General features: G+C 35.4%; 1 pseudogene across 1 annotated transcript; it reads right to left on the bottom strand.

Moving 5' to 3' along the window:
• Positions 1-20269: 20269 nt before the first annotated feature.
• On the bottom strand, positions 20270-21524 carry LOC100919731 (annotated as a pseudogene). Its single transcript, XR_001120356.3, has one exon. The product of XR_001120356.3 is annotated as an OCIA domain-containing protein 1 pseudogene (transcript).
• Between the last annotated feature and the right edge of the window lie 44885 nt (positions 21525-66409).

Here is a 66409-nt window from a genome sequence, read left to right as displayed (position 1 = left end):
GGGGAAAGGAAGAAAAGGAGTTGAATCATTTTGGCATTCATAGGGGCATTTACATTCCCTGGATGATAACAAAGTCCAAAAACTCAGTGGATAGGTTGGCAAAGAAAGATAGTTGTTTAAACTGTTTAACTTCAGGATGGTTGATGCCCTCATTGTCTTAAAAGAAAAACATGTGATATGAATGTAGCTCTGGAATCTGTACAAGTGTTTGCTCCCATCTCAGTTCCTCCACGATGTCATAGTTCTGCTTGCCTTTTCTTCTCCCCATAGAACATATACCATCTGATTTAATATCACTGAGAAGAAGAAGGGGTCAAGTATAACATGTGTCTTGACCATCACCATAACTAAGATAGCAATCAATATTTATTAAGTCCCTATTCTGTATATGTTACACATATTCCATTGAGTGAAAAAAGTATAAAATGTAGTCCTTGTCCCCCATGAGAATATATTTTAATTAGAGTCATTCATAACTAGAGTGAGATCACTGGGTTCCCCCCCCCCAATCTATTGAAATTTAGAGGGTATTGGTAGTAATTCCACAAATAGAAAAAAAACTGAACCTAACATCTAGTTATCAATAGTTGAAATCAGAAATTACCAAATATCTTACTTTCTTCCTTAGAAACAATACCTCAGCTGAGCTGTTCCTTAGACTGATCCTCACCAAACCTACCCTTTAACCTGGATAGTCTGCCCCAGAATTAGCCTCTTCAGTGTCCCAGATACTCCATGGAGCAGATTTCTTCACATGGGAACCAGTGTCCCTATGTCATCTTTTACCCTCGAAAAGGTGGTAATTGGGTTTCTTTCAACATATGGGGCCTTGTGATCCCATTTCTCTTACCTCATCCAACTAAATATATTTTAAACAGTTGATTTGAAGGTATCTTCTTGTATTGCTCGTAATGCTATTTGTACTAAAAGTCAAAATTGTTATTAATAGGCGATTGAGGAGATAAGACAACCCCACAAAAGGTAATTAGAAACACAAAGCAGTCAACTATGTGGCTAGTTTATATTATAGACAAGCAAATGATAAAAATGACCAGCATTTTATGTAGCATTTATGTGGTATTTTAAGGTTTTGATAGTTCCTTACAAATATGATCTCATGTGATTTTCAAAATTCTGTGATAAATCAATAGCACTCTTTAAACACATGTTATACCAGGTACTATACTAAATATTAATGATAAAAGAAAAAGCCAAAGTAAAATGGCCCTTTCCCTCAAGAAGCTTTTAGTTTAATGTAGCAGACAACATGCTTAAGTGTAAGTACATAGAGAATATATAAAAAATTAATACAAGATAATTTGGTGGAAAGATACATAACAAACTATGGGAGGGAAAGGGAAGCCTAGAAATGACTTCATTTAAGAAGTGGCATTTGGGTGAGGCTTGAAGGGGAAATGTTTGCTCTGGAATTCTTATTTTTTCTGACTTGTCCATTCTGTGTCTCATAACTTTTCATAGAGCTAATTATACTAATAGCTTGTGTGGGAAGTTTTCTTGGGCAATTCTTGTAATGTTACTACTCACTCATGAGATTGTGGTACAGTAGGTCAATGGTCAGTATTAAGTAATGGTAAGTCATCTTCTTAACCTATATAATTCTATCAGTGAATTTCTCCTCCATCAAAACCAAGACATATTATGAACAGCTGATCTTGCAAAATAAAAGTGAAGATGACAAACCCAAATCACATGAAAATCTTGCATAGTTTAATGAATATCAAACCCCCCACCCAAAAATAATCATGTCTTATAGCATTTTAAGGTTTATCAAGCTTTTCTCATAACAATCTTAGGCAATAAGGAATATGAACATTATTATTTCTATCCCTATCTTTATCTAAAGAAGAAGAAACAAAGACTTAGATAAATTAAATGCTTTATATACGTTCTTGCAGATTGTCTAAAAGAACCAGGCTTTGGCTTCAGATCTTGACTCTATGCATACTTTCCACTACATTATCTTGCCTCCCAATTACAATTAAGCAGGACCACTCTCCCTTTATCCTGCCTCCACTCTTCCTCAGGAAGAACTGCATTCAAAATCAGTATTCCCTTCCAAAATATCATTTCCAACTTCATGTAATAAATAGTTGACATTCCAAGGAAAACAAAAACTTTCTTGTGACATGGATTGTCAGATCTGGAGATTGTGAGCAGCTGTTGGAGGAGGCAAGGGAAATTGGAATGAAAGTATTTCAGGAGTTTCCAATCCTCTAAAAGAAATTATACTTTAAAGGAAAATAATGGCATAATCTGAACCATATTGGAATCAGCACATCTGAACATATGAAGAAATAAATGTCCATTGCTGTCTACACATGGAGGCCACTCATCCAAACTGGGGCAAAAGTCTCTTTTCACTTGGGTGAGCTGCTTCTGTCTGCACAGGTGCCAAACAGCATGGAAGGAGTGAAACACTGTTCAAAAATATGTCAGCACAGTTTTCAGTGCAGTAAACTTTCTGATGTGTGCTTTTCAGAAAGAAGTGAATAAATAAGATGAGGGAGAACTTTGTGGCTATCTTCTATAGACTTCTAAAGTTCATCTTAAATCTATAGGTGGGGGAAAAAATAACACCGATTCCTTCTTAACAAGAACAAAGAGGATATTTAAGAAATGGTAGCTTAGAAGAACCAAAGGAATTATCATGGAACCAATAGTTTCTCTTTTAATAGATAGGATCAGGTCCATCAATATAAAGAGTAGATTGAAGAGATTAAATCAGGAGCTTGAAGGAGGAAAGGGAAGGATGGATATAGACATTCATAAAGTGCCTACTGAGTACCAGTCACTGTACTAAGTGTTTTACAAATATTATATTTGATCCTTTCTAGACTCTGAGAGGAAGATGCTATTATCTACATTTTACAGTTGATGAAACAGGAAGATAGAAGTTAAGTCCCATCTGGGTCATACACTTAGTATCTGAGGTTAGATTTGAATTTGGCTATTTTTGATTGTAGGTCCAATAGCCTACCTACTGTTCCAGTTGTCATATGGGACAGTGCAGACCCAATCAACTGATAAATTTGGGGACAGATATTAGTAGTCATTGAAATTAAGCAATAAGGATGGTAAAGGGACACCAGTACACACTTTTTGAAAATCATTTGAAAGAACTTGGGAAACAGTGTAGAAGAGAAAAATTTGGAGGTGAAGAAAGACGTGATAGTTTTCTACAAGTGTGACGCTCCCTTGCCATTGTATAATGGAAAGGCCTTTTCCCTTCTTGCCCAATTTAAAGCAGGAGCAAATATCCTCTGCTTCTTGTCAGCTGTGAGAATTCTTTTAATTGACTTATAAGCCAAAATTCATGGATTAAATAAAGGGTCTTCTTTGAGCCTAAGACCTCTTCTTTCTGCCAATCTTGAATTATATGAATGAGTTTAAAAGCCCTATAGGATCAGTGGAGAAAATGCCTGTTCCCCCATCAGTCCATAGTCTGTGATGTCACAAACAGGTAAAGCTGTGTGTGAGATAAAATACCTTCCTATATATGTCTTGTTTCCTTTGCACAGGACCTTATAAAATCCTAAAAGTCAGCTGGCATCTAGGTTATGCTTTTTAGATAGAATACCGAACTTAGATATATGACTTTAGACAAGTCATTTAATCTTCCTCTCCCTGAATTTCCTCATCTATAAATGGGAATATTAATAGTACTTACTTCACAGGGTATAAAATGAGATAACATGTGTGAAATACTTTGCAAATATTAAAGCACTATATAAATACTAATAATAATTTACTCTACCCTGAGCCTCAGAATGTTAACTACCATGGCAGAAAAGGTGGCAAAGGTAGACCAAACTAGAAAGAAAGAGACATTTGGAGAGAGAGAGAGAGAGAGAGAGAGAGAGAGAGAGAGAGAGAGAGAGAGAGAGAGAAGAGAGAGAGAGAGAGAGAGAGAGAGAGAGAGAGAGAGAGAGAGAGAGAGAGAGGGAAGGAAGGAAAGAAGGAAGGAGGGAGGGAAGGAATGAAGGAGGGAAGGAGAAAGGAAAGAGGGAGGAAGAGAGAAGGAGGGAGAGAGGAAGGGAGGAAGAGAGAGAGAAAAACAAAGACAAAGACAAAGAGAGAAGGAAGGAGGGAAGGGAAGAAAGAAAGGAAGAGAGAGAACTAAAAGAAATCAAAATATTGAGGGCAAAAAGAAAATAAAATATACATTATCAGAAACAATTGACCAAGGGAAAAAGTAAAAAAAGAAGTTATTTTCAAATATTTGGGTACCTGAAAATCAAAACTATGCCAATAGTTGAAATGCCATGATTTAAGAAATCACAAACAAAACTTTCTTAACCTATTAGAATTTGAAGACAATTTTAAAATAGAAGGAATCCACAAGAAATTCTAAAATGAAAATGCCTAGAGAACATTTTTAAGCAGCTAGATGGTTCAGTGTTGGAAGAGCTGAGTTCAAATATGCCCTCACACACCTACTAGCTGTGTAACCTCTGTGCAAGCCACTTAACTTCTGTTTACCTGAATCCCCTAGAGATGGAAATGGAAAACTGCTTTAGTATCTTTGCCAAGAAAACCCTCTACAGGGCCATGAAAAGTTGTACACGATGTGTCAAGGAACCAGCCAGAATCAGAAAAGACTTGGTAGAGGCTACTTAAAAAAGGGGAAATTTTCAGAAAACAGTATTTCAAACAGTAAAAGACAGAGATTTATAACCAAGAATAATCTGACAAAATTAAGGATAATGCTACATATTTTTTTAAATGGACCTTTAATGAAAAAAAGACTTCTAAACATCATTAAGTGAAAAAGTCAGAAATGAGTGGAATACTTGAAATGTAAATATAAGAGACAAAAGAAACAGAAAGGTATATGCATATAATCAACTAGAAGGGATTATAAGATGATGAATTATTTTCATTTTAATAGGGAAAAAGTTCTCTCAGAATGTTAGGATCATCATGAAAGTGAAATCAAACAGAGAGCTTGTAGATGGTGCTATTTTATTTTGATGATTTCAGGGGAGAAAGAAATGGAGAGAGGATGAATGAGATATAGACTACATAAACAAGGAGAAAGGAGTGAGCAGAATAGCAATCCTAGGAACATCATTTTAACTGAATTGGACAAAGGGAAGTTGGACAAACTCCAAAATACATCTATACCCATACAGATAAAGTCTTTGGTGAAGATCATCTTTTGTTAAGTTCAGAATAAAACAAAACAAATGTCCCCAAAAGACAAGTCTCTCAACTGTAGTCATTCTGGGATTCTTTCTTGCTAAGCATACCCTTCTAGATATGAGAATAAAATGACCAGTTCCATAATTTATGCTCTTATCTTCTCAGTGTAACTTTTGCTACTTCTTTTCCCCTAGCCAAGTTAGTCACAAAATTAAAATTGTGGGGGTAGAACTGGAACTCAGGCTAGCGTGCTCCTTCTATTGATGGGCCAAGCAACCCAAGAGCCAAGAACCCAGGGAAAACCATAAAGACAGAGAAAGGATGGGAATTTACAAAAGTCACCAACAATATCCATCTAGTCTCTGTGTTATATGAGTATTCAAAAACCTTGCCATGTGGCTCCACAGGGCAGAATGAGGAGTGAAGTATAAAAATTAACTTCCTAACAATTAGAGCCACCTCAAAGTGGAATGAGCTGCCTTGGCAGGTAATGAATTCCTCCTTACTGGAGGTCTTTAAACAAAGTCGAGGGTGGGGATAGGGGGGTGGGAAATTTGACTGGTGTCTTATTTTTTTTCTCCAGGGTGGGTTGGATTCAATGGCTTCTGACTTCCTTTCATACTCTGAAATTAGGTTATTTTTGTGACTTAACGAGATATGACATTGGGATCCAAGGACTCTTAAGTGAAGAAGCCAGAGAGTCAAGACATTATACTGCAGTTTTCTGTACAAATTCTCCCATATACAACTCCCACCTGGAGAATTTAATTGCTATTCCCAAGCTAAGACCTTTCCTACAAATTATCCTTCTCAGAATTATGGGTCCTATCAAGGTGTTCAGCAAACAAATGAATTATCTCAAAGGAACTGAAGTGACCACTGCAGATGGGGTTTTTCCCACAGGCTGAAACATGAATTTCAATTACCTGAGTCTATCTCTATAAGAAAGGCTTGTTGACTTTAAGACTAGAAGAGATTTTAAAAGTTTATTTGATTTGGTTCCTTGCCCACATTTTCCTGTAAAGATGAAAATGTCTCATTTTTAAGACAGAGGAAACAGGGGGGAAAGGGGAAAAAACAGAGTTAGTGGTAAAGTACTGGATTTGGAGACAGAAGACTGGTAGGTTCAAATCTACTCTATGTGGCCTTGGACAGTTTGTAAAGTATGAGCTATAGCAGGGAATGGTCTTTTTATCTGGTGGAAACAAGAGAGCAGAGCTTCCATCAATCACTATTTAGCAGTGAGTTTCCCAACTCTAACATCTGACAAGGACTGGATTTGGAGTCCTTTTTGTTTCAGAACATATGCCATTTTTGGATGAGGCAAAGAATCAGTATAAACAAACAAATAAATAAATAAATATAAATTCATTCATGTCCTTTTAGGACATAATAACCAGGTATATATTCTGATCCAATATGCCTGCTGTCTCAAGAACTTCTTCACTAGTATTTGGAGAGAAAACAAATCCTACTATGCACATCTCTGTTTCTAGTCATGTGTTCTATTCATGTTCTATCGGTATTTTATTCATAAATAATGCAATCAAATTGATTGGATCTACTACAAGTTTATGTCATCTATTCTCAACTGGATCCTCACTACTATATGGCACTTACCATTGTTATCCCACAGTAAATATGGAAGACTTTTTCTTCTCTCCTCATATCCCATTTCTTCTTCTTCTTCTTCTTCTTCTTCTTCTTCTTCTTCTTGTTCTTCTTCTTCTTCTTTCTCCTCCTCCTCCTTCTTCTTCCCTCCTCCTCCTTCTCCTCTTCTTCCTCTTTTTCTCCTCTTCTCCTCTTCTTTTCTTCCTTCTTCTCTTCTTACTTCTCCTCTTCTTCCTTCTCCTCTTCCTTTTCTTCTTCTCTCTTCTCTTCTTCTTCACCCTCCTTGTTTTCTTCTTCTTTCTATTACTCTTCCTTTTCTTGTTCTTCCTCTTCTTCCTTCTTCTCCTCCTTCTTCATTTCAGTGACATAGGCAACTCCAAGTGAGAGAATTCCCTCTACCAATGCGTACCTAAAATTTTAGACTTAGAGAGATTTGCATGGGGCACTGAAAGATTAAATTTGTCCAGAATCATAGTGTATATAAAATAGAATATTTGATCTTCTAGGTCTATATATTTTAAAATATGATATTTATTTTGTTGCATATTATCTATACATACACATAGATATACACATAGATATGTACATAATATTATGTGGCACTTTAAAATTTACATAGAACTTTTGAAATATTATCTCATTTGATCCTCACAACTCTGTGTAATAGGTATTATTTTTGTCCCCATTTTATACAGTGGGAAACTGAGATTCAGGGACTTGTCCACAATCATACAGAGAATAAATATCTGAGGCTGGATGTGAACTCAGATCTTCATGACTCCATGCCCAGTGTTCTACGCACTATGTTCTAGCTACCTTCCTCATTATTCTAGGAATCTGATTGATTTTCAAATCAATGAACTTTCTCAAATGGAAGTAGAACCAAAACTGGTTCTAATTACCCATGCATTCTTAAAACTTTTACAGATTCCTCAGATAGTAAGGGTCCAAAACAATACAGAGAAGTATTTGTGTCTGAGGGGATATTTTGGCAGTCTTTTCCCCCTTTGTTTTATTGTGAATTTAATAAGCAAATCAATAAGCACCAACATTTCAACAAACAATGAACAAGACAAAAGGAGAACCTGAGAACTTTTGTACTCTGTTTCTTCTGCACATTAAAAACAAGTTTTATTGATGCTCTTTCATGTACGGGTTGTCATTACCTATTGATCCTTCTTCATAGGAAAATAATTGTCATTGAAAATCTTAAGGGTATGTGCTCATAAGTTTTGCTGAATGCAGTTTTAGAGACCAGAGTGATATAGGTCAGAAGCCAGATTTGGGGGAAGGTACTGACCCATTCAGATTTGCACCCAATATTAATTTTTCTAAATGGCATTGTATTTACAAATATAGTTTGTAAACTCTCTAGATTTTCACTTCAAATATTTTAAAGTTGATGTTATGTTCAGGATCAATCTTCACAAAGCAGATGGGGAAAATTCTTGTAGAGTCAAGGTGCCAGAGTTCTATTTATTGCTATGTCTTTTGTTTCTCAGGGGTTCCAAACCATTTTCTTCTTGGTCTTCTTTGAAAGTGTGGTGAAGCCTTTGAACCCTTTATCAGAAAACAATGTTGAACATAATTATCTATTTCTATCTATCTATCTATCTATCTATCTGAGTTAAGCAAAACCACAAATAAGATCTGGGACCACAGTTTAAAAACTATAGCTCTATCAGAAAAAAAAAGAGCAAAAATTCTATTTGCCTCTCAGGTGCTTAGGTTTATTGCTCTCTGGGCTGGTCCTAATACATTTACCATTCATTCTGCTTTTCCCCCCCAAAATTTTAAAGATGTAAAAACACAGTGAGCCAACTCTTGAACTAACAACACTGTAGCTTTCTCTTTAAGTTGCCAAAACATCCAAGTGTTTCTGAAACAAGAGTTACTTGGTATCAGGTAGATAAAACGTCAAAGTAACTAGATTTTTCCTATTTCAACTGGACATTTGCCATCCTGGAGACACAGCCCCAGTATGTGATTTAAATCTCAAGATGAGGAAAGATAATCTTAAGTGAAGAATAATACTCTGCAGTCAAGGTAAAAATATACCTTTCTCTATTGAGATAAAAGTGTGCTTCTCTTTTCATTTCCTCATATAACCTCCTTAGTATGTTCCAAATGACATTTCCTGGAGAGGAAGTTAAGTGTTAAGAGATTTGAGAATCCAAAAGTTTCTTTTGAAACTTTGTGGCTATGTGACTGTATTAAACTCTGTGGCAGACCTTCACAGGGATAAATGCCCTAATAATGTTCATAGGACTTAACATAAAGGGGGGTGGGGTGGAATTTGATATGCACAGATGGAATGCATGGAATTGTGGTGCAGGGAAGCTTCCTGTTCTCCAAAGCTAATGGTCATGACTTTCAAATACATTTTCATTTTGGTTGCTTGTCCATGTCTGTAAGCGTGTATTCATGCATGTGTGTGTGTGTGTGTGTGTGTGTGTGTGTGTGTGTGTTTTATAGCTAAGCAGGAAGGGACAAGGTCATTCCATTGCTCCATGTAAGGAGATGCCTAATGTTCTCCTTCTTTTTGGAAGAAGAAGACGATATGAGCTGGTGCATTTTAATTATGGAAAAATAAAAAGAAAGGAATAAAATCCAGTCCAACAAAGCAAAGATTTAAGCTGACATCACTTTCCATATAATTGTGATGCCAGCAGACACTCAATAAACATATCAGCATTGTTAAAATGATTTATCGGCCAAATAGTTGAATGTAAAATATTATCAATATATGTGTCATCATTGATCTTTCTTGGGTCTAGCTGCTGAAGAATGGGGCTGTGAGATGATTTCAACAAACAATCCTTGACAGGAAACCAAAGGCAACAATGCACAGGGACAGACAGCTGACAAATGCAGTATGGGGCCATTAAAACATGTGATGAATTTGCCGGGAAAGTATATATTTGTGCAAGAGGTGAGCTCATATCTACCATAAATTTGTCAGCCATGACACAGTGTTCTCCAGCTTGGCATGAGTAATGCCTTGCTATTTGCCGGCTTTGTCTGGCAAAAGCTCTATCAGTCACTCCAGGGTTATTTACAAAGAAATGTGTCTATCAGTTACAAGGACATGACTTTGCCACTAAAAGATAACAAAAGAGGAAATCAGCCAGTGGCCTCTCGGCAAGGGCTGTGTCTTCTCCAGAAAAGCTCTGCCTGGGAATGAATCAGATGGACGGCAATGGGCTGTGCTGGCCCGGTGCCTGGCATGGGCAGCCTTAGTGCATTTATCCACACTGATTAGATTAGAAATTATTAATAGGGGGCTATGGAGTAGAGCAAAGGGTCATTTAGAGTTTAATTCTGTTCTCAGATAACTTCATTTCGGCTGATGGGATTGTTATTGTAGGGGTTTTATATGTTTATAGGAAACAATATACTCAATAATGAAGTCTTGCCTCCTTCTGCAAGGTCAGGAAAGCTATTGTGTAGCTAGATTGAAGTCTTCACAATTGTGTTAATTAAGTAACAGTGATTGGACTTGGTCTCCTCATGAAATGCATTTAAGGGACTAAAAGCTGCTGAGAATGTACTCTTTCAATATAAATATATAGCGAAGCAAGTAAGACCAGAAAGCAGTCAGAGATTGAGTAAACAGAATAGCTGACGCGAAGCTTTTACTTAAGGAAGACAGCGGCTTGGCTGGCAGATGGAGCTTCTTGCCACATAAATACAAGTGTCTCATCAGTTTAGTATTAAACGTAACAGGTCTTTTCTCTTTTACTCAATTCCTGACGAATCTGGAAGACAAGGTTATAGAATTTGATATTGATGGTGCATTATGACTCATCAGTCACTTTATTCCCTCCTAGCCCTGCCTGTTGGAAGCAGATGATTAGTATACAATGAGATCCAAAGCCTTTTCTGATAAAGGGCCATTTCATTGGTCTTGCATAATATAAGAGGGCCATTAGTGACACTGTGGCTTGGGCTCTGTCGTCATATCCATTATGAACTCCCACTTTCCCCCTTGGTTTATAACTTGGCCATTAAAACTTGCTGAAGACAGCCAGAATTCTATTTGTTCCAAGAGACAGGTTCTCTTCCAAACAATTGCAAGGAAGTGATTGGCTGCTAAATAACAAGTGGAACCAGTGAGGCAGACAGAGGTGACTTAGCAAGTTTTGACTGTGGTTGTCTGCAGTCTACACACTTCCAAATGCTTTCTGCTTTGGAAGTAAAGCTCTTTCCCAATGGTGCCTGATGTGGAGCTGTCTCCCTTTAAGAAAAAATTGCAGATGAAACTTGGCAAGAATGATTGATCATTTCTTGCCCTCAGGTGACCACTGTCCTGGGACAGCACACATTCTCTCCCTCCCCCCATCCATAGGAGCATTGCTGAGTCTGTGGATGTTGTGAGTAGGAGTGACAGCTTCATTGATATAACATATTGTAACTGCTCCAAAGGAGCCATCATAGTCAATTGCGCCAGTGAGATGTGAGCTAAGGAACTTTTACTGTACCACTGGCCAGAGCAGCTCAACATGCTAACTGACTCTTATCTGTTTAGGAAGAAATATGTCATCATAACACCTCTGAATATATATGAAAATAGGGGGTATTCCGTATAATTTCCTAAATCTATATTTTAATTAGTCCATTGGGACTTTAAAAAATGTCCCCTAAATAGATGATTAATAGTTTACTGTGATTTACCGTTGACATTCAGTTGGTGGAGTCATGTTATGTCTTTTGTGCTTTCCTAAAGACATAAATGAGGAAAGCAATCTGATAAAATGAAAAGAATGTTGATTTGGGGTAAAGAGAGACTTGGGTTCAAATCTCAACCCCTCTCTGAGCCCCTGCTCCTCATCTGTAAAATACCAGTGATAATACCAACCACACAGGGGTGCTGAGGATTTAAAAAGATTATGTAAAATGCATTGCAAACCATATAAAGCTACATAAATGTTAGCTCAACTACTAATTTGCTAGATAAAATTTTACTCATCTATAAAAGAGGACCTTGGAACAGATAGTCTTTCTGAGGCTCCTTTCGATCCTAAGAATCTCTGTTTTGAACAAAAAGAAAATCTGCATTCAAGTTTCAGCAGTGTTCAGAATACATTGTAAGGTATAATAAAAGACAGAAGAATTCCTACTCATTCAAGAAATCAGGCTTTAATTTTTAGAATGGGAAAAGCCCTAGAGAAATATGAAAGATAGTATCTGACTTGCTGACTTGATCTAGAAATAGACATTTTGTTTCCTGAAAGTCATTCTAAATTTTTTTTTTTTAATTCAGATCTCTATTTCTTGTTTGTTCAAGCTGTTTCATAACTAGCAATATTGGTGGCCAGGGCAAGCAACAGTAACTAGGGTAAGTAGCATATTATACTCATGTAGTTTTGTTATTCATGAAATTTAAAAATACATTTTCTTTTCATAATACATAATGCAAAGAATAATTTCATAATATATGATACAAAGAATACATAATTTAAAGAATAATTAAATATATATTCAGATTGGTAGAAGGAAGAACAATTAGTTGATGTGTCTTATCTATCTACCAGATCTAAAATAATGAGATGTGGTGGCTCTTGCCTTATGTCCCAAATTTAAAGTCATACTGCTTAAATAGGAAAAGAAAGTTCCTTCTGCCACATAATGATGCAACATTCACAGTATATTTTGATAACACATTAAAAAATTTCATCTGTGACATTGAACCATATGGATTCCCCCAGTAATTTACTCTGAAATTCTATTTTATTGACCCCTTTTTTCATGATCTCAGTAGTTATTCTCATTCCTATTTTGGTGCATTTGTTCATGTTGATCTTTTTCTGGGTATACCCCTTTAGTTTCAGGCCTATTCAGACTGTGCCTATCCTTCAGGATACCACCTTCTCCAAGTTTTCCCTGATTCATTGGGCTTTCTCTGCTCTCCTTTGCCTCAGAATTTCTATGATACCTAGAATTTATAGTATTTGTTATATATTTTTTAAAATTAATATGCAAATCCCCATGTGATATTAATTATAAAAAGACCTAAAAGAAACTAGCTAATGTGAAACCTGAAGAATCCTTCTTGTATATCACACAATGTATTACAATGTTTGATAATGTTTATTATTATATATTGTTGATTAGCATAATATATGTTTGCTATCTCAAATGAATTAATAATACCTCCCAAGATAGATTCTAAGCAACTTGATAGGATAGAATGACTTAAACTTTTGTATATTCTCCCTCCCCCAAATGTTGAGCAGTCCATATTTGCTACACCTAGGTGGTCTAATGGACCAGGAGTCAGGAAATCCTGAATTCAAATCTGGCCTCAAATATTTACTAGCTGTGTTATACTGGTCAAGTCACTTAACTGTGTTTACCTCCATTTCCCCATTTGAAAATGAGCTGGAGAAAGAAATGGAAAGTCACTTCAATATCTGTGCCAAGAAGATCCCAAATAGGATCACAAAGAGTCAGACATGACTGAAATAATCAAATAACAACAACGACAACAAAATTTACTTTTAGTTATCTGATGAAACAGCTGGAGACACACTGGATAGAGCACTGGGCCTGGAATCAGAAAAGCTAGCTCAAATCTGGCCTTCCACATTTAATAGCTCTAATTACCTTGCATAAATCACTTAACCTTTATTTGCCTCAGTTAATTGGAATAATAAAACCTATATCACAAAATTGTTATGAGAATCCAATGGCATAATATTTGTTTAAAAAGGAAAAGAAAAAAACAAAAGGACTTAGCATAGTGACTGAAATAAAGTAGGTGCTATATAAATGCTTATTCCTGTCCCCCTTCTATTGACCTTGACTATCTCACTCTTTTTAACGATCTTCTCTAAATCATGAAATTATAATTAAAGAATGGCATGGTATAGGAACTGGACATTTTCCCCTTAGATAATTAATCTTGCCTCTATGCTGAACTTGGCTTAGTATGGCTTCACCAAATTCAAGAATGATTGATAGCTAATTCATAAGAGCAGGAATTCATTTAGGAGACTCAGTCTTGGAAGGTATTTTGAAAGTTCATTAGATTTATGAAATTCTATTTAGCCTACAAATTTCAATTCTTCAAGGATCTGTAACTTCATCAGTGTGGACATTTCCTCCTTTGATATAACATCAATATCACCTAGCATTTTAATAACACTTTAAAGTGTACCAAATGCTTCACAAATATTATCTGATTTTATACTCACAATCCTAAAAAGGTAGACATTATTATTTATCCTCATTGTATAGTTGAAGAAATTAAGGCTGAAAGATTAAGTATATATGAGGCTAGACTTGAATTCAGATTTCCTGACTTCAGGAAGTTGCACTTCAAGTGCAACTCTCTATCCCTTTAACCACCTCGTTGGCAACAATCTCACTTTCCTTGTCTGTAAAATTAACCTAATGGTAGGGTTAACTGATAAGATTGTTGTGAGGATCAAACATTCTTTTGAAAACATTAAAGAGCTATTTAAATATTAACTTTCACCATCGTCATTAACTCTTCTTTAAGAGTTTTGTGACCAAAATTCAATCTCTCAGGACGAAAATGGGACAAAGGACATATGTCTATAAACCAAGATCCTTCTACCTTAGTAGAACTTTCAAGAGTTTATATTCCACTGGAAAAGTCTTTGAAAATGAGGATCACTTCTACAACACAACGAGGTATCAGAGTATGACAGTAATTGTTAATTGCAAACTTAGCTCAAATGCTCCAAATTTGCCTTTGCTATTGCTTAGTTATTTGCTACATTTACCATTTCCATTCACTTTTCTCCATATGACCAGCATAATAAAGAACATCTTTATAGAGCAAAGCTGAGTTCTCTCATAAGCACAGATTCCATTGAAAAGCAAACCATTACCCAATGTCCTTGAGGCCAAGTTTCCCAGGCCTTGAACACATAGACCAATGCTAATTTTCCTAAATTCTTGTAATTCATATATGGGTGGAACCTGTTTCCCCCCTGTCTTCAGTGATGAATCATTCTTGTTTGTTCTAGATGCTTCTGGACTTGCTGCCCTGTGTCATTCCTAACTGGTTCCAGTTTTTGATAAATGATACCAGAAAGGCTGGTGTACTACTGCAGGTCCCTATTTTCCTTCTGTGTTTGGAAGTAATGATTTTAGAGATGGCCAAATGGCTAATGAGCCTTGCCCCCAGGAGCTAAGCACAGAAGGAACTCTGACTAGCCTATCAGAAGGCTTCTTTATAAATGGTGGGAGCTAGAGAGAACAAGATGAATGGACGTTTGTGTATCATGTACTTTGAGAATTGAATATAGGATTTATGGCATTCCCTGACTTGACACTCTTCACACTTGTCATGTTGGCACATTGCATTATATTCTGCTGCCCATGGGGCTTTTGATGATGTTTGAGAAACAGGTAATGGATGTCTCAGTGCTACATCCATACATTTGTGGGAAAAGATCAAATATTAAAAACAAAGATACAATAAAATCCTGCCCAAACAAAAACACACATCTCTTCTTTACTATACCATCATCACAGAGTTGCCTTCCCTTTTGATAAAACTTGTTCTTCTAGCTAGTAATGAGTCACATGGGACAATGAATGTCACGAACTAAAATTTTTGTTTTAGAGATTTATTATACATGAGAATATATATAAATATTTGTAGACATGTCATATGTGCATATATACATATAGATCAATGAATATATAGTAGATATATACATGAATTGCCCATAAAAATGTATATGTATGTGTGCACATATATCTACCCAAATGCATCATCTATGTATTTAACTCTGGAAAACCCAGCTTTGATAAAGTCCATTGGGATTCAAATGGAACTATTTGAATATACCTTTAAACCCAATCACTCTGGTTCTCACTTACTAGCCAATGATAGTTCCTAGCCCAAGCCTCATTTTCTCATTGTTTGGATTTTGGTGGCTCAGAGTGATTGAAAATAGCAATTATTTCTGTTCTGGCCAGAAACTCTGAGGATCTTTTCTCTGATTGATTCTTTTATGAAAGCAAAATTAGGCCAACTTTTGCTCAATTCTTGCCTGGCCTTTATTCACTGAATGTATGTTGTTTCAGACAAAGTGAGACCTGGGAAAGGCCTTAGCTTAAAAGGTCAAGGTCTCTCAATGCATCTCGGGCCATAGCTAGTCATCCTGAGTTATGTCTTGCCACCAGACTCAGATGACTCTGGAGGAGAGAGTAGGCTGATGGATTTGCACAGCTCTGCTTCCTTTATATCCAATTCACTTGCAAGTCAAGACATCACCCTATTGCTGTCATCGTTCTTTTCAAGAACAAAGGATGAACAATAATCTGTGTATTTGTATAATATAATATAGTATAACATAATACAGTATAACAATATGTAATATACATAATGTATATTGTATAACAAAACGTTATATGCTATACTATAAGGTTATGTTATATAATATACATATATACAAAAATATAAAAAATTAAATAGTTTCAAACTACATTAAAATGCTTGGGATACTGTGTGTATATGTGTGTGTATGTGTATCAATAAGGCAGCATAACTAAAAAAAATACTCAAACCTAAGAAGACAGGTTCAAATTCTGCCTCTGACACATACTGCCCAAGTGATCCTGAACAAGTCACAGTGCTCTAAACAACTACCAAAAACTATAAATTGCTAAAAAAAAAAAAAAAAAATCAACTGTATTGGTAGATAGAGTTATTTCTTCTCCCAGAGGCAGATAAGAGGCACAGTGGATAGAAACTAGACCTGGTGTCAGGAATATCTCAGTGCAAATCCAACTCTGGATATTTAGTAGTTGTGTAAACCTGAGAAAGTCATCTAACTTCTATATGTTTCCATTTTTTCAATGATAAAATAGTATAATAATAGTATCAGCTTTCCATAGTTGTCATAAGGATCAAATGAAATACTTGTAAAGCACTTAAAACTGTTCCTGGCATATAATAGGCACTTCACAAATACTTATTATTCCTTCTCTCCCCCTCCTTCCTTCCTTTCCAGGTGTCCTCCATACCAAAGAAATCACAAGTCTGGTCCCTAGCCTATAAAAATGAATATACATATACAGAGGATAATAGTTATTATGTTAGAAATAACTCTGTAAGAGCTAAAGGCCTCAACATTGACTTAAAATTTAATCTATCTCTCTCTTGGTTTCTTCATTTGACAATTGAGGATAATATATGCCTGATCAACCTTCATAGAGTTGTTGGGAAGACTGAATTAGACAATGTCTTTGAAAGCACTTTGCAATGTACAGAGTACTAGGTAAAAGTGCATATGAACACACATACATATATATGCACACAAATACCTCACTAAGAAACAGGCAACTTGCAAGTATGATTGCCTACATTAAGATGAAGCAATAAATACTAGTAGGTGATGATGATAAGTTCCTGTTATGCTTCTGGGCTTATGGCAATACAATCTGAGATCCTTTTTGTAATTTTTTTTCTGAAGCAATTGGGGGTAAGTGACTTGCCCTGGATCACACAGCTAGGAAATGTTAAGTGTCTGAGATCAGATTTGAACTCAGGCCCTCCTAACTTCAGGGCTGAAGCTCTACCACCACTAAGCTGCCCCTTTGTAAAAATTTTAAGTGATGAAAAGACATTGAATAATACAGGTAGAAAAAAAAAAGTAATGGTGGTGGGGAATATACCAAATCTCCCTATCCGGCCAACTATTTCTGATAGATTTATCTTTCTGGTATGCTAACAGTTGCCATTCTTTTTTAATGTAAATCATTTCCATTCATTTTGTACAAGAGTTTAATAAATAAATGAAAGAAAGTTTAAAAATAGCATTTTTCAGTGTATATTCAATCAATATCATTTCTTTCCCTGGAAATAGACAGTATGCTTCATCATAAGTCCTTTGGGATTGTTTTGGATCATTGTATTGCTGAAAATAGCTCAGTCATTCACTTAGTTCTTCATTGAACAATATCTATCACTTACTGCATACATTCTCCTGGTTCTGTTCACTTCACTATGTTCATGTCTTTCCAGGTATTTCTTATAAGCACAATAATATTCTATTACAATCACATACCACAGCTTGTTTAGTCATCCCCCAATTGAAGACCATCACTTTGATTTTTAATTCTTAATCAACACAAAAAGGGTTGATATAAATAAAATATCCATTGTACAAACAACTCACTTTCCTTTTTGTGTGTGTGTGGATTTTTTGAGATATACATCTAGTAGTGGTAATGCTGAATCAAAAAGAATATGCAGAGTTTTATAGCCCTTTGGGTATAGTTCCAAATGGCTCTCCAGAATAGTTAGATCAGTTCACAACTCCACCAACAATGCATTAGTATCCCAGTTTTAGCATGTTCCCTCCAACATCCAATATTTTTCTGTTTTGTCAAACTATTTAATCTGATAGGTGGGAAGTAGTCTCTCAGAATTGTTTTAATTTGCATGATCAGTAGTTATTTAGAGCATTTTTTTCCTTGATGGCTTTGATTTCTTTGTCTGAAAACTGCCTATTCACATCTTTTAACTATTTGTCAATTAAAATATGACTTGTATTTTTTTTATAAATTTGACTCAGTTCTCTATATATTTGAGAATGAGACCTTTATCACACATACCTGATGCAAAATTTCCTGTATTTTCTTCTTTCTTTATAGTTTTGGTTGCATTGGTTTTGTTTATGCAAAAATGTTTACTTTTATACAATCAAAATGATCCATTTCACATTTTATAATGTTGCCTATATCTTTTTTTATCTTAAATTCTTTCCTTATCTATAAACCTGACATAAATTATTCCATACTTTCTTAATTTGTTTCTATCACCCATTATGTGTAACTCATCTAATCATTTTGACCTTATCTTGATATACAGTGTGAGATGTTGGTCAATATCTAGTTTTGTCCATACTGTTTTCCAGTTTTCCCAGAAGGTTTTATGAAATAATGAGTCTTTTCCCCCAAAGCTTGATCTTTAGGTTTATCATATGTCAGATGACTAAAGTCACTAGCTATAATGTAATATGTACCTAATCTATTCCACTGCACTACCACTATATTTTTAGCCCATCCTAGATTGTTTCCATAATTACCAATTTTTCACACTTTTTTCAGTGATTCCTTTAATATCCTTGAGCTATTTTTCATCCAGATGAATTTTGATGGTATTTTTTCTAATTCTGTCAAATAATTTTTTTTTATAGTTTGAGTGGTATGGCATTGAAGTAATAGATTAAGTTATGTAGAATTGCCATTCTTATTGTAATAGCTTAGCCTACCCATGAACAATTAAAATTTATACAATTATTTATTTGTGTTAAAAAAGAATGTTTCAGAGTTGTCTTCATATAGTTTTGGGGTTTGTCTTGTCAAGTAGATTTCCAAGTATTTTAAATTGCCTATAATTATTTTAAATGGAATTTCTCTTTCTATCTCTTGCTGCTGGGCTTTGTTGGTAATATATAGAAATGCTGATAATTTATGTGGGTTTATTTTGTATCCTGTAACTTTGCTAAAATTGATAATAATTTCAGTAGTTTTTTAGTTGATTCTCTGGGATTTTCTAAATATAATATGCCTTCTTCAAATAATAATATGTTGTTACCTCATTGCCTATTCTAATTCTTTTAATTTTTTTTCTTCTCTTATAGATAATTTTTCTGGCACAATATTAAATAATAGAGATGATAATGGGCATCTTTGCTTCATCCCTGATTATATTGGAAAGGCTTCTAAGCTTATCCTCATTATGAATAATGATGAATAATAATAATGGTTTTAGATTAATATTACTTATCATTTTAAGGTAAGCTCCACTTATTCCTATGTTCTCTAGTGTTTTTAAAAGAAATAGGTGGTATATTTTGTCCAAGGTTTTTCCTGCATCTATTAAGATAATCATATCTTCAGTTGGTTTTGTTTTTGATATGGTCAATTATTGCTTATAGTTTGCCAAACATCAAACCAGCCCTGAATTCTGAATATAAATTCCACCTGGCAATAGTGTGATATATTGCTGTAATTTCTTTGCTAGCATTTTATTTAAAATGTTTGCAAAAATATTCATTAGGGAAATTGGTCTGTAATTTTCTTTCTCTGTTTTGGCTGTTCCTGATTTGGGTATCAGGCCTATATTTGTTTTATCAACCTATTTTTCTTTGCCTATTTTTCCCAAAATGTTTATATATTGTGGGGATTAATAGTTATTTAAATACATTCCTCTCTACACCTAGAAAGAGAACTCTGGGTACTGAGTGTGGATCACAGTATAGTATTTTCACCTTTTTTGTTGTTGTTTGCTTGCATTTTGTTTTCTTTCTTGTTTTTTTGGTCCATTTTGATCTGATTTTTCTTGTATGGCATGATAATTGTGGAAATACATATAGAAAAATTGCACATGTTTAACATATATTGGATTACTTGCCTTCTTTTTTTTATTGTTTCCAACTTTAATTGAGAAGATATACATGAAGACATGGCAAATCTTTTTTGGGAAAAAAAAAGGAAATCTCTCACATGGGGTTTTAATACTTAACGTTTTGGTTGCTTTGCCCATATGTGCACAAACACACATATAGTACTTGATCTGTCTATGCCCATTTCAGTGCATCAGAGTCTTTTGACGATACTTTAAGAGTAGTTTAACCAATTTTTATAAACGATTTTATAAATTATAAAATCACAGTCCAGTACCTTCATTCATCTGGTTTCCCAAGCAGTGTATGTACACTGATACAATATTAACCTTAAAGTCCATAATTAATTTTAAACCTTCTGTTAAGCCACACTACTAAAAACCCAAGTTTCTTCTTTTGAATATGCTTATGGAAGCTGCTTCTGCACTTTCCTGCAGATGCTCATGACCATCTAGATGACGCTGGTTAGCTGAAATTCTCTTCAGTAGACTCAACGCAAACGCTCTTCAGTAGATGACAATTTTTTTCACTCATCCCAAGTATCTCCATATTGGTTTACTTTCCCTTGTTTTTTTTTTGGTGCTCTTTTTTGCACAGACCGAAGTGGGGTATCACCTTTTTGTGACAAGGTTACTTCATATGTTTCTCTGTTCTTATTCCTTAATTCTTCATATGTAACAACTTTTCTCTTAGGACTTTCTTCCACAATTGTATCAGGTCCTTGGGCATTATAATCAGTAATACCAGTAGGAGAGGATTCATTCATGGAAGCACTGAAGGGGACTGGTTCATAAGGAGGAAAAGCACTTTCTTTTGCACTGCTTTCAGAAGTTGGAGATGTTCCAAAAGATGACTGTGGAGGCATTTTTGAATCAAATTCTGACTTTTGTGAAAAATACCCAGGTGATGCAAATCGACGTGCTGGTCCCATTTGCAGAACTTCTCCAAGAGGAGAATTTTCAAGTCGTTTAAACTTCTCTTGGCAAGTTTTCACATAGGAAATTTTTCCAGCAAAATATCCCATTATGCAAGCAAATGCAATTTTAGGGATAGAACCATATTTGGGATGACTGGAAAGAATTCCTTTAGTAATTAATCCCTGAGTAACCAACACACTAGTTGCAGAAAAGGGAACAGATCTGTACCAGAAGCTCTCTCGATTACATTCAGCAAAGACTTTTCTTTCTTCTTCTGTTGGTATGTAATCCATTCCAATGTTGGGGAGTGGTGGTGAGACTTCTGCATTCTGTTCTGTTCCAAAATCAGTCCTTCCATTCATCTTGCTTCCCGGTGGCGGCGGCAGCAGAGAGGGGCAGCAACGGAGCACGCCAGCCCCCCCCAGGAGGGAGGGGCGAGGGGGGGGAAACCGATTACTTGCCTTCTAGGGAAGGGGATGGGAAAAAGGGAGAGGAAAAATTTGGAACACAAGGTTTTGCAAGGATGAATGTTGAAAATTATCTATGCATATGTTTTGAAAATAAAAAAGCTTCAATAAAAAATTGAAAAAATTCTTTTAATGCTCTCTCAAGAATTCTTTTTGGGCTTGAGGTCAAATTACATTTTTCTTTGCAGTTTCACATGTAGCCATTTTGACATTATTATCCTCTTCTAAGTTTATGCTTTGATCTTATCTATGACCATAGTAATTTTCCAAATCAAGCTCTTTTTTTTGTTTTTTGCTTTTTTTTTTTTTTTTTTTTTTTTTTTTTTTACCTTTTTTTGTGACTTTGGTGTTTTTACATGAGACTAGGGCTCTGGTCCTATGTTGCTCCAAGTTTTTTGTGCTGGGGCTTTGGATCTTACTACTAGCTTTTTCTGGGCTTCAAGATTTACCTACTTTTTTTTTTTTTTCCTCTGTGGAGGTAAGCTTCTTTTTTTGACTTATAATGAGGGTTAGGACCTCTCTTCTGGCCTATCCTAAGTATAGTTTAGTTGCTAGCTTACTCTAGGGGTTGGGCCTTGCTGCTGGGATACTATGGAAACAGTCTTTCTGGTAGTTGGCTAAGGAGGAGAGATTTCTTTGCTGGTCCACTGCAAGGGTGGGGTCCTGCTGTTAGGTTGCTATGGAAATAGGGTATCTTTGCTGGTAAGCCCCAGGGGCTGGATCTTGCAGTTGATTAGCTCCAGATCAGGGCTTCACTACTGGTCAGCAATGGGCTCGAGACCTTGCTAGTTATTTGGGACTTTTCTGTGCTACACAGATTGTTCATTCTGCTGGCTTGCAGAAGAGTGGGATCTTTTTGATGGATTTCCCTAGGCTTAGAACTTTGCTGCAGGTCCCTCTCTATGAGGTTGGCTACTACTACTGCTGCTGCTGCTGCTCTTGGACCTCACTCCCCTCCCAACCCAGTAAGACAAATCTTTAGTGCTAGGCTAATAAACTGCTTCCCTGCTCCTAGACCAATTCTGAGGCAGTTTCCTATTTGTTTGGAGGGGGATTTAGGAGGATTTCAAAAGGCCACTATTCTAATGCACTGATTCTGCTGCCAAGGACCTCATGAATGGTGTTATTTCTCTGGTAGTGACCCAAGAAATGACTGATAGTTATCTTTCATGCAGTTTAAAAAAATAAGATTACATTCCTACTTCTCCTAAATAATCTGGTCTAGAGCTGTGATATGAATTTGAATTATATACACTTCTTAAACCTACTGGCAATGTCAGTCTATGACACTTTATAGGATAAAGGGTTCCATGTGTTTTCCAGTAGCAAAAATGTCCAGGAAACTCTCTAAATCTCTCTGAAGTACTTTGGAATTGATTGCAAGACATGAGAAACACCAGCACAGGAGTGCCCAGCATACTATGTGTGTTCTATGAAGAAAACAGAACTTTAGTAGTTCGAAAGAAACAAGAAATGAGCAGATTTAGAGACTATTCTAAATGTTCATATGAATTATTTGTTCCTGACCTGTGGTAGAGTATGCTGAGCTCCTGTTGATCTGTTCAACCACAATCAAATTCACTGTATTTTGACACCAATGTAGTAATGGCATTTTGGTACTCTTTAAGAATGAAAGACAACAACCAATTATAATTCTGTAGGGACTTGTATGCATGAGTTTTTGTATTCCAAAACTTCTACCTACCAGCATCTTGGGAACTCTGTTATAAGACACATTCAAAAAATAAAGCATAAGATATTATATTATTAAGGATAGTCTTCAATGACCATGTCACAGTGATTTCACTGATCTGGCTCCAATCTCTATTCCATAAATATGAATATATGTTCACAAAAGGCATTGATATTATAGGGGCCTGGAAGCCCCAAGGAGTTGACAATATAGCCCATTGCATGAGACTTTAAGGCCAAATATAACAGAGAAGAGCACAAATACCATCATCCAAATAACTAGACTCTTCAGAACCACATTTATCTCTGACTTATTAGCTCTCCTTTTAGTTGGCATAATTAGCTCTTCAGTACAAGACCAAGTTTAGAAACATCACCCCAGAAACTGAATCACTGTGCTTTCTAGAGGCCAGCTAGAGGCAATCACAAGTGGGAGAGAGAGTGGGACCGTCATCAGGGGTTACTGGCTACAATTTTTGTCTTCCTGTTTGTCATAGCAATGTCTGCCTTATCTTCATCATTAGAATGTCCATCGTCCCAAAATTACACTGAATATCAATCAATCAATCGATCAGTAAACATTTATTAATTGCCTACTATGTGCCAGGCACTGTGCTAAGTATGGGGTCTTGAATTTCATGATTCTGTGAATAAAGGGAAAGAAGAGACTTATGGAATACTCCAGAATCTCTCCAAAAATTTCTCCAAAATCTCTCCAGTTTTTCTCCCAACAATGAAACCATATGAACTTTTGTTCTTGGTAATACATTTATATAACATGACCCAGAATTCAATTACGTTTTTTAGGAAGCTACTTTATACTATTATTGAATTTGCAGCCAAATTTTAAAAAAACTTTTATTTTTTTCGCTTGAAATTCTACCTAGTCTCTTCCATATTGTGTTATTGAAGTTGGGTTTTGACATTTATGTTGAGGACTTTGCATTTACCTTTATTCACAATTTTTAAAGATTCAATTTATTTGTATGACTTCTGGATGAAAGGATCCCAGAGTTGCACTTATGGAGGTAGTGTGGTATAGTGGAAAGAGCAGTGGCTTAGGACTCAGAGGACCTGGATTCAAGGCTTATTATTTATGTAATATTGATCTCTTCACTTTTTGGAGCTTCAACTTCCTCATTTATAGGAATATAAAATGGGAGAATTGGACTAGATCACCTGTGAAAACCCTTCTGGTGCTTCACATATGAGCCCTATGAGCCCATGATCCCAAAGGGCTTTATTGATTAACCAGCCACATCCCTTCCTTGTATTACAGATAAGAAAACTGAGCCCCAAAGACATGTCATGCAGTAGATAGATCGTTTGATTTGGAATCAGGGATACCTGAGTTCAAAGTCTTTCTCAGACACTTGTGTTTGTGTGAACCTGGGCAAGTCACTAAAGTACTGGCTACCTCAGTTTCTTCATTTTGAAAATGGGGATAATTAAATAACAGCAACTGTCTCATAGAATTATTGTGATTAAACACAAACCATAAAACACTACATAAAGGTTAGTTGTCTTTATTATTGTGGTTATTATTCACTGTCCAAGTTCTATAGAAACTAATTGGAAGAACCAGAAAAAGCACCTAGATCCTTTGATGTCTTATGTAGCACTTTTTTTCATTGCATCAAGAAGACAAGGTCATTAGGGGCTAACACCATTGAAGTTTTTAGAGCAAAGTGGAGGATACTGGATAGGATAAAGCCAATATCACAGCAATGGTGGAGTCAAGATTAAGATTTGTCCTTTCTTCTCAAAGAGGACCATGACATCAGGTTTGTGATGCCATGATATCGATTTAAATGAGAGCTGTGCAAGGTCCCATGGACATCAGTAGAGACTTTAAATATCCCAGCCACATTTAAGTCTGTTTGTACTCTCCCCAGGCATTTACTCTCAATCAAAGAATTCTGGGATGTTTACAAGTAAAAGATAAAGATACCATGGTGGTTTATCTTAAAAATGAAACAAAACCAAACTTAGGGTTTTAGTGGACTGAAAATACTTATTTGAATCAACAGTATGCTATGGAAAGAAGGAAACAAATATTTATTTTGTGTGCCTACTGTGTGCCAGGCAGCTAGTTGGCTCAGTAGCTAGAAAGCCAGACCAAGAGTTAGGAAGCCTTGAATTTTGATCTGGTCTCAGACATTTTCTGGCTGTGTGACCCCAGGAAAGTCACTGAAATGGTAAACCATTCTAGGATCTTTGCCAAGAAAACTCCATGCAGGACCACAAAGAATCAGACTTGACAGAATAACAATCAGTTTTTGGGTAACGATAAAAGCTGAAAGAGATAAATACCACCCTAAACATAGGGATATAAAGATATAGAATGGGCTCTCTTTGTAGGGAGTGGATTTCTGTTAAGCCTAGATTACCACTGATAGTATATGTAGTAATTGGGATTCTTTTTCAGGTATGAGGCAATTTAGATGTCTGGCAAGGTGCCTTCAAACTCTTGAAATTCTTATATACAAAGTAAGTACACAAGAAGATTACATACTAATGATGGGTTAGAGATGATAATTTATTCAAAACTACATATCTAGTTAAGAAATGTGGAGGAATAAAACCTCTTATCCACTGCTCCTTATTCATCTCTTGAATTTTGCATCATCTCTGATTGACAATACTTTGCTAAAAGATATCCTGTCTCCTTATCTGGGTGAAAAGACATCCTAACCCCTCCTTTATCTGTCTCTTGCTCTTCCCATGTAGGCTGTTAGACTGCTAGTTAAGCTCCAAATTTCAATATATAAAAACTCCTGAAACTTTTTCTAATTGCTAGATTCCCTTAAAGATTAGTCCATCAGTTTCGACATAATAAAGTCTTTTGGGACTATAAGAGAATTCCCTTGAATTCCTTCAATCTTACTATGAACTATGACTCTTGAACACTTCATTAGTGCATACATTGATCAGGCTATGCAAATTATTATAAAAGGAATCTGATTGTTATATAAGCACAGTCCCTGGAGTCAATGGCTTACACTTGCACTTCTGGTTGTAGAAATCCACTGTGGTTATTGAATTCCATGTACAACTTTAAAAAAAAAATGAATTTACCAACAAAGTCCTGCAACAAGAGATATTAAGAGATATTTCATTTAAAATAACTATAGATAATATTAAAAAACTGAGGTTATATCTGCTAAGACAAATTCTAGGAAAACTGGAAAGCAGTATGACAGAAACTTAAATATAGACAAATATCTTCTACTATTTACCAAGATATAGTCAAAATGGATACATGATCTAGATATAAATGGAGATATAAATAGAGAAATATATTACTTCAGATTTATGGATAAGAGAACAAGTTGTGAATAAAGAAGAAATGAAGAGCATTGTGAGATGCAAAATGGATAATTTAATGACATTAAATTTAAAAGGTTCTTTTAAAAAATAAACCATTGTAGTCAAAATTGGAAGAGAAGCAAAAATTTGAGAGGAAAAATTCTATATTCAATTTTTCAGATAAAAGCCTCATATTTTAGAAATCTGAGTCAAATTTATAAAAATATGAGTTATTCCTAAATTGATGAATGGTAAAAGATATGAATGAACAGGCAGTTTTTGGAAGAAGAAATCAAAGCTATAAATGGTCATTTCAAAAAATGAGCATATGAAAAAATGCTCCAAATCATTATTGATTGGAGAAATGCAAGTTAAAACAACAGATTGGCTAAAATGACAAGCAGGAAAAAAGACAAATGTTGGAAAGGTTGTGGAAAAATTAGGACAACAATACACTGTTGGTAAAAGTGTGAACTGATCCAACCATTTTGGAGAACAAGTTGGCATTATGTCCAAAGAATTAAAAATAAAAACAACAAAAAAGCTGGGTATCTTTTAACCCATAAGTACCACTATTAGGTCATTTTCTCAAGATAATCAATGAAAAAGGAAAACAACCTGTATGTTCTAAAATAATTATTACTGTTCTCTTTGTAGTGACAAAGAATTAGAAATTAAAGTAATGCCCATCAATTGGTGAATGGCTAAATAAATTGTGGTATGATTGTGATGGAATAATACTATGCTATAAGAAATGATGAATAAGTTGGTTTTAGAAAAACATAGAAATATTTACATGAAATAATGCAAAGTGAAATGAACAGAACCAAGACAATGTTGCAATGTTGTATACAATAACGACAATCTTGTTTGAAAAGTAACTATAAATGACTAAGGTATTCTGATTAATATTGGCATTCATAGCAACTACAAAGGACTTATGAAGGAAAATATTATCCACCTCTAGCAAAAGAACTGGTATATGGAAGTGTGTATTATATGGTTCCACATCTATATCCTAGATCAATTGTTGGCCTTCTCTAATATGGGATTGGAAGGGAGGAAAGGAGACAACTTGGAACTCAAAATGTAATGAATAATAAACAAATGAATGGAAATAAATTAAAACTAACCTAGAATAAAGAAAAATAATTTACTAGGTCACCCTTTGTAGGAGAATTTACTATGGTCCTGGATTCACAGATTTCAGAGAAGTTCTCTCAGAATTGCTAACTTTATAACATTTTGCAATATTCCCCAATCTCAAAAGAATTCACAAATGGAGGAGAAAATCTACTTCATTTCTTGGGAACTCACAGCCCACATAACCCTTTGGTGACACTGATCTGATCACTAATTTAACATTTTGTGAAGGTCAATCCTTTAGCTGTGCTAGTGGTTTGGGGCAAGGGAGTCCAGAGAGTAGAATAGAGGAGTAAATTAGAACACTTTGGCTTTAATCCTGATTCTTGCACGGAATGATTGTCCATAAGCAAATCTCTTAAACTGCTTATCTCAAATACTCCCTCTGTGATTCATGTGCCTATCACATTTGTGCTTAAGGAATCCAGTGATATTGTGAATAGCCAGTTCAATTCAAGAAGCATATAAATACCTACATTATGTAAGGCACAGTATTGTGTACTCACTGAGGATACAAATAGAAATTTTTTTAAAAAAAATTCTCTGCCATGTAAGAGTTTATATTCTAATGGGAGAAGAGAGGCTTTAGAAGAGATGCAATATGTACAGAAATAAGTATAATATAAAATCAAGAAACAGAGCACTGATGTCTTAAGGGTCAAGAATCAGGGAAAAGCTTCAGAGTGAAGGTAACACCTGACTTAACAGAGGCAGGGTGCCTGATTCTGATAATAAATGAGGTGTTCCGAGAAGAGGTGCTAAATACATCCGTGGTACTAATGTTGTTTTATTATGATCCATTTTTACCAGTCCATGCTTTAAATGTAGAATGAAAGGGAGCATGGACTTCCATTTTTAGCCAATCCTTTCATATAAGTGACTCTACTGTGTCCCTAAACACAGTTTTTCAGAGGAAATAGCTCCCTTAGAACAGATATCTCTAGAAAAATGATGTGGCCAGTTGCCTCTCTGACCTATATTGTGGAATGATCCCTAGATGCAATAATTCTATCTTCCTAAAGCTATCTGCCTCACAATCAGTACTGCTTTTTGATCCTCTCATTTTCCATTCCTTCCTTCCCTTCTTCTTTCTTCCCTTCCTGACTTTTCCTACTTTTATTTGGGCATTCATCCATTCCACATTTTGTCATAGAGTGTACAGGTGTAAAGTGTGTGTGTATGCATATGCACCTGTGTGCTATATGATATAAAGCCCTTGAACACCTTGTCTCCTGCTGACACCAATGGGACTAAAACAGGAAACCTGGAGTGCTCAGTAACTTCAAAATGCTATAATAAGAGTTCTTCAAAGCAATGATCTCAGGAAGCCAAGAGACATTCAGGGGAAATTTTGTTTTATACGATACTTTTTGCATCATTTTTTAGTGGTTTATTATTATTTTTTTAAATGTCCTGGTACCTGGAGTTCACCCTTCCTGAGACATGCTAGTGAGCTGGCATCCAGTTCTCTCCTGTGGTACAATCTAGGCAAATACAAAAAGGGTCTCTTATCGTACCTTGTTTGCTCCAGCTGAAGGTTATCACCATTTGTTACCTTTTGCTCAGCTGCATTTCTTGTTCGTTACAAGGCTGATAAGAAAAAAAAATGCTTTTTTCTGTAATCTCTTGGCTTCCTGACCTTGTTCTGAGCACTTAGATTATATGTGAAGCATACACCGGCTTTTATTTCCTGTTGATGCCTTGTTAGCACACCTCCAGCTAATATAACCCAGTAGGAGCCCATAGCAATAACTTTTCTAAGAGACTGTCTCTTGGATTGATCTCTACTTTTTTCTAAAACTACCAACAGGTGAGTAGAAAGAAAAGAGATTATATTGTGGCCATGAGCTGGTCCCAAGGCTGGTGTGGTGTGTGTGTGTGTGTGTGTGTGTGTGTGTGTGTGTGTGTGTGTGTGTGTGTGTGTGTGTGTGTGTGTGTGTGTGTGTGTGTGTGTCAGAGAGATAGAGACAGAGACACAGAAACAGAGAAACAGAGACAGAGAGACAAAAGAGAAAGAGAGAGAGAGAAAGAGAAGAACAGAGAAAGAGAGAGGAACAGAGAGAGAGAGAGAGAGAGAGAGAGAGAGAGAGAGAGAGAGAGAGAGAGAGAGAGCGGAACAGAGAGAGAGAGAGAGAGAGAGAGAGAGAGAGAGAGAGAGAGAGAGAGAGAGAGAGAGAGAGAGAGAAAGAGAGAGGGAGAGAGAGAGAGAGAGAGAGAGAGAGAGAGAGAGAGAGAGAGAGAGAGGAGAGAGAGAGAGAGAGAGAGAGAGAGAGAGAGAGAGAGAGAGAGAGTCACCCACATCTGTGGTTGTGACTGTATATACCTGGGCTTTATCAGGAGACAGGAAACCTTCTCATCAAAACTGAAGACCCAATTCAACTGCACAGTCATGTCACTTTCCAAATGAACTTCAAACAAATATTTGTTTATGGTTGACAAAATACAACATTTTGGTTTCTAAGTGGGAAAATGGTTTTAAAAGGGTTACAAAATAGCTTAGAGTTTTCTTGGCCATCAACTAACTATGCCAAATCAGCACTTAATGGTTTAAGAGTAAATGAATCACAAGCATGTGGATTAAATTTCTCTCTAACTATACACTGGATGAACAAGTGAAATGGGGGAAACTGGCTGGTAAAGTATGGTCTTGGTTTCAGCAAAAGTCAGGAAAGAGTTTGCAAAAAGAGGTTGTCAACATAGCAGACCTTGAAGGTCTGACTGGATTGGCTTATGCATAGCCTCATGTGATGGCTAGCACTTGCTTCTTGCACTTTGGTTGGGTCATTGTGAAATAAGACTAATATATAAAACTTTTAAATCATAATTGCTACAACAGCCAAGTTCTTGGGGGATTATTTTCCATTTTGCTAGTGAATGCAGAAACCACAGAGCTAGAGAGAGGGACAAAATGAATGGGTCAGATAAGAAACACTCACCCTATATATGATTTGTTGTTTTTCTTTCAAATTCTCCTTTCACCATTCCATGGATGCATGGAAAGCATGGCTATTGGAAACAATGGCTAGAAAGAGAAATCACATTAAACTAGTACAAAATCTTTCAAATAAATGATGTCAAAAATTAGGCATTTCCTTAGCTTCTCCAAACCAGATTATAAAAAGGGGGGGGGGTGAACCTGAGTGAGATAATACTCATAAAATATAGAGAATTTAGAGCTGTCCAAGCTGTTAGAAGGCAGCACAAAGTTTCAAAGAGTGTTTGCTACTTGTTGACAATACGTTTTTGAATATGCAGGTTCTGCTGGCATTAAATGAACAGGCTGGTCATCTGGAAACATTACTCACAGGCTAAGAGCAATGACCTATATTTATCATTCTGAAACCACCCCAGATGTTCATTTTATGGAGGGTTAGCTGTGCCTAAACACATCTTGGCCTCTTAGTTCAGTTAAAGGATGGCTCTGAAATATTTTTTCTACAGATGTAAAGCATATTCAGATTAAAATGAGTCTAAATTTTCATATAATTAAAACTTCTTGTTTTATAAATCAGGAAATTGATGTCCAGAGAGGTTAAATAATTTAGCCATCCAGGAAAACTGTGACTTGTTGCTAATCTAATGAGCATTTCCCAAGTAATTCTCACTCATGTCTCATTTCAGTGGTAAAGTATGGTCAAAGGATGATTTCATGTTAAACAATAAATATGTGTGGTACGATGATAATTTTGTAATTTACTTTCTATTTATTTGCATTTATATTTATTATTTTTGTATTTTGATGTGGATGAGGTCACTGTAGATAGAGCACTGAGATTGAAGAAAGGAACACTTAAGTTTCACTGCAGACATTTACTAGCTAGGGCATATCATTTAATCTTTGTCTTAATTGTTTTTGTCAAATGTTAAATGGAGATAATAGTACCCACCTTCCAAGATTGTTGTGATGATCAAATAAGATAATATTTGTACTTAGCATAGTGCCTGGTACAAAGTAGGTACTAAATAAATGTTTCTTCCCTTCCTGACTCTCTACTCATGACACCAATATCTTTCCCTTTGTTGTTCAAATTAAGGAAAGGGACAATTCAGTCCAATGCAGCTCAATAAACACTTGAGCAAGGTATAGTTACTAGGCCTTGGGATTACAAAAATAATGAAAAAATCCTCTGCCCCCAAGGAGCATACATTTTATAGGAAAGAAATTATATAAACATTTATAAATATAAAATAATTTTCCAGGATTAGAGATAGAAGTGAAAAAAATACAACCCTTTCCCTCCTTTCCTCATTTTTTTCTTTCCCTTCCTTTCCATCCTTATCGATATCTATTAAAATATAAGTTCCTCATTAGTGATTATTTCATTTGTTGTTTTTCAGTTCCCAAAAACTATCACAATACATGCAATTAATAAATGTATGAATTGATTAATGATAGAAGAATCCCCAATGTTCACATACTTGAACTGACAGGCTGAAAATAATTGCCTTTTCTCCTTTCTACATATGATTCCCTCATGTCTGGAATATACTCCCTCCTTATTTCTGCCTCTCAGAACCCCTAGCTTCTTAGAAATGTAGTTCAAAGGCCACCTCTTACACAAGATCTGTAAATCATCTCTGACCCCTCTGCTCCCCCTGCCCTTATGTCCTGATCTTATCACTATCTTCCTTTTAAAATTACTTTATATTTCTTTGTGTTTTATATTTACTCACTCATTCATATTATGCCATTAGTTGCTAATGTTCTTTCCATTCTTCTACCTTCCATCTTGGGAAATTACTTTATATTTATAAATGTTTGTTTAATTTCTTCCCTATGAAACAAATGCTCTTTGAGGGCAGGGATTTTTCATTATTATCTTTCCATTCCAAATCCTAGTACAGTACCTTGCTCATAATAGGCATTTAAGTGTTTGTTGAGCTGAGTTGGATTGAATTGTCTCTTTCCTTGATCTGAGCCTCAAAGAAAAAGTTATTGGTATCATGGTAAAGTCTAAATAAAACCCATGCTTTGTAGAGGTCTCATACCTTTCACCTATATGTGTCAAACTACACGTTTTTCTGAGTTTGCTCACTCATTTCATTTTGCTCTCACATTGAAGAATTCAAATTCCCAGGGTTAGGCTTCTCATTCTTCTTGATCCAAGAAAAGGAAGATAATGGTTTATTTAATCCATCCAAAAAGTCCAGAAAGGAGTCCAGATTTCTTATTCTGAGAATTAAAGTCATTGGCCACAAGGAAGTAATGCTATCTAATACATCTTTATTCTTTAAAGGAGAGAGAGAGAGAGAGAGAGAGAGAGAGAGAGAGAGAGAGAGAGATTTTTCAGAGAATTTGCCACTTTGTTTCAACAATAACACTGAGGAACTGTGTGGGTACTTCTTTAATGATGGCAGCTAATGCTGTTCTTCGTAATTATTTTCTTTTAGTAAAGTCAGACAGTACAAGCCATATCCTCTTTAGAGCAGCACACATAGTAGAAACTCAGCAATCTCAGGTGTTTTGGGTCATACCCACAACTTTTTCCTTATGTCGACATTCAGAGTAGATTAGTTTGTCTGAGCGTAACAAGTGAAAGGGTTCTCAGGACTGTGCTGCCTTTCTGTAGACACAGTTAAAGGGAAACCAAGCAAATGGCTTTAGAATCATTTCAGAATGTATTCAGTGGCATTAATTCCAGGTTCTAAGGTAACAAGGTATTGTGCAAAGAGTACTAGCTATAGTACAAGCTATACAGTCTTTTGTGTTGTCATTTCCTAATGTATAAAATGAGGATGATAATTGTTGTACCTAAATCACAGAATCATGGGGTTTCCTTGGAGCTCTTTGAGAACTATCAATAAAAGTGTGAGCTATTACTGGAATCAGAATTGTGTGCTGGAAATGGTTCTGGATTGGATTCAGAAAACTTGGATTCCTCATTTGTAAATAGGTACCATAATACAGCCATATCCTCTAAAATGGTTACACATATTTGAATTCACCATTCGATGTTATAATTATGTAAAATATGGGAATTGGTTCCAGCCCAATGGAAATATGCAGTGGGAATTAGAATAATTCAATCACTTCATGAGATTTAGTTTTTGTATTAACTAGGACTTAGTTGTGCTTTTACTCCCTAACTTTTAGGATTGTTGTGAGGATCAAATAATGCAATCATCACACACACACACACACACACACACACACACACACACACACACACACAAAGTATTTTGTCCTGTAACTATCTGGTATTATTATTCTTATTATTATTGCAGTATAGGAATTCACATTTCTTTCCATTCATGTTACCTCTTGTCTTAAAAGTTTGTTTAAAACTCCTGCCTAGCAAAAAAAGATTTTAACTCACTTCCGTTCTGCCCTAAAGAGACATGTTTGGGGAAGTCAGTTTTGCAAACCTACCCAAAGTATCCTAAGATTTAGATCTTAGAGATCATCTAGTCCAATCTCTTTGTCATACCCCAGTTCTTCATCTTAGAAGCTCACTCTTGGGATTCACATTTCAGAAATTTCCTCTGCCCCTGTGACCTCTGTTGATTGGATGCTTCCTGGATTTAAAAAAAACCTTGAAACCTTCTTTTAAGAAGGATGATGAGGTCAGCCCTGTTTCAGTCCACCAAAATAAAAGGCTTCAAGCTCACATAGTAGGATCAGAGCCACGATTTGAACTTGTGTCTTCTTATGCCTCATCCAGTGTTCTTGCCATTATACCATACTATCTCTTCTGTCACCTCTAGGATTAAATTCAAAATATTCTACTTGGCATTTGTAATTAGACCTTCTTCCTTGCCCAATCAGCTTATACTTCACTCCTTCCTTTCTCATAAATACACAATTCTTTAGTTCCTTTGCTATTCCTCAAAGAAGATACTCCATCTTCCAACTCTTAGCATTTTCAGTGATTATACCTGGAATTCTCTCCCTCCTCAACTCCGCCTCCTGGTTTCATTTAAGTCCTAGATAATAACTCACCCGCAACATGAAATCTTTATCAATCCTTCTTAATTCTAGTACCTTTCCTTTATTGGTTATTTTCAGTGTATCCAGTATAAAGCATATTGTACATAATTGCAAGTTGTCTTTCCTATTACACTATGAGTTCCTTGAGAACCAGAATTGTCTTTTACCTTTCTAGTACATATCAAAGAAACTTAATGTTTACTTACTATCTAACTCTCGAGGTATCATAGATTTTGATTCTGAATTTTTAAGGAAAAATTTCAGGAAGGCCTTTGAAAATGGCACAACAATTGCTAACAAAAGAGTACACCAGAAGGCTAAGCAGGACAAGCAGATTTAGGCTTGGTATAAGGAAAAACTTCCTAATAATTAAATTTCTCCAAAAGTGGAATGAGTTACATGAAGAGGCAATGAGGCAATGACCTTGCTTTACAGGAAGATCTTCAAGCAGGTACTAGACAATTGCCAAGGTTCTCTGTTCAGATAAAACATGTTTGGTAAACTTCACAGTCCTTCTAGTTCAAGTTTGTGATTTATGTACTTTATGCCTTTATCTCCCTCTAGCATCGCAGTCTTACTTTGGCTGGAGGTAAAGAAATCTCCAAAAATAAAGATTTTACCTACTTTATCCAAAAGATTTAAATTGGGACATGCTAAGGATACAAGTCAGCTATTAGTAATGGAAAGTCTGTAGACATAGAAATGTGAATATTAGCTTCCTGAATCATCCTCAACTATGACTGAATTTAGCATTTTTCTTTTTAAAAAATCTCATTTTGTTCAGTGAGTCATAAGCTACAGTTATTCCTATTCTTGCTTCTTTTCTCTCTGGTGTTCCCTGACGCACACAAATAATTAAGGTTGTCTTTTTTTTTTTTTTTTTTACCCTTACAACTCATAGGCTCACTACTCACACCACCAATTTGTTATTCAAGTGAATGATTTGTTTAGGTGTCTTAGGACCATTTTGTGTGATTCAAATAATGAAGATGATTGTGGTTACATTTTCACTTGGTCCTTACTCATGGTTTTCTCCTAAAGCTAAAATTTCCCATGCTTGAACTTAGTCCCAAATTAGTGTAATCATGGTATTTTTACTGCTTTTGTCTTTTTTTAATAAGAATTATAAAAAGAAAGAAAATGAAAAAAAAAAAAAAAAACTGGTACCATAACGATTGATCTGTAAATGCTGTAACTTCTCACATGTTTAGCTCTTTTGCTTAGAAGGTCTCCTGAGCAATTTTGGAAAACAAATTAAAAAATAATGAAGTTTTAAGAGATCAAGAATTGCTTTTGTGTATGTGGTGTTTCCTTTGCTTGCAATGTGGCATTTTTTGAAGATTTAGATAGTTGGGCAGATTTCCGTCATCTAAAACTCTCACTGTATTATCTAGGAGGAAAATTATCCCTATTTAACTACTTCCATGTCTAGAATGTTTTATAAACATATGGGGGCAGGATTTAGCCCAAGGTATTCTTTGTAGGTAATTATGCAAGATTGGTCTTTATTATTACTGTTTTGGAAGTGGCATAGCTGTGGTTCAAAGCTGCTATTTCACTGTGGTGATGAATACATTTTTGTGGCCATTTTTTTAAAAAAGAAACTCACCCATTATTTTACAAAACTCGAAAACACATCTGGAACTCTATAGCAATATATTCAAGTGAATGAGCATTTCATATCCAGAACCTGTTTCTTTGCCTCATGTTCTTTGCAATAAGGAGCTTGTGAATAACCTGAAGAATATTTCTTTAACTGGGAGACTAACCAGAAAGACTTAATTGTCTACCCAATGCAAAAACACCTGGTTGAAATGTGAATACATTAGTCCAAGCAATTATTTGGCATCGTGGAATGAAATGGAAAAGAATTTATTAAGTGCTTTCCATGCAGACAGCACCGTGCTAAGCTCTGGGAATACAAACAGAAAATTGAGACAATCCCTACTCTCAAGGAGCTCACATTCTAAATGAGAGAAACAATACATAGAACAAATTTACGCACACACACACACACACACACACACACACACACCCCAACACCCAAAAGAACATTTTGTTTAATCTAATTTTTGTTTTAAATTCACACACAAATTCACAAATGTTTCAACTAAATGAAACACAGGATGTACTGAGGAAAACAACACTGAGTAGTCAAGAAATCAGAGTTTTAGTTCCAGAACTGCTTACTAATTAGCTAGCTAAAAAAGTGTTGGGCATATCACTCAGTCTCTCTAGTTTTCATCTCAATTCTCATTCTGTTTGAGCAGAATTCTCATTTATATGTAATCTAACAATATCTAAACCAAATATTGTTATAATGCCTCCTAATAAAAAGAGGTTTATTTCTCTGGAAAAATCTAATCACACCATTTCATTTCAAATATTTTTGTATATATGTAGTACTTGAGGAACTCCTCATATGTGCACCCCAAAAAAGCTGCCCTAGGTCCAAGTTACTCTATAAGATAATACCCATATTCACAAAATGTGTCATTATTTTTAAAAAGAAGTTTAATAAAGAAATATAATAAAATGACTACATCTCCCCATTCTCCATGGGGTATACTCTCCCATACCAACAATGGGAAAGGCATGTGATTAGTGAAAACACATGGGAGGCAAATACATAGAGTATGTGTATGATCATGAAAAATATGTGAGTAGTAAGAGGTAAAGGAGTAAGAAGTAAACAACCTATTTCCCTGGGCACATGGTTGGAAAGCATATATTTATGAGATACATGAAGATAGCACACATTAACCCAGGACAATTCACATTTCTTAACACTGTAGGACAACAGATGTCCTCTGGTAATGATGACATTACACTCTATACTGCTCTTTGTTGATCATCACAGCTCTGCTATACAATGGGCACCATCATTTCTTATAAGCACTTTATTTCTTCTAGTTTCATGGGTGCCAAGTATCTCTTTGCTACTGTTTTCTGGATTTATCTTTTCAGTAACATCTTCTGGGCTCTTGGTTCTCATTTGCTAAGTACAATGATTAGAAAGTCTCTTCATGACAAGGGCTGACTAACAGTTTTTTAGGTCTTATCCAAAACTATGAATCTCTACAACTAAAGAAAATTTATAAAAGTCAGTCAGAATATCCTGAATTGCTACTGAAATTCTTTTGACAAGAGTCTGGTGCTGATTCAAAATCTATGGCCCCATACAATTTATATTGCTTAAAGTTCAAAAAATCTTTGTGACTTCCCATTTTACCCCTGATAGATTCTGTACTCATAAAATCCATTTCAGAGATTATAGGGGCAAATGTAATGCCTGGGTTTATGAATCTAAAAAAAAAAGCTGAGATGTCAAGTCAAAAAGCATCTACTAAGCACTAATATGTTAGTCACTGTGCTAAGCTCCATAAATACAAATAAAAGCAAAAAAAAAAAAAAAAAGATTGTTTCTTCTCTTGAAGAACTTGCATGCTAATGGAGAAAGACACATAACAGGAAGCTGAAAAAAAGATAGAGATAAAAAGTGGTATGGTATGGACAAAAACGTTTAGAGAATCAAGAAGGAACGAAGGTGTGAATCTGGAGGCTCTGGTACTCTCCTTAAAATGAAGGTTCCAGAAGACCTGACAAATCAGAAGAAAGACAGCAGGGACAGAGAGACCTTCTGATGTGAGGAAACTCTTAGGTCATGATAGAGAATGAAAACTTGAGAGTTAGGAGTGGAATAAGAGAAAAACAGTTGGTACAAGGCAAAGTAAAGATGTGAAATCATGTCTTCTGACTCCAGATCTAGTTCTCTTTCCATGATTCCACAGATAGCAAGGTGGTTAGTTTATATTTCAGCATATTAAATATAAGTATTAAGTAAAATTGAATTGGATGAATTGGATGCTTATCTCATTTTCAAGGAACTCAAAACCTTTATCTACATATTTCTTCTTGAGTAAAGAGTAGTCTTACACCACAATTTAGGTATTTTTCTTCAAGTCTGATCCTCAGTAGAAAAAACCTTGGTTCTATAGAAAATCGTTAGCTTTTTATTCAATGATCCTGGGTTCAAATTCCAGCTCTGCAGCATGCTCCCTGTGTGACTTTGGATAACTCACTTAAGCTCTCCAGGCCAAGGTTCCCTCATCTATAAAATGAAGCTGCTAGATTATATCCTTTTGAGTTCTAAATCCTACAGTCAGACTTCATGTACCAAATTCTTAGCTCACCAATAGTTCTATATTAAGCCTAATATCATATTTTTGCTTTTGCCAGAACCATTTTCAATGAATTCTAGGGAATACTAATTTCTTTGTCTGATCACCTTTACAACCTCTAGCCTCTTCTATGATTTTCCTATTAAAAAACAACAATTGAGTTGTTTCTCACTCCTTTCCTCCATTTCCTAATGCCCCAGATGTGATCAGATCCAAAGAGGAAGCAGATATCTTAAAAGTAGCTTCCTACAAGTATCAGCTTCCCATCCCACATCTTTTCATTCCACTGAAACATGGCAGATGTTGGATTAAATATACTTAATGATAAAAAATACTTTCAGCTATTTTAGTTAAAAAGCTTTCAGATCAGTGCTTCTCAATCTTCTTCCACAAAGGAACTCTCCCTCTTTTTGTCTTACTTCCTCAAGGTAGAGGCACCTTGAGAAATTAATTTGACTTTCATAGACTTCTACTAGTCATCTATCTATTCATTCATTTAATCAACTAACATATTTTCAAATGACCTACTATGTTTTTAAACTCCTCTGTTCCAATTCTTTTAACATCTTTTGAACATCATTTCTTCACTTTCACAATTTTTCTAGGACTCTACTTTTCCCTTACCTCCCTTCCTTCTTTCCAAAGTAGCTGTCTACCCATCCTATGTTTTTCTGCTCAAGGCAGTCTTTTATATCTTGATTTTAGGTTATAGTGAGTTAATATAGCCACTGAATTGTGCCATTATGGTTCCATGCTCTATTCACAGATGAGATGAGGTAGGAATTCTATCCCCTTTCACACCTGCCCAATATATAAAGAAACTTTGTACAGCTAGTTACTGGAGTCAATTCATAGTTATAATAAATCTCATAGAAAAACAATAAGAAGGACCATAGAAAATACAGAATTTTTCTAACTCTTAAATAAAAAAGAGCTCCAGGCTGACTATTCAGATTTCTTAGCCCTCTGCTCTTTGAGCTAAGCAATACCAGTTCTGGATAAATTTGAAAATGTTTCCTACGGGCCCTTAATTGGCTGCATATATTGCTTTCCTGCATTCATATAACCTTACATTAACATAGTATAATAATGGTGTCTCTTCCAGAATTAAATTTTTCAGCGTTTTACTGAAACTGATGCTTTCACTTTATTCATCATTTCTTATTTATCCTATATCAATATATTTTATTTGTACATTGATCTTTTTCATGTTGTTTCTCCCACTAGACTGTGAGCTCCTTAGGATTTAAGAAATACTTATTGACTGATTGATTGTTAATGAAATTCATCCATGTGCCAGTCATAGGAATCTTAAAGTTTCTTTGAACACCTGTTAAACAGAATTGTAAGATAGTTCAACACAAACTGGGAAACAATAGGAAAAGCAAACAAAAACAGGTTCTGGTGGAATGCAAATTCTATATGGATCAACAGAATGGAATGGTAAACAAAAAAAAAAAATTAAAGAAGACTTAAGCTTAATGAAGCTCCCTTAATGAAGGGAGATATAATTCTCAGTATCAAGGAGTAAATAGCTCTATTGGACTCTGTGCTGGTCAGTTAGACAGGAAGGATTATATTCAGTTCTGGGTGTTGCATTATGGCAAAAATATCAGTTATTTGGAAAGAGTACAGAGGAAGGCAACCAAGATGGCCTTGAGTTCATGGCAAATGAAGATGGGCTGAGGCTACTGGAAATAAAACTTGGGGTGGTGAGAGGGATATGATAGCTATATTCAAGTATTTAAAATGCTATTTCACAAAAGAAAAAAAAATAGCTATACTTTCCATATTGAAGAGGTTAGGGCTTGGTGCTGTTGCAATATGGAAAAATCTGTGTTAAAAATTTTTGGCCCTCCATATAGGAGAAAAAGTCTGAATTATTATGGTATTAAAGATAAAATATGTTGATATATAATGCTATAGATATTTTTAATACATTTCTGAGTTTTTAATTTTTTTTTCTTTGTCATCTGCTGGCCTTTGAGTGTCATCTGCAGCTTCTACAAAATTCTCAGAAAATTCCCACTTAAATTTTTATGATGACTCATGACATATCAAATAGGGAAAGTCATAGTATGGGTAAAATAACTATAGATTGCTTGGCCCCACACTAAAGAACTTGCATCAATAGATGCAAAATACAAAGTCTTAAATTTAAGTTTATTCTAAATATAATTCTTAGAGCTATCCAAAAGTAGAGTGAAATATTTCAGCAGTTAGTAGATTCCTTCCTCATAGAGGTCACCAAAGAGAAGTAGGCCTACAATCATCTGCTGGGTATATTGTAAAAGAGAATTCTTAAGGTATGAGTTGGATCAATGGTCTCCGAGGTCTATTCCTAAAACTGAAAATCCATGATGCTTTGAAATTGTAATAGATTGTTGTAGTAGAATGTTGGTCCTAGGCAAGTCACTTAACCTGTTTGCCTCAGTTTCCTCATCTGTAAAATAAGAATTGGGCTCCAAGAAATAAGTGGCAAACCCCAAATGGTGTCATGAAGGGTTAGACATGATTTTAAAAATTACTGAAAAATAAAATGAAAAGCAAAGAAAGCAACTGGTAATGAAATGACAAAGTAAAAATCAATTAGTGTTGATTGATTACAGTGCCACCTGCTTACTGCCTTGAGGTGCTTTTCTATTGTCCATACATAAAGGTTTCATCTCTGGCTTTTTCAATGATTAGGATATACTTCCTACTCTTTTTAATCCCTATAAGAGGGAGAAGATAGAAACTGTGTTTCATTTGTTGGAGGTCAGGCATTGCAGGATTAGAAAATCAGAAAAGGTACTTGATTTATTCTTATTAATATTAAGATTTAATTCTGAATATTGCTGAATGATTCTGTGAAAGTCACTTTTCAAGAAGAGAGGCTCCTATTTCCTTGGAGTAGAAGAAGTATTATTTCAAGCTAAGAGGCAGTGTGGGAGAGTAGATAAAGAATCACCATCGGAGACAGGAAAACAGGCTTAAGATTTGGGGTTAGGGGTTTTATTTCCCCAACAAATTAATATTTAGTTGACTGTGAACAAGGCATTTAATTTCTCATTGGCACCATGTAAGTCTTTCAGACTATAAATTGCAAACCAGTTGCTTATTTAAATTGTTTTCCACACCAAGAATTGCTTCATGCTGACCTACTTGCACAGGACCAGACATCATCTCATTATATTCTGGAGGTGGGGGAGAGAAAGAGACAGACAGACAGACAGACATAGAGAGACATAGAGAGGGAAAGATTTTAGAAATTACCTAGACCATATTTCTCATATAAAATGATTAGGAACTAGCATAAGGATTTAGATTAGGAAACTAAAATTTAGAAACATCATTTGTTCAAGGTCACAGAACTAGTCAATAGCGGAATCAGAATTAGAGTCTAGCTTTTCTTACTATCCCAATGCTTTTCCTATGATACTACATTGCTTTTATAAAATGAGAAGATCCAACTAAATGTATTACTCTAAAGTTCCTTTGAAATTAGAGCATCTATGATTCTGTAACATGTTTGTCTATATGGGATTTAGCTCAATGTTGGATCCATTTGTGATCATTACAAAAATTAATCTCCTTCAACCTCTGACTTTCTCTTTCTTCCCTCTCCCCATTATAATTCTTGCTTGTCTTTTGACATGCCTCACTACAAAAGCACAACTTCGGCCTTTTTGGAATTGTATCTAAAATACCAATTATAAGTGTTTTCCAAATGGGGAAACAGCTTGATTATTCGGGAGTAATTGTTTCAGTATAGTGTCCTCCTTTACAGCTAAATCAGGAAGAAATGCTGACTTGTCAGATTCCTCCCCTTTGCATTAGGAGAGAATTTAAAACCCACACCATCCGTTTCTTTGGCCTGATGTAAAAATAGAGCTTCCCTCCACAAGCTTGGGGCTACATAGGAATCTAACCTTGAGTTACAGTTTCCCAGAGTTACCTGAACTACAAGTTCAGGTAACTTTGGACTGTATTTTTCCTTCTCTGAAAAAAAAGAAAAGAAACAAAAAAAATCTGGTTCCCAGCCAAAATTGAGTGAATTATAATTTGCCAGTTTGAATCACTTGTGATTGACTGTATCTTTTCTCTCCTTTCCATTTCCCTTACCACCAACCCCCATCCAATTTCCAATTCCTAGCCAAAAAAAAATTCTCTCTGAATGATTAAAAAAAGAAAAAAAATTCATTTCTACCAAGCCAATTAATGAATGAGAGATAATGTTAAATGGAGATCCTGCCAACTGACTGGAAGGCTGCAGGCGTTGCCTAGATCTTTGTGCCAGTCATCAGGTGGCAAATTCACCAAGGAGTCTGCCAGCTGTTTAACTTCATTACAGTTTATCATTATGTCTGACTTCTTTTTTTTATTTCTACATTTAATCACCTAATATCATTTTTATTGGCTTGTCAAGATGTGGGGGAGAGTGTAGGGGGATTCATTTCATGTCTATGTGTGTGCGCTCTCTGTGGGTAAAATATTAGGGTGAGTTTATACCTTCCTCCCCTGAAAAATAAGATACAAAGAAACCAATTAAGGCCTAAGTGAGTACCCAAATACATGTAATTAATATTAGCTCACACTCCAAGCCACAGCAGCAGGCTTCAATGCAAAATTCGGTGTGGTTTGGGTATGGAATATAATTGATAGAGTGAAGGAAAGCAGCCTCTTTTCAGGCCATTGCTTAAGAAAGCACCTTCACAGCTCAGAGCCTGCCCTCCCTTTGGGCAGGGGGTATGTCTTTGTCAGTCTGACAAGATCTATCACATATTACCCAGCAATTGATCACTACGTCCACAAGGGTCTTAATCCACTGTTTGATCACACATCAAGAAAAATTACTCTTTATGTCTTACCAGAAAGAAGGGGGAAAAGCCGAGGCCCTGACTCCAGGATTCAGCTCATTACGTTTTTGCAAATGATAGATGGGTGCACTAGGCGATTTAACTTCAAAATGATCTTCCCCCCTTCTTTAATAACAAAATACAGAAAGCTTTCAATGCATGCTAAGTGAATAGGGATTTTTTTTTAGGTTTCTTTTGTTTTAGTGGGTTTATGTGTACATATGAATAAATGAGGGCAGCTAGGTTGGTATAAGGGGGCACTGGATCTGGACACAAAAAGACTCATCTTCCTGAATTCAAATCAGATCTTGGACATTTGCCAGCTGTGTAAGCATCACCTAACCTTTTTATCTCAGTTTCCTCATCTATAAAATGTTCTGGAAAAGGAAATGACAAAGTACTCTAGTACCTCTGCCAAGAAAACTCCAAATGGGGGTCACAAAGAGTTAGACATGGCTGAAACAAGTGAACAACAATATATGGATACTCTAAGTATACATGATGTGTGTATTATGTATATATGTGTATGTATGTATGTAAAGGTACAGACCTATAAATGTACATGCATATTCATGCAAACACATAGTAATACTTTTCAATGAAGAAAAAATTAACTTTAGAATCAGGTGACTTAGGTAAAGGGTATCCTCACTCCAGCTATGTAGTTGTAGGCAAATCATTTCACTTTTTCAGAGACCTCTGTAAAACCCAAAATGACAGAACAGTTGCTGAGCTACATCAGTAGAGAGCATTTTTTTTACTAGGAGCTCTTTATATAAATGAAACTATAGGTCCAATTCAGACATAAAAAAAAAAATACAGATAGGTGATATATTGTGCACAGAGAGGTTTGATTACTTCAGATATTGATGTGATGTGACCACTTTATATTTATTTGAACAAATCAATTTTCACAAAAAGACTTAGCATGGTTCAAGAATATGATCAAATAAACAAAATCTTGGTTCATGAGTGACTTTATCAGTATATAAAACCCTATTATAAACCATACCAAAATATCATTTATTCAGTTACACTAAAGGTCAAATTATGACTCCATGTTCACAGTACAGTGTTCTCCCTCTCTTCTCTTGTCTTCTCTTGTCTTTCTTCTCTCTCTCTCTCTCTCTCTCTCTCTCTCTCTCTCTCTCTCTCTTTTCCTCTCTTGTTCTTCCCTCTATTTCTCTGCCTGTCTCTTTTTCCTACATAGTGATTTTACAACAAAGGAATTACCTTTCTCTCTACACTATGACTATTTGCTCCTTCATTCACAGAAAGGAGAAGCACCTGCAATGATAATAAAAATGCACAACACAAACCAAGCTTTCTAGACTTAAAAGAGATTTTCATAAGTGATCAATATACACACATACATACACACACATTCCTAAAAGGAAATCCTTTAAAAAATAACTCAGATATTAATTTCTAAATTTCACATTTTTAAAAATGTACACACAAACTATAACATGTTATCTGTGCTTTACTTCAGCTGGATTGTTTGATGCCTACAATGAAGAAAAATAATGGCATCTCCCTGGCTGCTTATCTTCTTTACCTCTGCTAGTACTCAGTTCCTTCCTTTTCCCATCCTTTAGTCTTTAAATGTTGTATGTCATTTTTGAATTGGAGCCTTGAGCGAATGACGCTGGGGCTCCAAGCGCTCTTGTGAAATATCTGATTGGTTCATTTCTTTGTTTAATGGCACATGACTGAAATGGGCAGAATTTCTAAATATCAGCCATGCAGTTCTATGGTCAAACCATGGAGCATGGGTTAGGGCAGAATGTTTCAGTCATGTCCGATTTTAGCTCTGCTAAAGGAGAGAGACCCTGAGGGAGGCAGGACAAGTACACATACAGTTCTTTAAAAGGACATCAGGTTGAGGTTGTTACTACACTGGCAGTGTGAAGAGCTAAACATGCCAAGATTTCAAAGGAGGAGATCCTCATATGCATGTGGGAACATTTATTTGCAAATTCTCTGTGGTGCCTCTGTAAATTGACTCCTCTGGAATTTTTGCAAAAACTACTTTGCCTTGTAGAAATAGCTGTTGATCACATTTCAGCTGCTGCCAATTTAGATAATTCAAGATCAGAGATTTCAGGATGATAATCGAATGTCACTGAAACAAATGTTCTTTTATATTTTTTTCAATTTTGAACATAAACACCAAATAAAATGGGCATTTTAAAATATATAAACCGGAAGATTTTACACAAAACCAAGGATCCCTAGTATGTATAGTTTGCCTTTTCTTTTGCATAAATAAAATTCATTGTGTACCTTTCAAAGTTCTCCTATTTGCCAATAATTCTTCCTGACCTTCTATTTTCTTTTATGTATTAAGTAAAAGATATTTTAATGATTTTCTTTTCTTTTTCTTTTTTTCTAACTAATACCTATTCCCTCTTTTCTTCCCAAACCATCTTGTAACAAATCTGCGGAGCCAAGCAAAACAAATCTTTGTATTGGACGTGTCTGAAAAATGTAAAATATCTTCATTTTAGAAATAGTAGGTTTTCAAGCAAAATTATCCAGATTTGTTATTGTTTAGTCATTTTTCAATTGTGTCTGATTCTTCATGATCTCTTTTGGGATTTTTTTTTGGCAAAATGGAGTAGTTTGCCATTTTCTTTTCCAGCTCATTTTACAAATGAGGAAATATAGACAAACAGATTTAAATGACTTGCTGAGGGTCAAACAGCTATTAAGTATCTGAGGCCAGATTTGAATTCAGGTATTTCTGACTGTAGACCTGGCACTCTATCTATCTCGCTGCCTAATTATCTAGATACATAGTCCAATTTTACCACATATTCATTGGTTATTTTCCTCTTTGTGCTTGGTAAAAGATGCATTAATGTCTTTAAAACTATGTGCTTTTATTATTTCCTATCTGACTTACAGAACTTCTGCAAAATCCAATTGAAGAGAATTATATTTGTACATATGTGTGTATATCTGTGAATAGAAAGATAGATGGATAGATGGTAGATATACAGATTGAAGATAGAAGACAGGAAGAAAGAGAGAGAGAAAAAGAGAGAAAGCAAGAAAGCCAGCAAGAAAGGAAGGAAGGAAGGAAGGAAGGAAGGAAGGAAGGACGAAAAGGGACAAGCAAATAGATTAATAATGTATATATGTATGTATTATGTATTTTTAAAGATTATGTTACAAATCAGAGATGGGTCTGCATGCTCAACAGCTGATTTTTTTAGAAATAGATAACTATAACTTTTAGTCAAACCAGGGACACAGATTCAAGGCTAGGCAAGGCAACAAACATCTATTAAGGTTTTTCTAGGTGTCTGACATTATACTAAGTGCTAGAGATACAAATAGGAACAAAAATGAAATAAAATGAGATAACACTTATACTTAGTACACTATCTATGTATAATTGATACTTAGTGAATACTTATTCCTTTCTCCCTTCAAAAAGAAAGGCAATTCTTACCCTCATGGAGGTGACAAGACACAGAAGCAAGCTATAAAGGTAAAATGGTATGATGCTGAAGATATGAAGTGTTGAAGTCTGGGAAGTCAGAAGCACTGCCAGCTATAGAAATAACAACAAAAACCTAGCTCATGAATGACTTTATGAAGTTTGGATAGCCTGGATCCTTCCCTAAAATGGAGACCCCTGGAGGAACGTAATCATGGGGTTGGCATAGCAAAGGGATATTCTAGAGTGAGATTGTTCATAATATGGAAATGTAAACATTCAGAGGAACTGGAAGGGGATTTTAAAGCTGAAACAGGTCCTTAGTGCTCATTAAGTCCAACCTTTTCACTTTTCAGATAAAGAAACTGAGAGACTTAGTAAAATGAGTTTCTTTGACCTTAAAACCAACATTCTTTCCATTGTACCATGATGCCTCTCATCATCTACTATTTAGAATAATAATCTCTAACTTTCCTTATTCAGAAAAGAAAGAACCATTTCATGACCCATTTGGAGATTTTCTTGGCAAAGATACTGGAGTAATTTGCCATTTCCTTCTCTAGCTCACTTTACAGATGGGGAAATTGAGGCAAGCAGAGTTATTTGACTTGCCCAGGATCATGCAATTAGTTAGAATCTGAGAATAGATTTGAACTCAGGTCTTCCTGATTTCAGGTCTGGAATTCAATGAACTTTGCCACCTTGCTGCTCCAAAATTTCTAATTTATTTGGAATTGTAATAAAACCTTTGGATCGTCTTTCTCTGCTACTATCAAATCCTAATTTTTATTTAAAAATTAATTAAAACACATTAAAATCAATTTTATTTTGACACTTTCCCAATACTTCTAAAGGTAATATGATATTTTCTGGGGTATATGTGGAGGGTGTCTCAATAACATTTGGGCTACCATACAGGAGACCAACTGTAGTTAGTTGTGGTTGAGTACAGGTTAGGTTTGGGGCAGTCCTGAGCATCATACCTATAGACTTGGTCTTTATCCTCCATGTATTCAGTCTGATTTCACCATCAAAATTTCCACAGGGTGCTGTACACGGAAAGGGGTTGGAGTTGGCTGAGGGCCAGTCAGTATAGATGTCACACCACTAAAAAAGATGAGCTTAGAAACATGCCTGGAAGTTTCCATTTTTATTTTAAGCAAATACAAGCTGAAGATTAACACTTGGCTGACCCCAGTTCCCAAATGCTAAATGTAATGTTTGGAGCAATATAACACCCTGACATGCCCCAGGTCCTTAGAATGGAGTAGTGTTTTCAAACATCCCTTGATTTTCCCAACCTTGGGGGCTTTTTCCGGATGAGTGTGATCTACTGACTGAAGAAATAATGATGTCCAAATCCCAGTCAAATGCCTCCTGATTCCCTCCTCCCACCCCCAATACTTTTTACCCAGCTGCATAAAATGATGAGACCTTGATTGCCTAGGTAGCCTCTTCTGGGCTCCTGAGCAGTTGATTAAAAATAATAGTTTGGTATCATTTATTAAGTTTGCATAATCAACTGCCCAGGAAGCATTTAGAACAAACAACCACTTTGATGCCAAAAACCATGTGAGTAAGCAATCAGCTCAAATCATGGGAGAGACAATTAAATTTTCATGTATCATAAATGAAATATCCATTAGGGACCTTTTCCAGTGACCTCCAGGTTTAGCGATTCCTGGGACCGAAAGCTCCATCCTCAGTCCTGTCCCTCTTCTGGCCCTTGACACAGATTTCAGACACTGCAGAGGGAGAGAACCTGCAATAGCAAACAAATGTAACTAGTTTTGGAGAGCTGCTATTGACAGTAAAATTCTAATTTTACTCTCGCTCCCAGAACAGATGTACCTCAGAGTCCATAGACTGCAATACTTAACTGCAGCTACTCAGCTGTGACCTTCAGCCCCAGGCTCCCTGCAATAAAATTTTCATGCAACCATATGGAAGAATATTTTAATAGAGATTTACTGTCAGTAACTGTCCCAAAGGAGCAAATAAGGAAGCTGTAACATATTGCGTACAGTAAATCAAGGGGACTTCAATGGAAAAACGAAGCCTCCCTGAGGCTAGCATCTTTACAATTACAGGCAACACTTTGTACAAATATGTGTACAAAGGACTAGATATGCACTCAGTTAAGCAGCTTAAAATGGTTTCGATTTGGAAATATATTTATTTAGAATTTATTTATTGGATTTTATAAGTGGCAGGCACTTACCTGTCAGGGCTGAGTGCATGTGGCTCCCTTCCCCAAGGCTTCTGGGACGGAAGTGAGTGGAGGTGACATGGAACTTGAAGTCATTCCCACCTGGGGGAGGTGGCAGGCCGTAGAGATTCTACAACTGGACAGGACTGCCCCCGCATCACAGACATTTCCTCACAGCTAAGGACAGATCTTAGGAACAGAGGATTAGCCCTAGAAGGGACCGCAGAGATCCTCCAGTCTAATGCCCTGGGCTTTACGTGGCCTGTGTCCAAATAAGCCTAGGGAAACTGAAAAATTCAAGTACTCATTATTTGGGAAGTGTAGATACTCAAAATCCCAGGTGTGGTGCTGGATTCTGAGACAATATGATAGAAATGTAAGCCCTGAAGGGAATTTAAATCATCTGGTTCAATTTCTTCATTTTAGAGATGAAGAAACTAAGACCCAGAGAAATGAAATTAATTCCCTATGGATACGTGGCAAAGTTAACACAAAACACTGAGACTGCAACATGTAGGAGAGTGGGTACCCAGCTCACAGTCAGAGGATGCAGGGTGTGAGGAAGGACATTTTGGGGCTTGACCAAGGAGACTCTTAGGGAACCAGCATGTGGATGGGATTTGATTTTTTAATGTGTAAAATCCCCTCTAGGAAATAACTCTATCTCCACAATTTATACTCTCATTAGAAGTTAGCTTCCCCAGAGGGCAGCTGCCACCCCAGGTTCTTGCTTCCCTTTAAGATTTTTTTCTCTGTTTCTCTGTCTCCGTCTCTCTCTGTGTTTGTATCTCTGTTTCTGTCTCTCTCTGTCTCTCTCTTTCTCTTGTTTCTCTGTCTCTGTCTCTGTTTTTCTCTGTGTCTCTCTCTGTCTCTTCCTCTCTTTCTCTCTGTCTCTTTGTGTGTCTCCTCTGTCTGTTTGTCTCTGTTTCTGTCACTCTATTTCTGTCTCTGACACTGTTTCTCCTCTCTGTATCTCTGTCCCCATGTCTCTCTATGTATCTCTATGTTTATCTCTATTTTTATTTCTCTGTATATGTGTGTGTGTCCTCTTTGTCTCTTTCTGTTTCTTTCTCTCTGTCTCTGTTTGTCTCTGTGTGTGTCTCCTTTCTGTCTCTGTATCTCTCTATCTTTCTGTTTCTGTCTCTTTCTGTGTGTATCTCTTCTCTGTGTCTATATCTCTTTCTCTCCCTCCTTCCTTCCCTCCCCCTCTCTTTTTTCCTTATTCTCCCTCTTTCCCTTTTTCTTTTTCTCCCCCTCTCTTCTTTCCTCCTTCCTTTGCCTCTCTCCCCTCTTTCCTCATCCTACCTCTCCTTCTCTCTCTTCTACCTATCTATCTCAATTATTGATTATTTATCTATTCACATGCATGTATACATACAGATTTACATATTTATGGGGTCACATATATGTGTGTATATATACATATATAATATACGTATTTAGAGACAGTGAGTTCTGTGTGAGCATGGATACTGTTGCCTTTCTTTGTATCACTAGCTCTTAACACAGTGTCTGGCATATGTTGTTCAGTCATTTTAATTGTGACTGACTCTCCATTTGGGGTTTTCATGGCAGAGATACTGAAGTGGTTTGTCATTTGCTTTTCCAGATCATTTTACAGATGAGGGAACTGAGACAGAGTTAAGTGACTTGCCTAGGGTCATGCAGCTAGTGTCTAAAAACAGATTTGAACTTACAAAGATGAATTCATAGTGAGTGCTTAATAAGTCCTTATTAACTTAATGATTGCCTGACTGGCTTAACTGTATAATCCAAGCAATTCATTTAATTTCTCTGGGCCTCAGTTTTCTCATTTATAAAATGAGAGGATAACTGATAATAGATTAGATTATCTCTAAGGGTCTTCCTAGTTATAAATCTACTATCTTGAATCCCAAATATCTCTATTTATTTATACATTTACTGTTTCCTCATGTAATTCCTTAAAAGAAGGTAGTGACAAATATTTGTAGTCTGAAGACCTGAGATTATGACCTGCCTTTCTAGCTATGCAACCTTCAGAACAACAAATAATCTCTGTCTGCCTCAGTTTCTTTACTTACAAAATGAGGCTGCCCTGCCCTGGATATCTTAATTGTAAGGAATAAATAAAATTATCAGCATCATAACTACAAATTATGGTACAATGCAAGCTACTGTCAGACACAGCCTGAGATCATGAAAGGGGAACTGGTGTTCCAGGGACTAAATGGGTATTGGACAAGGTGGAATCAGCTAGTAAACAGGGCCTCTTCTTATCTTTTCCTTCCCCTTTTTTCATTTAAACGCCATCAGTCTATAGATAAGATCCCACAGTGAGCTGAGAAAGATGGAAACATGATAGAAAGTAAATAACTCAGCGCCTGCACCTCTCTCTGAGCATGAGTGCATGGTTGCTATCATTACACCATTTCCTTCCTTTGCTCTTGCCCTGACTATTAAGAGCATTTCTGAGATCAGATATTTGTTTCCTTGAGGGCAAACAATGCAGTCATTTCTCCCCTCCACTCAGCTGATGGAAACTCTAATATGAGGGGCAGTAATTCAGAGATAAATAGACTGAACACTATCTGTGACAGTTCATATTTTATCATGGGAGAGAAGGCCTGAAACCTAAAAACTCAGGCGTAGGAGGCGTATTATGGAAGCCTCCTCATGTGATGATATGTTCATGGTACATAATGAAATGAGAAAAAAAAACTGCTTAGTATCCAAGTGAAGATCAAAATATCCGAGTGACCAAAAATAGGCAGCTGGACAGGTGATAAATCTTTATGTTTTCGTAAATGCCTGTGGGTTGTCGCATTTGACAAAGAGAGATCACAATGGAACAATTGTCATACCTGATAAATGAGTCTTGGGAATTTTTATTCTTCTGTTGCAGTGATTTTGGTTACTATGAAACAGAGGTAATATGTACACAAACACACACACACACACACACACACACACACACCCCAAATAGGTTTGGTTACACACTCAGAGCATCTTATGTTGAGAATTCAGAATTTGGCTCAGCATTGTGAGTAAATGTGAGACAAAGAAAGAGACATCTGTTCCCATCATTGGGTTAATTTTTAGTTATTCAACAGAGCTCTTTGGCCTTGTTTCTCCTTTCAGCTCAGCTCTCACTAGCTAGAACTCCTTCTCCTTTGAATTCATGGTTATATTTCTTCTTTGCTTTTGTGAGATTATGCTGCATGAAACTACTTCAACACTATCTCTGTGTCACCCTGAGTGTCTATGTTCTTTTCTAGACAGAATATCTCCTAAAGAACAAGTAGCTCTGCTTTAAGATATCATGGCCAACTGAGCAGAGAAAATCCCTTCTCTCCCCTAATGCCATCTGATCAAATAATGGAGGAGGAAGAAGGGTCGCACTTAAATCTCAAGTTTAGACTATAAATTCCTCTGATAGATTGCTAACTCCCTGAGGACAGAAACTGAATTTTGCCTTCTTTTGTATTCCCAGTGGGGTTAGCAAAGTGCCAAGCACATTGTAGGTTTTAATACAGATTGATTGACTGAATCAAGCTGCTCCCTACTTTGATCTCTTAACTAATCTATGTTGCTGGTAGACCTTACCTCACCCCGCTTTCTATCACCTACATTTTGATCCAGAGAAGCTTGTCTCTATACCTTTTCACTAGGATGCGATGGAAGTTGGGGAGAAAAGGAGGCAAAGATGAGGAGTGAGAGAACACCAGATATAGCCGATAGCCCATTTAATTAATTAAGTTTGGGAGGAACAACTAAAATTTCACCTATTAAAAGATGGGCCCCTTGAATGCTAGGACCTTCTCTCTATGAATTATCTCCAACCTAATCTGTATATATCTTATTTTATATAGTTGTTTGTATACTCTCCACTCCGTTCCAGTATAAGATTTCTGGAAAGACTTTTCCCTCCTTTCTTAATATACTCAGTCTCTTAGCATACACAGTACCTGGCAAATATTAAGCACTTAATAAATGTTTGCTGATTAACTAACTGACCTGGGGGGCATTGTTAATCTTTACCTATCCAACAGTCAACACTCCTATTTCGAACAGGGAAAAACCTTTCATATTTCTTTAAGAGATGGATAACATATCTTTTATGGTTTAACATACTAGTACTTCTTTACTTCTATTATTTTGTCCTATACTTTTTATGAAAGTATAGGGAGGGAATGAAAGGTCTCTTCCTTACTCCCCTCCCTCATACCACTGTAAGTGTATTTAATTTTGTTGAGATTGCTTGATCAAATCACTTCTTCCTTTACTGAGTGTCATCTTTAAAATGAATGGCATTGGCAAGTTTATTCATTAGGGATCATAAACAGTGGGATTAAACTCAAATAGAAATGGGGCCATTGATGAGAATCTTTGCAGGAGGAATACTGACTTAGAAAACTATACATATTTCATATATACATGTAAGTGTGTATCATTATATGTATTATACATGTGTATAATATATACACATATAACATGTTTTATTGATAGAACAACACATTAAAATCAGATTGAAACTATAATTTAATCTGACTTGGGCCACACTCAGGAGTGTTGGGGACTGCATGCAGCCAGTGGTCTTGTGTTTGGCACCTCTGGTCTTAAATCCCCTGAAATTAGAGATCTTTAATCCCATATATTTGGATGAAATAATGACAGAATTAAACCTTCCCATCTTCTTTACTTCCCAAATAATACCCAAACTGGAAGAATTCTTAGATATCAGTCTCTCATTTTACAGATAAAGAAAATGAGCTTCAGAGAAGTGAATGGATTTATCCCAAGTGCCTTCTATAATCTGACCTTGCTTACCTAAGAAGCAATAGTAGCTAAATTTTATGCAGCTCTTTAAAGTGTTCTTAACACTTTACATGTATTAATTCATTTGTATATACTATTAACTCATTAACTAACAATATCCCTGCAAAGTAATTATTATTACCCACATTTTACAAATGAGGATGAGAAAAATTACATGATTTGGCCAGAATATGGAGACTGAATGTGGATCCAAGTATAGTATTTTACCTTTTGTTGTTATTATTGTTATTTGTTTGCTTGTTTTTCCCTTTCTCGTGGATTTTTTCCCTTTTGATCTGATTTTTCTTGCACAACATGACAAATACGCAAATGTGTTTAAAAGAATTGTAATATTTAACCAAATCAGATTGCTTGCTGTCTTGGGGAGAGAAATGGTAAGGAATGAGGAAGAAAAAATTAGAATGCAAAGTTTTACAAAAATGGTTGTTGAAAACTATATTTATATGTGTTTAGAAAAACAAAATATTATTAAAAAGTGATTTGCCCACAGATAGGTACAATAAATAGATAAGGGTTCTGGACTTGGAATCGAGAAGAGCTAAGTTCAAATTTGACCACAGAACCATGCTAACTGTGTCTCCTTGAAAAATCATTTAACCTCTATTTGCATTATTTCAATTATAAAATGTAAATAATTATATCACTTACCTTGCTGGGTTGTTGTGAAGATCAAATGAACTAATATCTATAAAACACTTAACCTAACATCTGGCATGTAGTAGGTACTATATGAATACCAGCTATTAGCAACTATTATTTAGGACTGTACTTATAGGAAGTATCTAAGGTAGGAATTTAAACCTAGCTTGGGCTGATGTCACATCCAGGGCTATCTGCATTATTCTGTGATGCCCGTCACAACTTTCCACGATAAACATTCCCTTTAAATCAGGCTGATTTCCCAAATGACCTCTACACAGACTAAGTTCATTTTTCCCTCTGTTTTGCTTCATGTTTTTTTTTTCTCACTTGAAATGTCCAAATATGATTTGTCCAGAGGGAGCTGATGGTTCAACAGATAAAGCACTGAGCCTGGTGTCAGGAAAAACTGAATTCAAATCCAGCTTCAGACATTTCCTAGATGTGTGATCCTGGACAAGGAACTTAACCTCTGATTGCCTGACAAAATGGATCCATTGGAGAAGGAAATGGCAATATCTTATCTAAGAAAACCCCATATCGCATGACAAAAGGGTCAGATATGACTGAACAACACCACAATCTACTCCACATAATAATAGTCTCAACTTAGTATTTTCATCTTTTTTTTTTTGTGGTTAATTGCTTGACTTTTTTTTTTCCTCATTTTTTTCCTTTTTGATCTGATTTTTATTGTGTAGCATGATAAATGTGGAAATATGTAGGGAAGAATTGCACATATTTAACATATACTGGATTATTTGCTGTGTAGGGAAGGGAATGGGGAAAGGAGGGAGAAAAAATTGGAACACAAGATTTTATAAGGGTGAATATTGAAAAACTATCTTTGCATGTATTCTGAAAATAAAAAGCTATTATTTAACAAAAGATGATGGTCCCAACTATCTGAGAACTTCTATTGTACTAATAAAAAAAAAAAAAAAGACATAGTCTTTCTCTAGTTATTTCCTATGTGTTCATCTTGTTTCTCCAACAAAATGGCTGAGACAATAGGTGGAGTGGAAATAGGCACTGAATTTAGAAGGCTATTTATTAGCTGTGTGACTGAGAAAGCTGCTTCTAATCTCTGATGCTCAATTTTTTAATCTACAAAAGAGAAAAAATAATACTTTTACTATGTTCCTCATTGGCTTATGGTAGAGATTAAGTGGGGTATTTATGTTAAGTATTCTGTAAAACTGCATTAAGCAAAGTAAGCTGTTAACATAGGATCATAATTAAGATCTGGGAGGAGCCTCAATGGATATGTAGTCTCACTCATTTTATAGAGTAGTAATTTGAGAGGTCTCTTTGCACCTTCAGCTGCACCATGATGATTATTAGCTGAGGGAATGAGGCTGGTTTGGACAGTGGTTTGAGAGCAGGACCTGGAGTCAGTAAGACTCATCTTCCTAAATTCAAATCCAACCTCAAATACTTAGTAACTGTGTGATTCAGGTCAAGTCACTTAAACTTGCTTGCCTCAATTTCCTCATTTGTAAAATGATCTGAAGTAGAAAATGGCAAACCACTCCAGTATCTCTGCCAAGAAAACCCTGAACAGGGTCACAAAGAACCAGACGGGACTGAAACTACTGCACAATGACATTTGAGAAAAACTTCTTCCTTCTTTCCAAGAAGCAGAATGAGAAGTTAATTTTTAATGTGGCATTTCACCTTCTTAAGAGTTATTTCACAAACAGCAAGATCATAAGCCCTGAAAACTTCTATTAGAGTAGCATACTCCTAATCTGGATGTGATTGGTGGTGGAAATAGGTAAACAACCCCTGAATTAGCCAAATGTATCCAACAATGGAATCATCCATCCCCCCATTCATCTCTATATGTATGCATACATTCACAACAATACATATGTATATGTAGTCACTAAGTACATGTGTATAGGCAAGGTATATACATATGCAGACACACATGTGTATATGTAAGCAAAAATCTCTATAGTTTCATATTAAATGTTGATGAAACTACACTAATATATATTTTATACATAGACAAAAAATTTCAAATATGTATATATAGTATTTATACATATATGCACATGCATTTATATACACATATGTGTTTATATATATACCCCATATTCCAAAAATGATATATACATATATAATAAAAATTTTAAATCTTATATATTTGTGTGTATTATTTTAAATTTTTAAATGGACATATATGTATATAGATATATTTTTAGTTATTAATTCTAGGAATTGAGTGCCTTTTCACTGGAAGTACTTATGCCCAGGTTATATAACTGCCAGATAGGGGTGTAATAGAGAGGATTTTTGCCTTGTATAGGAACTAGACTGATTACATAATCTACAATGCCTATCCTAAGTCCAAGAGTCTTTGAAACTATGATAATTAATTGACTGAATAAAATCAATTGCTTTCAAAACAATTGATTTGAAAAGTGTTCTTTTGTTTCATCTATACGAAGTGGTTTTAAAAATCTATTTATATTCACATAAATAGTAACTTTGAAAACCAAGTTATTGACCAGTTGGGAAATTGACAATATGTAATCAATCTAGTAAGTGCCTATTATGTTCTAGGCACTGTTCTAGATACTGGGGATAAAAGTACAAAGTTACTAACGCTGGACCAAGGTCAGTATGTTTTATAAACTGATTTGAATGTGTAGACACGATCGCAAAGACTAAAAAAACTAATATTGTTCTAGGAACATGTATCTACAATTTAATTAACCCATAGATTTAACTAGGCTGGCTATTGCACCCATTTTAATACATAGATATTTATTCACCTATTAGTCTTGTCAATTTTCCTGCCTGTGATTTTTTTTAAAGCTCCAGTATATGAAGTGAAACAGAAGGATTTATTATTCCCAGGAGAGGCATAGAAAACTACATTGCTGAAAGCCCCCTGCCAAGGACTAATTGTTTCAAATGAAGCTCCAAATTGGAAGAGTCAGAAGAGGTGTTTTGAAAAGAGCATTGAACTGTGAGTTGGGAGAGATGGGTTCTAGTCCCAAGGATGCCATTTTTTTTTGTTGTTGTTGTATGATTTGGGGCAAATCACTTAACCATCTCTGAGTGCCAGTATTCTCATCTCTAAAATAAGAAGCCACAAAGGCACAGTAGCTAAAACATTAGGCCAAGAGTCAAGAAGAATTGAATTCATATGCCCAAAGGGTTATAAAACTGCATGGACTGTTTTATTTAACAATACCACTACAAGGTATATATCCCAAAAAGATCATTAAATAGGGAAAGGAACCTATGTAAACAAAATATATATTTATAGCAGCTGTTTTTGTGGTGGCAAAGAATTGGAAATTGAGTGGGTGTCCATTTGTTGGTAAATGGCTGGATAAGCAGTGATATATGAATGTAATTTAATATTATTTGCTATAAGAAATAAGTATCAGATTTCAGAAAAAAACTGGAAATATTTAGATGAATTGTTGCTGAGTGAAGTGAGCAGAATCAGAAAAACATTGTACACAGTAAAAGCAACATTGTTCCATTGTTTGACAGACTTAGCTCCTCTCAGCAATTCAGTGATCCAAGACAATTACAAAAGACTCATGATGGAAAATACTATCCATATCCAGAGAAAGAATCTATGGAGTCTGAATACAGGTTAAAACATACTTATTTTCATGTTTTTTGCTTTTTCTTTCTAATGTTTTCCCTTTTATTATGATTTTTCTTTTACATGATTAATGTGAAAATGTTTTAACATGATTGTATATGTATAACCTATATCAGATTGTTTGGTGTCTTGAGGTGGGGAGAGGAAAGGAAGGAAAAGAGAAAAAAATTTAAACTCAAAATCTTACAAAAATGAATGTTGAAAACTATATTTACGTGTAGTTGGGAAAAAGTAAAATACTATTGAAGTGCAAACACCTAAAAATTGTAAAACTTAAAAAAAAAACAAAAAAGACCTAAGTTCAAATCTGGCCTCAAATACTTACCAGCTCTATGATCCTTAGCAAGTCATTTAAACTCTGTTTCCTCAAGTATAAAATGGGAATGAATAAGAGCACTTTCCTCTCAAGGTTGTTGTGAGAACAAAATGAGAGAATATTTGTAAAGCACTTAGTACACTGCCTGGCACATAGTAGATGCTTAATAGATGTATATTCTCTTCTACTTACTTGATGATTTTTAAGATCCCTCCTGATTCTTAAGATTCTGTGCTAGGAATCCTCTGCTTGTTTTCACAGGATGTCAAACATCCAAATAAATCCCATTTCCTTTGCTGAGTCAGTTTCCTCTTGTTCTATTGAATCAGTTACCAAAGGTTCTATTTTTTATTCTTTTCTGTTGCAATACTCTCACCCTTGATAGCTTCATTGTTTTTCTCTTCATTCCTGTCTCCTGGCTTCCCTGGTTTCTTTCAAGTCCCAGCTAAAATCCCACCTTTTATAGGAAACCTTTTTCAATCACTTTTAATTCTAGTGTTTTCCTTCTATTGATTATTTCCAGTTTATCTTGTGTATATACATATATATACATATATGTGTATATATATACACATATATGTATATATATGTAATGTGCATGGTTGTTTACATGTTGTCTCCTCTATCAGGTCTTTGAGAATAAGGACTCTTTTTTGCCGTTCTTTTTTACTCTCAGAACTTACCACAGTGCCTGGCACATAGTAGGTACTTAATGAATTTATATTATGTGACTATGTCTATACCTCTTCTGTGTGAATGATTCATAAATTTCTATCTACAATACTTATTCCTCTCCCAACATATATTTATCCTGACACATATTACTCCTCTTCAGACATAAATTTCTATTTTCTTACTAGATACATTTATCTAAATATTCCTTTAACACTAAGAAGCAACATGTCCAAAGCAAAATTTATCATTTACCCTCTAAAACCTGCCTTTCTTATAACTTTCCTATTCCATTATGGGTACTACTACTCTCCCAGTCATTTAGACTTGAAGCTTCAGAATTTTTTCTTTTAGTTCCTATATCTAATCAATCGTTAAGTCTTTCACATTTTGACTCTACAATTATCTTTCACAATCATGTGAATTTTCTCTACCTTCATTCTTTTTTTGATCTGTTGCCCACAGCTAGGAAGTATTAGATGACTGAGGCTGGATTTGTATTCAGGTCCTCCTGACTTCAATTCTGGTACTCTATCTATTGCCCCATCTAGCTCCTCCATCTGCCATCATTCAAGTTCAATATATTTCATCTGTACCATATGTGAAAAACTTGTAGCCAATGGGCTTCTTGTGACTCACAGTACTCCAGAGTACAGCCCAAGTGCATCAAAATGCAATTGGGAAATAGTTAATAAAAAAATAAAAATGTAATAAAACATAGATAACATCAAATTTTTTAAACTAAGTTTATATGTGGCCTAGAGAGATCCTTATATACATATTATGTATATATTTTGTTTTAGGCGCTGTTCTAGATACTGGGAATAAAAGTACAAAGTTACTAACAAGTAGTTGGACCAAAGTCAACATGTTTTATAAATTGATTTGAATGTGTAGAGATGATCATAAAGACTAAAAAAACTAATATTGTTCTAGGAACATGTATCTACAATTTAATTAACCCATAGATTTAACCAAGCTGGCTACTGCATCCATTTTAAGCATTCAGTATCTGAATTCTATCTGAATTTGACATCATTGATCTAGGCTACTGCAGTAATCTATTCTTTGTTCTCTCAGTCTCTTAGTCTTTCCCTTCATAATAACGATAACTAGTGCTAGTACAGGAGAGTTCATTGCTCCTGTTTAGTAATAAAGATCAACATGATGATCCCTGTGATTATTCCCTCAACCAACACCAGAATATACTCCTTGGCTTTCAGAAAGCTGGATACCTCTCTCTCCTGGTTCCCTCCTAACTCCTTCTGGAAATTTCATGTTTATCTCCTAAGATAAAGGATTTAATGTGAGAAAATTCAGTCATCAAACTCTTGGCTCAGAGAAAACTTCACCCCTCATCCTATCTCTGCTGAGAACCTTCTAGTTTTTTGGTATTACATGGATACCATGGGAGCTTGGATGCCAATGGAACATATCTATTACTTATCTAAGTATATGACTGGCCTATTCCTTGTCTAAACATATGACTTTCTGGTAATTTCTTTAATAATATGTCTGCAGAATTCTTTGTGGTTATTATGCTGCAGACATGTTGGCCATGTGTTTCTCCTGTCACTTTCTAGATGATCTACTATTTTAGTTCTTCAGAGATCATGAGATTCCAATACTTATAGGCTTGCTACTAATTTAAAAATAGTTTAGCCTAAGTATCCACATGGGACAAACTAAGTGGATGAAGGATATTTTATATCCAAATTACAATGTGCAATTGGTTGGACAATCTATAGAATTAGTGAAACTGTATCAATACTTTGGACAGGCACTACAAATAGTAAATTAATCATATAATGAACAGGAAGAAAAAAAAGATTACATGGTTTATGAAAAAAATTGCAATGCTTTAATGATGTGAAGATTTTCCCTGAAATAGAGACCCATCTTTTAGTATTAGCATTCTTCTGGTGATGTTATTTGGCACTTAGGTTTTTTTTTCCATAAAAATTACAAAAGCAAAACTTAGTTATCTGTTGAAATAATCACAATTTCTGAAACAGACTGAATTAGTGCCATTTTATTCTTAGTTGGAAAAGATGCAAATATGTGTGCTTTGGGGGCTATAATTCATATGTGATTTATGGATAAATATAAATCATTGTATAAAAAAATTGGATGCATTAAAATGAAATTTTGTCAGTTCTATTACCCTGGAGCTTCAATTTCCTGGTACTTATCTTACAGCTGAGCTCTATGAATGAGTTTCAGATGAACTGCCTGGATTTTTTGGTTCAGTTTTCTTGATCCTCAGTTACACAGAAAAGGACTATTAGATGATGACCAACAGTTCTTAGTACTTGAATTAGTTCTAGGCCTTAATTCTGTATTTTTTTAAAAGAAGACACTAATGGTTGTTCTCCACCTTGGCTTACATACATATTTAGGCTATATTTATATGGACATTTGCTTGCATATTTAATCTTGTTATGAGAGAAAAGTCTTCATGTTTTCTTTTCAAAGTTATGACAGAACTTTCCATAGAAAGATATTAATTAAATCCAGCATAGTAACATAGATAATTATTGCCTGTTTTTCTTATAGTTCATGGAAACACAGATTTGAGAGATGGGTGATACCTTAGTAACGTCTAAGTCCTACCCATGCATGAAAGGAATCCCTACCATAACATCTTCATAAGTAAATGTTTTTTCATCCTTTTCTGGAAGTTCTCAAAAGAGGAAAATACACATCCCCTCAAAGAGACCCATTCCATTTTTGGACATCTCTAATTATTAGGAAGTTTTTTTTCCTGTTAACAAGTCTAAATTTGTCTCCTTAGCTTTCTCTACCCTTTGATCCTTGTTCTGCCTTCTGGGGCCAAATAACAGTTGAGTCCCTTCTTTATATAACAATCCTTCAAATACTTGTTGATCACTATTATGGTCTTTGAATCTCCTCTTCTCCTAGTCAAATTTCCTAATGTTTTTCCATATGACCCAGATTAGTGACTTTTTACCAGCTTGGGAACCTCTCTTGGATACCTCCAGCTTAAAATCATAGTGTCCTGAACTAAACAAAGTATTCCAAATGAGGACTAATACGGGTAGAGTGGGAATATCACCTCCCTATTCCTGGAAGCTGTGCTCCCTCCTAATGCAACATAAAATTACATTAGCTTTCTTTTTAGCTTCTACATCACACTGTTGACTCATATTGAGCTTGATAAGTCCTCCAAATTTTTTGGAAGCAACTGCCTTCTCTCTATGTCATCTCCAGTTAATACTTCTGAAACTGATCTTTTATGTATAAAATGGAAGACTACATTTATCCCTATTGAATTTCATATTGTTGAGTTCAGCCCAATGCTCTGAGAGTTTGTCAACATCCTTTTGAATTCTGTTTCTGTTATCCAGTATGTTAATCATCCCTCTCAAGCTTTGTGTCATCTATAAGTTTCACAAGTGTATTATCTCTGTCTTTATCCTTTGTTGTTCTTCAGCCTTTTCAGTTATGTGGGATTCTTACAACCCCATTTGGGGGTTTCTTAGCAAAGATACTGAAATCATTTGCTATTTTCTGTTTTAGCTCATTTTATGGGTAAGGTACTGAAGCAAAAAGAACTAAATGGCTTTCCCAGGACAATATAACTAGTGAGTGTCTGAGACCAGATTTGAACAAAGGAAGAGTCTTGATCACTTCAGGCTCAATGCCCTATTGGCCGTACAACCTAGCTGCCCCAATTTTATCCTAATCACTGATAAAATTGTTAAACAACACAGGGACATCCAAATATCCCTAGAGTACTATAGTAAAGACCTCCTGTGATTCTGACATAGATCCATTCACAATTAACTATTTTTTGAGTCTAGCCAGCCAACTAGTTCTGTATTCATTGGATTGTATTACTATATCATTGAAACTATATATATCCTCCTCCACAAGGATACTATACAATGCTTATTCTAAAACTTGAATAAGATCTAGATAAATTTTATTCACAGTATTTCTCCTATACACTATTTTAGCAGTACTCTTGCTATTGTTATGCTACTATATTGTTAGTATTAGCATCAAGAGCATGTGTAACCCCAAAAGGAGGAGGTTATATTAAGAGTAATAGGATTGTCTGAGTGCTAGAATGGTGGCATCCGTTAAATATTGAGTCAAAAGAAATTATCTAGGCTTTAGTTAGATCTTCTGAGGAGAATTTATAGAAAGACGAGAACAGAAAACCCTTTAAGATTATGAGTTATAGAACAGCTGTTGATTTGAAGTGGTAGGAACAATTTCCTCATTTTGAATTCCCTATTCCAAAAAGAATGTCAGGGCCAGTTGAAACAAACAAATAAAGAAATAAAATGAACAAAAAACCCAAAGGATAAAAATGAATGACTGAATTGTAATTGGCACTAATTGAAGGATTACCTTTATCTCTGGGACTACAAGTCCATCAAAGTATAAAAGATAATGCTAAAATCTTGCTTTTAAAATGACTGATATGCAAATAACATTTGAACCATCATCATCCTATACTGTGTTTTTTACTGTCTCTTCTAGCTGTCAGAACTTGGTTCTGTTTTAAAGATCGAAGAACTGATAAGGAAACATTAAGCTCTACTTCTTAGGTCACAGTGAAATATTAACTTCAATTTCAAGGTGAAACTGATCTTCAGTGAAACTCTTGGACCACCTTCCACTCAGGCTCAAAATCTATATTCCCTGGATTTTAGTATTAAGATGTTATTTATCTTGTAACTTTTCCAGAAATTAGGAGACTTAAGGAGATCCATTTTAAGGAGTTAGGATGGTGTCCAATATAAGCAATGAGTGCCTGGAAAATGGTCTATTTTAAATACAGATCTATAAAACCATATGATTCCATTCTTCCTGTACTATTTGTCTACATGATGCTTTCTCATAAGCTTCAGTGAATTAGACTTTTTTTGCTGTGGAGAGGATTGGGAAACAGTTTTTAAATTTTAATAACTATAACTGACTAATTTTTTAGATTGATGGTGAAACAGTAATGGTTGTGTTGGGTACCTTAAGCCACACTAGACCACCAAAACATAATTAAAAGGTTATATTTAAACAAGTTTTAGTATATTATTCATCTTAATCTGAGCCTAAACTGTATGGAGATTTTTAAAGTCTTTTTTCTTTTTTTTTTTTTTGTCTTAGTATTTAATAGTTTCTGCTTAGATGAGAGGTAAAAACTGAAATACCACAAGAAATGGTATGTTTGTAAATGGCAAAGGCAGAATGGAAGAGAGGTTATGAAAAAGTCACTTCTGGAAATCTCTTGAGAAAAAGTCCAGTGTTAAAGTTTTATCAAGTAGACTTGTCTCTGACCCATTGGTTGATAGGACCTTTCCCTCTATTCTCTGAATCTAAATACTGCTACACAGCCATGTGGCATATTCAAAATTTGGATATGTAGGGTTAAATATGTTTTCACATTGACATATTTAACATGTATAGGACTGCTTGCCATCTGAGAGAGGGGGTAGAGGGAGGGAAGGGAAAAAGCGGAACAGAAGTGAGTGCAAGGGATAATGTTGTAAAAAATTACCCTGGCATGGGTTCTGTCAATAAAAAGTTATAATTATTTATACATATATATATATATATATATATATATATATATATATTCACATTGTCACAAAATCTCACAGTAAGGAAGGACCTCAGAGGCATCTTGTAAAATTTCTACCTGCACTACTCTGGTGTAAGTTTCATCACCTTTTGTTATTCAGTCACTCAGCTGTTTCATAATCCCATTTTATATTTTCTTGGCAGAGATACATGAGTAGTTTGCTATTTTTTAAATCTGGCTCATTTTACAGCTGAAGAAACTGAACTAAAGAGGGTTAAGTATTTGCCCAAGGTCATCTAGCTGGTAAATGTTTGAGACCTGATTTGAACTCAGGAAGATGAATTTTCTTAACCTCAGATCTAGCAGTCTACCTGTTATACCATTTACCCACCTCTCATCCCTTAATATCTGGACTATTTCTATAGTTTCCTAGTGAGCCTGCCTGCCATAAGTCTTTCCTCACTCCAAACCATCTCCCATTCAGCCATCTAAAGTAATTTTTCTAAAATTCAGTTCTGATCCCCAAATCAATAAACTCCAGTAGCTTCCTATTACCTGTAGAATCCAATACAAAATGTTCTGTTTGGCATTTCATGACTTATCTTCCTCCTGCTTTTCCAGTTATCTTATATCCAGCTCTCTAGTATGTACTGTTTGGTGTAGTGACGCTGGCCTCCTGGCCATTCCACAAACAAGACATTCCATCTTTCTGTTCTGGACATTCTCTCTTTTCTGTGCCTGGAATGGTATCCTTCCATCACACCAATTACGGATCTCCCTAGCTTCTTTTATATCCCAACTAGTATCTTACCTTCTATAGGAAGCCTTCCCTAACCTCTCTTAATTTCATATCTTCCCTCTTTTGTTTCCTGTTTATCCTGTACATAGCTTGCTTTGTATGTATTTATTTTTATATTGTCTCCTCCTATTAGATTGTAAGCAAGGACTTTTTGCCTTTTCTTGTGCCCTCAGCACATACCACAATGGACATAGTAATCATTTAATGAATTTTGATTGATTATAGCATTACACTATTATAGCAATTTGACATTTTTTTTCATTTGTCTATCACTTGTTTGAATGCCTTCAATAACAAAGAATCTACTCCTATCTCCTGAATTATCCCATCCTGCTTTTCAATAGTTCTCATTAAGAAGTTTTTTCCCTCTAGATCAAACATACATCTTTGACATTTCTGCTTATTTCTCATAGTTTTATACCCTAGTTCAAACAAAAGCAAGTCTAATGTAATTTGTCTCCATGTTACAGGTCTTCAAATACTTGAAGACAGTGATCATTTCCTGCCTACATCTTCTCTTTCCTGACTAAACCCTAGTTTTAAAAACCAAAAAACTCTCATTTTTTTTACCAGATAATTTTATCTTATCATAATCAACATTCCAAAATAAAAATCAAAATAACTGGATTTTATATAAGCTTTATCAGAAACAAAATCATCCAAAATAAAATTTTTGT

Source organism: Sarcophilus harrisii, chromosome 2 (genome assembly GCF_902635505.1).
Source record: "Sarcophilus harrisii chromosome 2, mSarHar1.11, whole genome shotgun sequence".
Lineage (NCBI taxonomy): Eukaryota > Metazoa > Chordata > Mammalia > Dasyuromorphia > Dasyuridae > Sarcophilus > Sarcophilus harrisii.
Note: the sequence above shows the minus strand (reverse complement) of the source record. Positions and strands in the feature narration are given on the sequence as shown.